The 72,089-nt window shown below is 33.8% G+C and overlaps 3 protein-coding genes and 2 long non-coding RNA genes across 9 annotated transcripts; 4 read left to right on the top strand and 1 right to left on the bottom strand.

Annotated features, from left to right (window-relative positions):
- The first annotated feature begins 6,011 nt into the window (after positions 1-6,011).
- On the top strand, positions 6,012-8,412 carry LOC114262781 (uncharacterized). The gene is made up of 3 exons (XM_028203175.2): positions 6,012-6,559; positions 7,227-7,607; positions 7,999-8,412. Exons 1-3 carry the CDS (start codon positions 6,142-6,144, stop codon positions 8,361-8,363), a joined length of 1,164 nt encoding a protein of 387 aa, XP_028058976.2. The 5' UTR covers positions 6,012-6,141; the 3' UTR covers positions 8,364-8,412.
- Positions 8,413-14,581: 6,169 nt separating this feature from the next.
- LOC114256876 (uncharacterized) lies at positions 14,582-18,441 on the bottom strand. Of its 2 annotated transcripts, none has more exons than XR_014351188.1 (4): positions 18,126-18,441; positions 17,866-17,906; positions 16,579-16,642; positions 14,582-14,827 (listed from the first exon to the last, which is right to left on the bottom strand). It is a non-coding gene; the product is annotated as an uncharacterized LOC114256876 (long non-coding RNA). The 2 variants fall into 2 exon arrangements; XR_014351189.1 differs by having other exon boundaries at positions 18,013-18,137.
- Positions 18,442-30,033: 11,592 nt separating this feature from the next.
- LOC114262794 (GATA transcription factor 15) lies at positions 30,034-31,140 on the top strand. Its single transcript, XM_028203199.2, has 3 exons — positions 30,034-30,366; positions 30,467-30,565; positions 30,691-31,140. The coding sequence occupies exons 1-3, from the start codon at positions 30,349-30,351 to the stop codon at positions 30,979-30,981; spliced, it is 408 nt and encodes a 135-aa protein (XP_028059000.1). The 5' UTR covers positions 30,034-30,348; the 3' UTR covers positions 30,982-31,140.
- A 1,709-nt stretch (positions 31,141-32,849) lies between these two features.
- On the top strand, positions 32,850-35,376 carry LOC114262793 (GATA transcription factor-like protein). Of its 2 annotated transcripts, XM_028203197.2 has the most exons (3): positions 33,021-33,319; positions 33,423-33,491; positions 34,651-35,376. In XM_028203197.2, exons 1-3 carry the CDS (start codon positions 33,164-33,166, stop codon positions 35,209-35,211), a joined length of 786 nt encoding a protein of 261 aa, XP_028058998.2. In that variant the 5' UTR covers positions 33,021-33,163; the 3' UTR covers positions 35,212-35,376. The 2 variants fall into 2 exon arrangements, with proteins under 2 accessions (XP_028058999.2, XP_028058998.2); XM_028203198.2 differs by lacking the exon at positions 33,423-33,491 and having other exon boundaries at positions 32,850-33,319.
- Positions 35,377-36,390: 1,014 nt separating this feature from the next.
- Positions 36,391-44,829, top strand: LOC114262780 (uncharacterized). Of its 3 annotated transcripts, none has more exons than XR_014350131.1 (10): positions 36,395-36,799; positions 36,888-36,962; positions 38,315-38,841; positions 38,940-39,017; positions 39,648-39,731; positions 39,834-40,016; positions 40,191-40,287; positions 41,172-41,308; positions 42,268-42,314; positions 44,558-44,829. It is a non-coding gene; the product is annotated as an uncharacterized LOC114262780 (long non-coding RNA). The 3 variants fall into 3 exon arrangements; XR_014350132.1 differs by lacking the exons at positions 41,172-41,308; positions 42,268-42,314 and adding exons at positions 39,235-39,252; positions 39,404-39,521; XR_014350130.1 differs by lacking the exons at positions 41,172-41,308; positions 42,268-42,314 and having other exon boundaries at positions 36,391-36,799.
- The last annotated feature ends 27,260 nt before the right edge of the window (positions 44,830-72,089 follow it).

Below are 72,089 nucleotides of genomic sequence, written 5' to 3'. Positions count from 1 at the left end.
TTAAAGAGAAACAACAATAGAATGACCTTTTGAAAAAGGTCATTGATGAACGGGAGTCCAAACTGAGGCCGGACTTTAAATTTGAGAACAATGTGTTGAAATTCCAAGGAAGGTTGTGTGTATCGAATGATTCTGAACTGAAAAGATGAATGCTGCAAAAGGGCTACAATTCGAAACTGTCTATCTATTCAGGAAATACGAAAATGTACCAAGACTTGAAATTGAAATTCTGGTGGCCGGGAATGAAGAAAAAGATTACTGATTTTGTATCGAAATGTCTTCATTGCCAACAAGTTAAAGCTGAACATCAACGACCCGCAGATTTACTGCAGCCCTTACCAATACCGGAGTGGAAATAGGAACATATCACTATGGATTTTATTGTTGGTTTAACTCACTCTAGTAAAGGTATGGACTCAATTTGGGTTATTGTTGATAGATTGACTAAATCTGCTAACTTCCTACCTGTCAAAACAATCTATAATGCGGACAAATTGGCTATAATTTATATTGATGAGATTGTTAGATTGCATGGAGTGCCAGTATCTATTGTTTCTGACAGGGACTCGAAGTTTACCTCAAGGTTTTGGCAAAGTCTGCAAACTGCATTGGGTACTGAACTGAGACTGAGTAGTGCATACCATCCTCAGACGGATGGCCAGTCAAAAAGAATAATCCAAACTCTGGAAGATTTACTGCGGATGTGTGTTCTTGATTTCCAGGGAAATTGGGAAAGTCATCTACCTTTAGCTGAATTTGCCTACAATAACAACTTTCACTCGAGTATTGGTATGGCGTCTTTCGAGGCTTTGTATGGCAGAAAATGTCGATCTCCTATTTGCTGGGCAGAAGTTGGAGATGAGCCTTTGCTTGGGCCTGAAATTATACAGGAGACTACCGAAAAAATGAAACTGATTCAACAGAGATTGAAAACCGCACAAAGCCAATAGAAAAGTTATGCGGATGTCCGAAGGCGAGACATGGAATATGAAGTAAGTGATCATGTTTTTGTTAAAGTGACACCAATAAAAGGGCAGACTCGTTTTGGAGTCAAGGGTAAGCTAGCGCCAAGATGTGTCAGACCGTATGAAATCATTGAGAAGATTAATCCGGTGGCATATCAAGTAGCGCTTCCTCTTGAAATGGAGCGTATGCATAATGTCTTCCATATTTCGATGTTGAGGGATTATCTTCGGGATCCCTTCCATGTGATTGAACCTATCCGTGTAATGCTAAGCGATGACTACACTTATGAAGAACGGCCTATTCGGATTGTAAATCGACGAATCAAGAAGCTGAGGAATAAATAAATTCCGTTAGTGAAAGTGGACTGGCAAAACCATGGTGGCGTGTATGCCACTTGGGAAAGAGAAGACGATATGATGAAATGGTATCCTGAACTGTTCCCTCTAGATCCAGTGTTCTTCCAAAATGAAAGTAATTCGAGTTTGGAGGACCAAACTCTTTGTAAGGAGGGGAGACTGTGACAACCCTCACCTCTAATTACTGCTAAACTGTGACTGAACATGATAAGTAACTGATTAGGATGAAATCCTAAACTGATTGCATGAGTATGTTGTTTGATTGCATTTTTATCTGTTTGTCAATTGATTGATCTGTTCATGTTTTAAGTTTTGAATTGCAAATTGAAGGCCTTATCGGCGGCCGAATCAGAAATTGATTAGTGTTTTATGCTAATTAGAATTTATGTGATTTTATGGTAGGTTTAATTTAAATTTGATTTGGAACGATTAAATAATGTTAAATTACATTAGTTCAAGTTTATTACAATTTTGCCATTGAGTGGTCATTTCCTATACACTTGTTTGGGACTTAATTAGTACATTCCATACATCATTTCATCATCCTTCTTGAGACCAAAACTGTGAGCAAGAGAGGAAGAGTAGGAGAGCTTTGGTTTCAACAAGAATTGCTTGGAGAATTAGAAGAATTGAAGAGTAGATTGCATAATTGAGCTTCTAGACTTGAAATTGAGGACCTGAGGTAGGATATTTATCCTTTAGTTTATGAATTCAAGTTGGTTCTTGCATGGTTCATGAGTCATTAGTGATCTAAGTCAAGAATTGGTTTAAAGAGTTGATTTGAGTAGCTAAATCATGCATGCATGTACACATTGTTGAGTTTTGAGGTTGATTTCATGGAAATCCTCACATGCATATCTATATTCTAGCTATGGTCCATGAATTCATCATGTTTTTGAGCGAATTGACTCATTTGATCAAGTATTTGACGCTTTGATTTCAATTGAACACTTGCATGTTACATATACATTATGTTCATGAAGTTTTGTTTGGATTTGTGTTTAATTGAACTACCTTTGGGCTTTGATTTTGCAAATTGATCTTTGAAACATGTCATACTATGAGTTTTAAAGTGTTTTCCAAAAAATTGGCCCAAAAGAATCAAATTTGATGCTTTAAATGTTGAATTTTGTGCTTGAGGTTCAATCTGGAAATTCTAGGTTTTGGACCCACACTCGAGCGGAGGACTTCACGCTCGGGCGTACACTCTGACTCTTGCACTTCCGCTCGAGCGTAGGAAGCTACGCTCGAGCGTGAAATACATATGCCCAGAAGTTCATTTGTTTTGCAGTCCGCTCGAGCGAGGGACTTCACGTTCAAGCGTAAACCTGAGTCTTATGCTCGAGCGTGTATTGAGCGCCCATCGAGCGTGATTTTTGTGCATCCAGTACTTTTGCCTAAGTTTGCAGTCCGCTTGAGCGGGGAAAGTCACGCTCGAGCGGAGCTCCTTTGTCTGCATATCCGCTCGAGCGTAGAAAGCCACGCTTGAGCGAGACCCCTGTTTTCTGAAAAATTCTGAAAAGTGTTTTAAAGTGCATCTTTGAATCCTCATTCCACCCTAAGCATTCCTAGGCCTAGTTTAAGGCATCTTAATGAGGATATTGATATAGAACCACACCGAGTCAAGATAGGAACTAAGTTGTTGATTCCCAAGTGTGTAACTTAGTGTGTGTTCGTTCTGTAACTGTGTAGGGTTGGCATCCGAGGACGCTCATTAGCTGCTTATAGCCCAGTGCTTTGTGAGTAACAATGTTGTAAAGATATGTTCAATTATGAATATTTTCTGAATGATCAACTGTTTTGTTTACTGAAACATTAATGTTTAATGAATGAATGCTTGTCCTAATTGTAAACTGAATTCATGGTATCCATAGCAATTTACTGTTACTGTACTGTTACTGCTACTGTCACAGAGATCTCTGTCGGTTCCCATGTTTGGAACCACTACTGTTTACTGTTATGATAGTAATCAACTGACTGTTCGGTCTGTTAAGACCTACTGTACTATTTTGCTATTAGATGTACCACATATGACTGCTATGGTTTCTAAATGACTGATATGACTGTTAAATTACTGAAAGGACATTCATTTTTAACCTCTTTACACAACTGTTATTCACTGGGCTTTAGCTCACTGTTTATATATATATGTAGGTGTTCAGGCACCGGATCGGAGCTAGGAGCGTCGGGTTAGCTCTTGTTTTGTCAAGCCAACCATTGTGCCTTACCTCGAGGTTCCAAGTCTGACCGAGCTAAGGCTGCTTTAGGGTGTCACAGTTTCACCCTTCCGTCTCTGTTTGTAATACTGTTTAAGACTTGTATTGTACTGTGCTAATTAGGGATTTGGTTCTTGACCTGGATGTTTGTACATATGGTGTATATATATTTTGCTTATGAATTTGAATATGTTCAGAAAAGTCTTTTTGCATACAAACTGTCACAGCTCATTGGACATCTTTTATTTATTGTTCTGGCTTCCTCCAACCCCTTACTCTGTATTACTGTCATTACTGTTAAGCAGGCCTTTGGTAATCACGGATTACTGGCCGGTTACGATGCTTAAACCCATAGGGACGGGTTTGGGTCGTAACACACTCTCTCTCTCTCTCTCTATATATATATATATATATTTTGGCCTAGATCCATTGATCTCTTCACCCTAGTACCTTTGAGAAAAAGTTGAAGCATCTCAAGATTTACATTTTGAATCGAATAATGTTGGATTTGAGCGCCTTTGAAGTTTCACCTTTGCTTTGCTCGTCTTCTTTGCTTGAGGTAGGGATTTTCTACACTTTGTTATGATTTTTAACTTAGTTATTTGTGGTTGTATAACAATGGTGGGATTTTGGAGTATTTTGAGCCAAACCTAGGGATTGAGTGAAATATAAAAGAGGGGTTTTTGGTGGAAATGAAATAAATGAACATGAGATTTGAAAATGAAGTCATGTTGTGTCAAAATCAATGATTTTGGTATTTGGATTGGAATTTTAGAAAGAGAGGGAATTTTTGCCTTAAAATGATTATCATATCTATTTTGTATAAATGATTGAAATCAATGTTACAAACATGGAATTGAGTGAGTTTTGAAATAGATGATGGGATTGAATATATAATGCCTCACACCCTTAGAAATTTTGATTAAATTATTTGTCTTTAGATTGTATATCTGTTTAGAAATATTTGTATTGGGCAATCGGTGGAGGATAGCTTTAATTGTTGTAGAAACTGCATATGGATTAGGTGAATTGAAACTAATCATTCGTTGGTTGTCATTGAATATGATTATGTGTGAATACATTGTATATGTATGGTTATTTGGGAGAAGAAATGTGATGTACTCCATGCGTGAGATTATGTGTTTAAATACATTGCATATGTATGATTCTTTGGGGAGGAGAAAGAGGATGGACTGCATTATAATCAAGTTGGCCCGAAACTTATACATGGGTGCCGATCCCGTGGACGAAATATCCCTAAAATGGCAATTAGAAGTGTTTATGTGTTGATTGTGAAATTGTTGAACCATTGAGTTGTAGTTTTATTTGGGTTATTGAAAAATAATAAAGTTGACTCATGTATTGAGATGAATTGAAGAAAATAATGAAATGGAATATGGACTTGATATTTAATGACTATATAAAATGTGAACGTTTTATCCCTAGCATTGTAAATGCACATTGCACTTATACTTTCGTTAAACCTCATATTCTGTGTTAGATTATTTTTGCTGGGCTGTGGCTCACCCTATTTAGGAAAAACATTTTCAGGTAATGATAGCTTGCATCTACCAAGACAATAGCATTAGCAAGAGCTTCTTGTTTTGTTTCACTTTTGTATAGCCTAGGGCTAAAATTGTATGAGTTAGTCTCACTTTTGTTGTAACCAAGCTGAGACTTGGAAAGATATAAGCTTGAAAGGCATCTATTTACGTTAAAACTCTTTTGTACTATTAATATTGTGAAATAAAAGAATAGTATACTCTGATTTTACTGTTATTTATGTATGCTTTCGGGTTATATTTAGTGTGTACTTTTGAGGGCATTACATATATAATTATATTAAACTCCCTTAAGATTTTAATTTATACATAACACTTAAGCTTGTTTCGGATACACAAAAAATAAGTAATTTATTAGCTTATTGATTTATTTTGATCATATTACTTCTCTACTTTCCTATACATTTTTTCATAATAAGCCAAAAAAAAAAAAAAAAAAAAAAGTCATACTCAAAACAAAATTTAGTCATATTTTTATCAATTATTCATTTGTCAAATTTTTTTTTATTATTTTATATTAAAAAATATATTTTATATTATTTGTCTATGTGTCTTCCCATTAACTCTAACTTATTTTAGTCTTACTAAAAAAATAATAATATAATTATATTAAAATTATAAATTATATGCATTTTTTTAATTTTAAGAGGACACAATTTATTGAAAAAGACAAACTATCTATTGAAATCAATATATTTATCAATTTATTAAAATCAACTTATTTATTTATATGTTAAAATTCATCATACTAATAAAATATACTAAAATGTGATGACGCATTCAACCATTTATCTATCTGTTGAAACCAAATCACCTACAAAGGCATTTCTGTAAATATGGAGACCCAATCCAAAAAGGCATGTAGTACGGAGGGAGTGTAGAAGTGCTCGGAACCTTCCTCTTTTCGTCTTCATCTTCTACCTTTCTTCCCGTTAAATTTATCTTCAATAGTACACAATAATTGAACTGTTTCCTCAATTCAATTCAGCACTCATTTCCAAACCCACAGAAATTAAAAGCAAATTCAGAGAAACACATGAAATGAAAGATCAATTACCTTGTAACCATGAAGAAGAGGAGGACTACTACGAATCCTCTCCAATGTCCTCACATTGTTGGTGGAGATCGGCGTCAAAGTTCGACGAATGTGCAAAATTCAAGCTGGAATTACCAAACCTCTCGAAAGTAACTCCCAGACTCAAAGTTCTGAGGGAATTGGAGAGGTTGGCATTGGTTGCCTCAGAAGGAGTCGACGAGCTTCGACACAAGCTTTTCACGTACCGTTGTGGGGATTTCTGGGTTCCCAACGGTGGGCTTAAGAGGGAAGAGATGGACATTCCTTCGATTAACACCATTTTACTTGTGGGTTTTCATAATTCGGGGAAGAGCTCGCTTGTCAACCTTATGTACAGTGTTTTAGGACGGTCTGGTCTCATACCCTTCGCCCAAACCTCTTCAGGTAATGCCCATCTTATTTTCCACTATCCTATTTTCATGTACAATAAATTAAATAAAGCCACATGTCTTTTTAATTTTATTTATTTATTTATTTTGTATGTGAATGAGTAATGTCAAATCTCACTATTTTTCCGAGAAACAAAACATGAACTTTAACTAACATCTTTTACTCACTGTCACTGTGACCATTGCCAAACAAACATGTACAAACAAGTGATAAAAATATCTTCTTCTTTTTTTTTATAATTTTATTTCTTTTCTTTTCTTATCAAATCCTTCGATCCAAACGGGCTGTTACTATATTATATGTTACCAATAATTATAATTGCCTATAAAATTGAACCAGAATTTTACTGGAAAATGGAGTTTAAGGGGTAGATTTAAAGTTAAAATTTATCCAAAATGTTATCAGAAAGTGGCATATATGGTGTATATTATTAACTGAAGTTGATGGATAAAGATCGTATGCAAGTTTTTGGAAAGACTTTTATGGCTTGTCTGGTTTGGTATGACCAATGCCACTCTCACTCTGCAAGAAGCAAAAAGCTTTCTCAGAAATAAAACATGAAAAGTTTCACAGAAGACAGTTTCTATATTTTATTTCTGAGCAAGAAGCACGGCTGCTGCAAGAAGCCAAGATTTAATGTGTTTTAGTTTGCTCTTTGTAGGAAGTGCTCTTAATCACACAGCTTTGTTAATGGAAGAACACAATGTGTTAAGGTCAATGCGAAGCGGGTTCTGCGTGTATGATACAAGAGGGTTTGATTACGATCGGGTGCTTGAGTGTGTTGAAGAATTGTCAGAATGGGTGACTGAGGGAGTTCATCATAAGCAGCACTGCTTGAGACCAGGAGACAATGATGTTTTAACAGAAGAAGATTGGGAGACTCCTCTGCTCAATTCATTTTCAAAATTTGCAAGGCGAAGAGTCAATTGTGTGATGGTGGTGGCTAATGCTTCAGAGATCTATAAAGCCCTGAAAGCGGGCGATAGAAAGCCGTTGGAGGCCACGAAATCACTCTTCTGCTCACCAGCATTAAGGAAATGCAGTAAGATTGTTTTCATTCTCTTGTCAGTTTATTTGAGGAATTAATCAAACATATTATAATGCTAGGTTTACTATAGACGCTTCAAGGCATCTTTAGTTGTGTTTTTATTTTACAGAAAACATACTTGTTTGGTGAATTGTATCCAAAAATAGTTTTCAAAAAAAATTTCTACAAACAACCCGCTTTTTAAAAAAACCAAAGAAGTTGTTTTCAGAATTTTGAAAACTACCTTACACAAAAATGAAAATGAAGGCGACTTAAAAACTTTTCGTAGTTTTATTTTTGAAAACTCCAAAAATGAAAACTGAACCAAACAGGCTGCAAATCATTCTTGTGGAAGGAAGGGTATCAAGTCTATCTATCTTAATTTTCTATGCAATTGTGGTTGCAGATGAAAACCCCATCTTGATCTTGACACATGGTGACAAGTTACCAACAGAAGACAGAATAGATTGCCGCCTGAAAATTTGTGAATACTTGGGTGTATCAGAGACTACTGGAGTATATGATATTGTTTGCCTTACAGAGTACGGATTTCTTGCCGATGAATTTGATCCTGTTACAGCTTACGCTCTCACCGAAGCAGTTTATAGGGCATTGCTCATCTCAGACAGGAGCCACCTTCCCAAGAAGAACCTCCAAGATTGGGCTGTGCTATCTTTGTCCTGGTTTTTGTGTTTTCTTGGTGCTTTCTTTGCTTTTCTTGCACATTTTTTCTCCAAACTTGGGCAGAGGCATAATAAACTGACATTGTAAAGATCTTTATATGGGAATTGAGTATTAGTGGTTGTTTTGTGTATACAAATGTGCTGTAGGCATGTCAACTTACAGTCGCAGCTTTAGAAATATGGGTTAAAATAGTCATTCAAAAACTTTAATAGAATTTAATATGTTGATACTATTATTTCTAACAAAAACATGTTAGATATATGGAGATCTATCATTGACAAGGTATTACATTCAGAATTAAAAGATATTGTGAGTGGGTGTACATAGTTCAGTGAGTTGAGTGTTTAGGATTTGTGAGAGGATTGTTCAAATTATGAGGAATCAGTTGATTAACATATATCTTACCTATATATATATATATATATAAAAGACTCAGAATATTCAATCGAATACCCTGATTTACATGTGCCGCCATCCTGTCAACATGATTGCCAAAATTATTTTCCACTATAAGGAACTAGTTTTGGGGGCTGAAACTTGTCAATTCTCTTCCAAAATTGCAATAAATGATCATTTATTTGGCTCATCCAATTATTAGGTGCAAGGGGTTTTATGCCTGAAGCATATGGTTTGCCACATTCACAATGAACATGAAGTGCCCTTTCTTGCTTTTAATCATTAAAAGTTTGAAACTTTTCTCCACTTTTGTAACATTTTTTCTAAGACTGCATACTTTCTTACAATGATATAAAAGGAGAAAGTCTTAAGGAACAAAAAAGAAAAAAGAAAGAAAAAAAAATCATAAAAAAGACACATGGTTTACTTAACAATTATCCTTATATTGACCCATTTACTTGGCTGGTAAATCCGTAAGTGTGCAATTTTCTGCATCAACAGTTATGCCTTTGAATGAACATTCCGAATTACAACAAACTATTCCAATGCTGAGCTTCAAAAAGACTGACACTTTTTTCAGATTATAAAGCATCGTAATTTTTGTCAGTTTCAATATTAAAAAGCTCATTATTGAGAATTTAAGAAGATATTTTTAACTTCTGTATAGATTATCAACTTTTAACTTCTCATAAAACACAAGACCAGTAAGCGATGGAAGAGTGTACAACTTTAATAGCTCAGAGATCTATTATGTATTTTGTTATTTTGAGGTGATAGACAATGGGGGAAGTGAACTCATAAAGAAATCGAAGCAAGCCAGTAGACCCTTTTGTTATTTGGGTAATTATTATTGGTGGTGGGGACCAAATTAGCAAAACTATCTATCCTTTTCATGTTTGGACCACACTACAAAAACATTTGTGGTTGAAAGAAACTGCATAATTTTGGTGCTTTTGTTTTTGTTTTTTAAATTTTTATGTGGGGTGTTTGCTTTCTTTCTGCTGTTCAATAGCTTTCTGTCGTTTAATACCAACCAGGCCACATATGAGCCGGATTTTGTCTCTTCTTCCAACTCTCTCTCTCTCTCTCTCTCTCTCTCTCTCTCTCAAATTGGGTTGTGTTGGCTGCTAAACTTGGCTGGGAAGAGCAGTCCCCGATTTAGTCAAATATGTTGGACAATTTTTACAGTATTTAAATTAATTAATTTTGTTGTGTATTTAACAACAAATAGAATATAAAAGAAAAATAGGAAAGGAGAATGAATGTTTGATTACAAAAATCAAACTAGAAATAGAATTAAATAAATAAAAACAAATTTTATTTTGTTACCAAAATAAAATTAAAATCTGATTTAAATAAATAATAATAAAACAGAAAATAAATAAATAACTTACTTGATTAATATTTTGAATATTATTCTGATCAAGTCCAGTGTTTGACACTGTGTCCTTAAGACAGATTCGTCCTCTCCACGGTGCTTTCAGAACATTGACGTCTATCTCCTAGGATAAAATGATCTATCAACAAATAAATGCAGCACTGCAATTTATTTGAACAACGAACACACAAAGTGTTTACACTTTTTCTCACAAGGAAAATAATGCAGCAATATGTAGAGAGTAATTGCAGAATAATATGGACGAAAATTGTGAATGAATTCATCAAATGAGAGCTGCCTATTTATAGATTGGTGGCTGCTAGTTTTGAATTTAAACAGGTACTAATCCTGTTGGTTTGAATTGATACTGTTTGAGTTCAAATTCAAACAAATAAAACCGAATTTGCACAGATTTGAAATTGTCCAGGTTATTTGAAATTTAAACAGAGTCAATTCTGTTTGGGTGGGAGAAAACCAGACTCAATTCTGAATTTAAATTCCGAAAATCAAATTGGAAAAATTAGAATTTAATTTAAAAAAAATAAATTCAAATGTTTTTTGCCCAAAAAGATAGGTATTGGGCTGGACAAGCCCAACCCAACCACACACGCGTGCCCAGCCCGCCCAACCAGACGAACGACGGCGCGCGCACGTGTGGTGATTTTTGGGTCCAATGGTTTTAGCCCATTTTGCCCATAACTTCTCCCTTTTACAAACTTGGGTACCCTTTGGGGCACACTCCAAGTTCCAATCCTAAGCCTTATAAACTCATTCAAACTTCTCACCAAATCAATGTCAGACAAGCCTTATTCAAACCTTTAAGGATTTTCCACAAAAACTCCATTTCTATGGAGCACACTTTGGCTTCAATTTCCCATTCACTCGATAATGATTTTGAGCAACCAAATATACCACGTGAATCACAACGCGATATAGAACGTGTTACCACTTAGACCCGCCAACTTCGGCGTATAGGTCCTACCTAAATAAATGACCAAAGTTAGGAAAAAATTCTGATTTTACCTAGATTTTTCAAAACATTTCTAATAATCTCCCACATGAATGGAATTTGATGACAACGGAAATGCAACAATATGCAGACTTTGTCGAAAGAGTATAAATAGAAAATATCTTGCATCAAGATAGGTAGTTTTCGGCCTTGAACATTCCTTAGTGATAACCTATCGGACTTACTAGCTAACCAATGGACGCGATACCTTGAATTGTTCAGCCGTTTGTGTAAGCCAAGATAATAAATTTTACACAAAATATCTTCTAACACATCATGGTTTTCACTGTTGTGTTTATTTTGGCCTTGAACGCTCCTGGTTTTCATGATTGTTTCTAGAGAATTTAGCCTCTTTCATTCTCATAGAACCGGCCCCACTTCGACATTCATATAGGTGATTCTTATTGTAAGTATCTCTTTATACTTGTCTTGATTTTTATGCCTAAATCAAGATATAAGTAATCATTAAAAGCAAAGCTTATCCTTATACCCCTGCAGACAACACATGTTGCAGATATCACTCTTACCATAGGAATGGATAGGGAATTTTAATCCCTATGTGATTTCTAGCGAGCCACACATAACTTAGTTGTCCCTTTGAACTTAGTTCTTGGGATCTTTAGTCATATAAGTAGGATTACCATTATGATGACTCTTATGTAATAGGCTTTAATCCTATCTCCTTTGATAAACTATACACTAGCTTTTTTGTTAAACCTTTTGTTAACGGATCCACAATATTCTCTTTAGATTTTATATAATCTATTGAGATTATTCTATTTGACAACAATTGCCTTACGGTATTATGTCGACGATGAATATGTCGTGGCTTACCGTTATACATATGATTCTGTGCCCTGTCTATTGCGGATTGACTATCACAATAAATGCAAACAGCTAGCATAGGTTTTGGCCACTTTGGAATGTCTTCTAAGAAGCGACGAAGCCATTATTCTTCTTCTCCTGCTTTGTTTAAACCAATGAACTCGGATTCCATTGTGGATCGTGCGATGTATGTTTGTTTCGTGGACTTCCAAGAAACAGGAGCGCCTCCCAGAGTAAAGACATATCCACTAGTGGATTTTGAATCTTTAGTATCCGATATCCAATTGGCATCACAATAACCTTCAAGTACTGCTGGATATCGAGTAAAGTTCAAACCATGATCATGAGTAAATCTTAGATATCTAAGAACCCGAATGATCGCTTTCCAATGGTCTTCTCCAGAGTTACTAGTGTACCTACTTAATTTACTGACTGCATAAGCTATGTCAAGACGAGTACAATTCATTAGGTACATTAGGCTTCCAATGATTTGAGAGTATTTTAACTGAGACACTGCATCACCTTTATTTTTCGATAAATAAAGACTGATATCTACAGGTGTTCTAGCTACATTCAAATCATCCTTGATAAATTTATCTAGAATTTTCTCAATATAATGAGATTGAGATAATGCATATCCGCCAGATATTTTAGTAATTTTCATTCCTAATATAACATCTGCGACCCCCATATCATTCATATCAAATCTTTTGTTAAGGATTTGCTTAGTTTATTTGATCATGTTTTGACTGCTTCTAATGGTAAACATGTCATTCCCATAAAGACAAACTATGACATATCATTGGTCAGTGTTTTTAACATAGACGCACTTATCACATTCATTTATCTTAAACCTATTAGTAAGCATTGCATGATCAAATTTTTCATGCCATTGCTTAGGTGCTTGTTTTAATCTATAAAGAGACTTTACAAGCCAACAAACTTTCTTTTCTTGCCTTGACACTACAAACCCTTCAGGTTGCTCCATATAGATCTCTTCATTTAGATCACTGTTTAAGAAAGCTGTCTTAACATCCATTTGATGTATTTCTAAATTAAACAATGCTGCTATAGCAATAAGCATACGAATGGATATTATTCTTGTCACAGGGGAATATGTGTCAAAATAGTCTAGACCTTCCTTTTGTCTGTAACCTTTTACTACAAGTCTTTCTTTATACTTGTCTATTGAACCATTTGCTTTCATTTCTCTCTTGAATATCCACTTATAACCAAGAGGCTTAGAACCAGGTGGAAGATCCACCAATTTCCAAGTATGATTTTGCATAATGAATTCAATTTCATTATTAACAGCCTCTTTCCACAAAGGTGCTTCAGGACCTGTCATTGCTTCCTTAAAGCTTTGAGGTTCATTTTCTAACAAGTATGTCAGAAAATCTGGACCAAAGGATTTTGATGTTCTTCCTCTCTTACTTCGTCTTAGTTCATCATCAGTTAAATCTTGTTGGTCAAGACCATTACTAGTCTCTTGTGTTTGATTGTCATTAGTCTCTTGACTTTGTGTACAATCATAAGTTCTTTTCTATGAACTTAATTCTTGTCATTTCTTGTAAGGAAAAACATGTTCAAAAAACACAGCATTCCTTGACTCTATAATAGTGTTCACATTTATATCAGATATTTCTGATTTATAAGTCAGAAACCGATATGCACTACTATCACTACAAGAATTCGCACTTTTGCCGACTAAAAATTTGGTCGGCAAAAGTCCATTTTTAGTCGGCAAAAGTTATCCGCGACTAATTTTTTTAGTCGCCACTTTGGTTGCCAATTGAGGGTCGCGAAAAGTAATTAGCGACTAAAAAATTTTTTAGTCGCGAAAAAGTTATATTTGCCGACTAAATTTTTGGTCGCTAAATATATAATTACTGCGACTAATCCATTTAGTAACTAAAACACTTTAGTCGTGAAAAGTCATATTTTCTCGACCAAACATGTTAGTCGCCAATTCGCACATTCAACGACCAAATAGTTTGGTCGGCATTTGTCGCCCATTTCCACGACCAACTAATTTGGTCGCAAATTGTCACATTCCGCGACCAAAAAATTTGGTTGGCAATACATTCCACGACCAAAAGATTGGTCGGCAATATTCACTACAAAAAAATTACACTTTTGCCGACTAAAAATTTGGTTGGTAAAAGTCCATTTTTAATTGGCAAAAGTCATTCGCAACCAATTTTTTTGGTCGCCACTTTGGTCGCCAATTAAGGGTCGGCAAAAGTAATTGGCGACCAAAACTTTTGTTAGTCGGGAAAAAGTTAGATTTGCCGACTAAATTTTTGGTCGCTAAATATATCATTACCACGACTAATTCATTTAGTCGCTAAAACACTTTAGTCGCGAAAAGTGATATTTTCCCGACCAAATATGTTTGTCGCCAAAAGCAAAAAATCGGCGACCAACTATTTTCATCGCCAAAAGTTGAGGAATCGCCAACTAATAATTTAGTCGCCAAAAGGTAAGGAATTGCCGACCAATGATTTTAGTCGCAAAAGTGTAGAATTTGGCAACCAATTATTTAGTCGCCAAAACTTTTCTCAACCAAATATTTTGTTACCAAAAGACATTAAACAATCAACGACTAATTACTTAGTCATCGAATCTCTTTTTTTTTTTTTTTTGAACAATCAATTTTTGTTTATAAACATTCAATCCAATATTGAACAAAATTCATTCAACCCAACCTAAATATAACATTAAAATTCATCATATTTTCCTACTCAATCCCAAACTTTACAATCATTCCATTCAAAACATTAATTGAGACAAGTTTTAAACATCCATCCATTGAAAACTAGTAAGTAATTGAACAAAAATTAAAAGGAAAATCAATGAAGGAATCTAAAAAAATTCTACACAGGAAGTAATATATATGGTTTTGAAGCATCAGCCTTGTGCTTGATCGTTTTTGGAAGTCACCTACAAATAAAATAAGAAAAGTTAGAATCTAGAAAAACATCCAAAATGAAGTATTCTCATAAAAAAAAATTAACCATATGGCAAAAAAATTATATGATTACATTACAAACTTTTGATGATGACTATACCACAATTAACCATATGTCATTTTTAAAAAATGCAAAGAAAATGGGAGGAAAAGAAAAAAAAGAAAAAGAAAAAGAAGCCCAGTGAAGGGAAACATGAAAATTAATTCGAAGTTACAACATAGATGACAAAAGGGCCAATAGTGGGACCTTCACCACCGCTTCACAATGTCAGGTGTGATGAAAACATATTCTACAAATCAATAACTGGGCCTCAACCATCATTATTGGGTGGCAAAATTGATACTCAAGTCCTACAAGAAAGAGTTTTATTTTTGCTGTGACTTAATCAAATCAAGTCTCAACTCCAAAGAGAGAAAATGCAATCTTAAGACTGAGGATGGTAGCAGGAACCAACATATTCAAAAAAATATCTCATAAGCATTCGTAAAGTTAAAGTAGCTAAGCAGCAATGAACATCTGCAGGTTCTACCCCACACAATATGGTGTTCTAAGTTAAAAGAAAATACAAGCAAAAAATGATGAGGCACATAGCAATTTAAATCCCATTACCATTGACTAATATATGGGTCTTTTTACCTGAGGTCAGAGAGTTGCTTCACCTCTTGCCCCAAACTATGTAAGGAAAGTCACACCACCTAAGGTTGTTATTAGATACATGCAGTTAGCAGGAAGAAATATTTCATAAAAAGTGCCAGATGTCACCCTTAACATTGCAATAAAGGAAGAAAAATCTAATGCATGGGATCTTCAAGAAGAAGAACTACATTTGTAGGAAACTTTACAAGTTGCACCTATGAATTACTTGAAAGTACTGCAATAGCATTTCTTTGTATGTCAATGACAGAAAACATATCACATGGACAACTGTTACCAGTGAGAAGTTGGAAACGAAAATCCAAATAAGAAACTTCCTTGCTCTAATTCTTGGACAGGTCATGGTGGTACATGCCTTTTGGCACTGAGTTCCGCTAACCTTATATTACAACATGGAATAAAAGATGCACCTAGACCTCATGAAATTAGCAATTTTTCGCATAAGCTATGTGAAATTTGGCTTACTTTTTTTTTTGTTGTTGATAAATAAGTGAAATTTGGCACATTGAGCTGCGGCATCAAAGCATTTTGTGCCCCACAAAAAGTTAGAACAATATATATATAGCTCAATTGAACCAACAAGGAGTATTGGTTGAAATGCCAAATAACAGTAATAGTAAAGCAACTTTACAATCCTATTCATGGAAATCCTATAACAAGCATAGCATAATGCAAGAAGTTGGTAATCAATGGTTTTTAATAACTGTTTTGTGTTTGTGTGTGACAACTTAAACTCCTTCAAGGAAGTATCATGCATGTAGTAGTATCTTTTATTATAAGATACAATTGGCATCGTCATAAAACCCTCAAACCTTGGCACATAAGGATCATAATAATTTCAAATTGATGTCCCATTCTAAATTTCTAATAATGATACTGCAGGTTAAGCAACTGAGGGTCATTAAAGAAATATGCTAAAAGTTAATTGGCCAACAAAAAATAGAAAACCTTACAATAAGAAGGTGCTAAAAAATTAAGAACGAACCATGGAACTCAATTCAATACCTTAATATAAATAAAACAGAAACAGTGCAATGAATTGAAAAGAGGTATGCTCATATTGCTTACCTCCATGGCCATCATAAACACCAAAGAAAGACGTGGATGTGTCCAAATCCAGATGAGCTGCATGCTTTAGAACACAAGAACACCTCATATGAGTACAACACATAATCAGCTAAATAACAAATTAAACAAAAATTTAACCAGAATGCCACTAATTTTCCCTACTCTACCCCATGAAACGTTTAATGTGGAATCCAAGGCTTAACAAACTACTTTCAAGGTAAAATAAGAGTAATATGTTATGGATATTCATCAAAAAGGTCAAGCCAATGGTTTCACTGATTCTATGGTGTTGTTAAGATAGATGATCATGCAAGGCTATATAGAGAATAAAAGGGATAACAAATTACTTTATTCTGATCTAAAGTAATAATTTATGGTAATCATGTACCAACTCAACGGTTACGCATATTACACATGATTTTGTCATGCTCTCAACCATGATTTAGAACTGCTAACAAACAAACCCCAACAAAACCAAATTTATTAATATTGCCATGAACAAGCATCATAAAGTTTTGATTGCAAATATAATTTCAACATTTCATATAAAAAATGTCACTTATCAGAAGACAAAAAGCATTTCTTTCATTGATAAATGAACTATATCTTCTTAATACCTCCACAAATGTCAAACTCTGCTTCTCTAATTATTATTATTATTATTTTTTTTTATATTTTTTTTTCAAGTCTTTAATACTTCTAATTTTAACTGATAAGGGTCACATGTCCCAACAGCTGCACTCCATAGTCTTTTTTGCGCAAAACCAAACCATTACAATTTCCCCTACAATATGTCAAAGACTAGGGCTGATTTTGGGAATATCCAAACAAATTTTATTCTAATATCATGAATTGAACAAAGCCAGCAACAGGAAATGGATTTATATAGATGACATCATGTAATTGATATAATGCTCTTGTTTATGAGTATTAGTTTTTGATGTCAGGTGACCAGCCTCGATATGTGTTAACCTCTGTCACACTTATTATGTGATCCCTTTTTGGTGGAAGCATCCTGATCTACATATTGAGGATGATCACCTGATATCATATAAAACTTCTAGGTAACATCATAACATCTTTTTGAAAGCCTAATAGAAAATTCCCTCCATAACAACAAATAACCCGTTTATTTGTTTTATTCATACCACATTTACAATCTTTTAAACAAAAGCTGTCAGTTAAAAGTTAAGGGCCCCAATATAGAAATTCATTGACTAATCTCTTCTCATTTTCCCTGTTCTTTCCAATTAAGTATTGTCATACCACAATTAAGTATTGTCATACCTGAACCACGAGCAACTACCCAACGAACACACATCTGATAGCTTGAAATTCCAAAAAAGAAAAAAGAATAAAAAAACAAAAAAACAAAATCATCACATTCAAATAACAATAAAAACAAAACAAAAAAACAATTTACAGGGAGGAAACCTGAAGGGAAGAGGCGATTTTGAAGGCAATATTGTTTGGGAGACAACTTTGCAAAGCTGTCTATTTCGCCTCTCCAATTCCAAAAAAAAAAACAACTTTGCAAAGCTACACACCTTTTCTTCACTTTCTTCTTGCACCTCCATATCTAAACGCGCGCCTCTCATCTCTTCTCTTCCTCACTCGCCGACAGTAGTCATGGCTACAATCGTTAGTACAATCGTGGAAAATGAGTGGCAAACGGCCATGGCTTCGATCTCCACAGATTGGAGCTTGGATACCCTCTTAGTCAGATCTTCTCGAATTCGGCGGAGCCATAAGAATTAGGGATTTTTGGTTGAAGGGGATTTTTGGTTTTTCAGATTGGGGATTTTGGTTCAAGAGATGGGGAAGGGGGGAAGCCGAGCGGGAATGGAAAAAAGGGGGGTGGGAAATCGAGCGGGAATATTTTTTTGTTTTTTTTGGTAATATTTAACCAATAAAATGGTTCTTTTTTTAAAAAAAAAAAAAATATTTTTTGTTAAAATAATTTTTTTTACAGTTAATGACTTTTTTTTTTATTCTTTTTTTTTTAGTTATTAAAGTTGAAAATTTATCTGTTTCATTTTATTTTAATGAATAAAAAATTATTCTTATTTTTTTTACTTTGGTAGAAGTAGGGGTAATATTTTAATAAAAAATATTTTTCATAAATTTTATAAATTGGTTTTTGTTTATTTTTAAAAAAACATAAATTACAAACGCGTTTGGTTTGAACAAAATGGTTTAAAAAAATTTAAAATATAAACTAAAACACATGTTTGTTTAGGCCTAAAATATTTATATTTATTTTTTTTATTATTTATGACGATGGGATCATACACATTATAATTGAAAAAAAATAATTGGGAAAAAAATAATTGAAAAAAATAATATTTGAAAAGAGATAAGATAGATAGAGAAGAGAGATGAATGAAAGAGAGAGAGAGAAGAGAAATGAGTGAGAGACAAAGCAATAGAGACCCATTTCATTTTTTTGACTTTTTCCTCTTTCAACAACAATGGGCTCAGAGAAAGAGATGAGTGTGATTGAGAGAAATGAACGATTGAGAGAGAAGAGAGATGAGTGAGAGAGAGAGAGACAGAGAGAAAGAAAAAAAAAAAAGAGATAAACAAGATGAGCGAGAGAAAGAGAAAGACATCAAAAAGAGATGAACAAGAGATATAGAGAGAGTAAGAGGGAGAAGAAAGATAAGCAAGAGAGATAGAGAGAGCTAGAGATAAGAGTGATGAGTGACTGAAAGAGAGGGAAAAAAAAGAGAGAAAACAAATTGAGCGAGAGATAGACACACCGAGAGAGAGAGAGAGAGAGACAACAAAAAGAAATGAACAAGAGATAGAGAAAGAGACATTGAGAGAGAAAGAGAGAGAGAAGAATAATGAGTGAGAGAGAGACAGAGAGAGAAAGAGAAAGAGAGATAAAGAGATAGAGACATAGACAGAGAGAAACAAGAGATGAGTGAGAGATAGACAAAGAGAGAGAAAGAGAATGAAAAGAGATAAGAGAGAGAAAGACATAGAAAAAAAGAGAGATAGAGAGATAAGAAAGATAAGTAGGAAAGACAGAGAGAGATGAGTGAGAGAGGTAGAGAAAGAAAAAAGATGAGAGAGATAGAGAGAAGAGAGATGAGTGAGAGACAATGAGAAATAGAGACAGAGACAAAGACAGACAGACAGAGAAGAGTGATGAGTGTGAGAGAGACAAAGAGAGAAAGAGATAGAAAGTGAGAGACAGAAAAATATACAGAGAGAGGAGAGATGAATGAGATAGAAGAGAGAAGAGAGATGAGCGAGAGAGACATAGAGAGAAGAAAGATGAACGAGAGAGGCAGAGAGAGAGATAAAGATAAGAGAGATGAGTGAGAGAGACAGAGAGAAAAGGGAGAGCGAGATAGAGCGAGAGAAGAGAAATGAGCTTTCTAGGGTTCTGTAAAAGGAGAGTGTGAATATGAGGACTTAATAAGTTAGACTTCCTTATATGTTTAATATATAGATCTTAAGTAGGTCAATAAACAAAGATATTAGCTTCAGCAAAACTAGATATATATATATATATAGATCTTAATGAATTTTTTTTTTATTTGGTAGAAGTAGGGGTAATATTTTAATGAAAAATATTTTTCGTTAAAATAAAATTAATTTTTTATGGTCAATGAAAAATATGATTTTTGTGGCCCATTTTTTGGTGAAGGTGGTGGAGGAGAGAGAGTGACAGTAGTGGTGAAGGTGGTGGATAAGAGGTAATGGTGGTGGTGGTGGTAGTGGTGGCGAAGGAGATTAATGATGAAGTTGTGGTAGTGGTAGAGGAGATGGAGTGGCGGTGGTAGAGGAGAGGTAATAGTAGTAGTAGTGGTTGTAGTGGTAGTGAAGTGGTAACGATACTGGCAGTAATGGTAGTCGTAGAGATGGAGTGGCAACAATGGTAATAATGCTGGTAATGGAATGACATTTGCAGTAGTAGTGAATGTGGTAGAGGAGATGGGTGGTGAGAGAGAGATGAGTAAGAGACAACTAGAGAAGAGAGATAGAGAGAGAGAAAGAGACAGAGTGATGAGCGAGAGAGAGACAAAGTGGTCGCTAAAAGTGCATTTTCTTGTAGTGAAGAGCTCAGTAAATAGAGAAGAGGGGAGGGAGAGAGTGAGTAAGGTGAACACAATGGGGGGAAGAGACAGACAGACACACACACACACACACACAGAGAAAGAGAGAGAGAACAGTGAGAGACAGACAGACAGATATAGAGAGAGAAAGAGAGAGAAAAGAGTGATGGGTGATAGAGAGAGATAGAGAGAGAAAGAGATAGAGAGAGACAGAAAGAGAAAGAGATAGAGACAGAGACAGAGAGAAACAAGAGATGAGTAAGAGATAGACAAAGAGAGAGAAAGAGAGCAAAAAGAGATGATCGGGAGAAAGACATAGAAAAAGAGAGAGATAGAGAGAGAAGAAAGATGAGCGAGAAATTGGTAAAATAATAATTTTTTTTATAGTTAATGAATTGTTTTTTTTTAAGTAATTAAAGTTGAAAATTTATTTGTTTCATTTTTATTTTAATGAATAAAAAATTATTCTTATTTTTTTACTTTGGTAGAAGTAGGGGTAATAGTTTACTGAAAAATATTTTCCATAAATTTTATAAATTGGGTTTTGTTTATTTTTAGAAAAACATAAATTATAAACGCGTTTGGTTTGAACAAAATGTTTTTTTAAAAAATAAAATATAAACTAAAAAAATGTTCGTCTAGACCTAAAATATTTATATTTATTTATTTTATTATTTATGAAGATGGGATCATACACATTATAATTGAAAAAATAAATTATCGGGAAAAAAAATAATTGAAAAGAGATGAGAGAGATAGAGAAGAAAGATGAGTGAAAGAGAGAGAGAAGAGAATGAGCGAGAGAAAGAGAGACCCATTTCATTTTTTGACTTTTTCCTATTTCAAGAATGGGCTCAGAGAAAGAGATGTGTGTGATTGAGAGAAATGAACGAATGAGAGTAAAGAGAGATGAGTGAGAAACAGAAAGAAAGAAAAAAAGCGAGAGATAGACACACAGAGAGAGAGAGAGAGACAACAAAAAGAAATGAACAAGAGCTAGAGAAAGAGACATAAAGAAAGAAAGAGAGAGAGGAGTGATGAGTGAAAGAGAGACAGAGAGATACACAAATAGAGAGAGAGACACAGAGAGAGAAGAGATAGAGACATAGACAGAGAGAAACAAGAGATGAGCGAGAGATAGACAGAGAGAGAGAGAAAGAGAACGAAAAGAGATGATCGAGAGAAAGACAAAAAAGAAGAGAGATAGAGAGAAGAAAGATAAGTAGGAAAGACAGAGAGAGAGATAGAGAGAAGAGATATGAACGAGAGAGAAAGAGAGAGAGACAAAGAGAGAAAGAGATAGAGAGTGAGAGTCAGAAAAAGAGACAGAGAGAGAGGAGAGATGAACGAGATAGACAGAGAGAGAGATAGAGAGAAGAGAGATGAGTGAAAGAGACATAGAGAGAAGAGATGTGAACGAGAGAGAGATAGAAATAAGAGAGATGAGCAATAGAGACAGAGAGAAAAGAGAGATGAGAGAGAGCGAGAGAAGAGAGATGAGCAAGAGAGATAGAGACAAGAGAGCTGAACGAAAGAGATAGAGAAAGAAAAGAGATGAGAGAAAAGAAGAGATAGATAAGTGAGAGACACAGAAAGAGAGAGACAGACAGACAGATAGACAGAGAAGAGTGATGAGTAAAAGAGAAAAAGAGCGAAAAGAGATAAACGAGAGAGATACAGAGAGAGATGAGCGAGAGAGATAAAGAGAAGAGAGATAGGGAGAGATAGAGAAAATAGAGATGAGCAAGAGACATAAAGAGAGAGATAGAAAGACAGAGAAGAGTAATGAGTGAGAGAGAGAAAGAGAAGAGAGACAGAGACAAAAATAGAGACACAGAGAGAGACAGACAGACAAAGAAGAGTGATTAATGAGAGAGAGAAAGAGAAGAGAGACAGAGATAGAGACACAGAGAGAAAGAGAGAGACAGATAAATAGAAAGAGAGAGAAAGAGTGATGAGTGAAAGTAAAGTTTTATTTTTCTTTCAACGACGAAAGTATTTTAGTTGCCAAAACTATATATACGGCGACCAAAATATTTTTTAGTCGCTGAAATTAAAGTTTTGCTGACCAAACTTTTGGTCGCGAAAGATAAAAAATAAATTTTTATTTTTCTTTCAGCGACAAAAATATTTTAGTTGCCATAACTATATATACCGCGACTAAAATAATTTTTAGTCGCTGAAATTAAGGTTTTGCCGACCAAACTTTTGGTCGCTAAAGATAAAAAATAATTTTTTATTTTTCTTTCAGCGACTAAAATATTTTAGTTGCCAAAACTATATATACCGCGACCAAAATAATTTTTAGTCGCTGAAATTAAGGTTTTGGCGACCAAACTTTTGGTCGCGAAAGATAAAAAATAATTTTTTATTTTTCTTTCAGCGACTAAAATATTTTAGTTGCCAAAACTATATATACCGCGACCAAAATAATTTTTAGTCGCTGAAATTAAGGTTTTGGCGACCAAACTTTTGGTCGCAAAAGATAAAAAATAATTTTTTATTTTTCTTTCAGCGACTAAAATATTTTAGTTGCCAAAACTATATATACCGCGACCAAAATAATTTTTAGTCGCTGAAATTAAGGTTTTGGCGACCAAATTTTTGGTCGCTAAAGATAAAAAATAATTTTTTATTTTTCTTTCAGCGACTAAAATATTTTAGTTGCCAAAACTATATATACCGCGACCAAAATAATTTTTAGTCGCTGAAATTAAGGTTTTGGCGACCAAACTTTTGGTCGCGAAAGATAAAAAATAATTTTTTATTTTTCTTTCAGCGACTAAAATATTTTAGTTGCCAAAATTATATATACTGCGACCAAAATAATTTTTAGTCGCTGAAATTAAGGTTTTGCCGACCAAATTTTTGGTCGCGAAAGATAAAAAATAATTTTTTATTTTTCTTTCAGCGACGAAAATATTTTAGTTGCCAAAACTATATATACCACGACCAAAATATTTTTGTAGTCGCCAATTGTGGCAAATTTAGCGACTAATTTTTTTTTAGTCGCCAATTGTGAGATTTTTAGCGACTAATTTTTGTTTTTAGTCGCCAAAAATTAATATACCCCGACTAAAAAAATTTAGTAGCTAAATATTGTACTTTTACCGACTAACATAATTTTTGGTCGCCAATTCCACAACTTTTGGCAACCAAAATATTTTTAGTCGGCAAAAGTGGTCGCCAATTGTGTATTTTCTTGTAGTGTATTCTGAGCATAACCAATAAACACACAATTTACTATTTTTGGTCCAATCTTAGTCTTTTTAGGAACATGAACTTCAACTTTTACCAAACACGCCTACACTTTTAAGTATTTGTAGGATGGCAGTCAACCTTTCCATAATTCATAAGGAGTGCTGTTGGTTTTCTTGTGGGGTATTCTGTTAAGAACATAATTAGCAGACAATATTGCTTCCCCCCATAAGTTTTGTGGTAAGCCTGAACTTAGTAACATGGCATTCATCATTTCTTTTAGGGTTCTATTCTTTATTTCAGCACTTCCATTTTGCTAAGGAGAATAGGGTGCTGTAGTTTGGTGAATAATGTCATGTTGTGCACAAAATTCATTTAACAGTGCATCATATTCACCACCCCTATCACTTCTAACCATTTTAATGGTTTTACCAAGTTGATTTTCAACTTCTGTTTTGTAAAGTTTAAATATTTCTAAGGCTTCATCTTACTTCTAAGTAAATAAACATAATAATATCTTGTGCAATCATCGATAAATGTTATGAAATACATTTTGCCTCCTCTAGTTTGAATGAATGTAAGATCACATACGTCTGTATGAATTAATTCTAGAGGTTCGGTTTTCCTTTCAACCGATTTAAATGGAGCGTTAGTTAGTTTTGCTTCTACACAAATTTCACATCTATGATAATAATTAATTTCAAACTTTGGTATATAATATAAACCAATTAATCTACGCAAAACATCAAAATTCACATGTCCTAATCTACCATGCCATAAATTCGACTTAAGAATATAAGCAAAAGATGTGTTATTCTTTTTCATAGCAACTTTCGGTACAACTGTCATTACATTTAATTTGAAGAGACCATCACTCATGTATTTCTTACCAACATACATACCACTCTTTGATAATACAAATTTATCAGACTCAAATACAAGCCTAAAACCATTTTTACTTAACAAAGAGTTAGAAACCAAATTCTTCTGGATGTCAAGTACATGTAGTACGTTGTTGAGGGTCAGTTCTTTCCCTGATGTCATCTTCAAGATCACTTTTCCTTGTCCAGCCACAGTAGAAGTAGAAGAATTTCTCATGAAAAGTTGTTCACCATTTGCAGCCTCATTATAGGTAGTGAACATATTCTTGTTCGCACAAATATGACGAGTTGCCCAGTGTCAATTCACCATTCCTTGGGATTTCCAACCAAATTAGGCTCAGATACCACAGCAGAAAGGTTGATGTCATTCACTCCGTCAGAGATGTAATCTAGTTCAGTTATATTGGCTTGATTGGTGGTCTTCTTACTTGTATTTCCATGATCCTTCTTAGGGCGACGGCAGTCAGAAGCTCGATGTCCAGTCTTACCACAGTTATATCATTTTCCTTTGAACTTCTTGTTGCCATTGTTGTCGCCTTGTTTAGGACCATCTTCAGTAAACTTCCTATTTTTGTTATGTGGTTTGTGAACTTGTTCAACCACATTAGTCTTGGATTGAATGGGATTTTTCTCATTCCTCTTTTCAGTCTTTCAGTTATCTTCCCCAATTCTCAATCTTACAATCAACTCATCGATAGTCATCTCCATCCGTTTATATTTTAAATAATTTTTGAAATCTTTCCAAGTCGGTGGTAACTTTTCCACTAGAGCAGTGACTTGGAAAGATTTTCTTAAAGACATACCTTTTGAATGAATATCATGCAAAATTATTTGAAAATTTTGAACTTGAGAAATTACTGTTTGGAAGTCTACCATAACAAAGTCCAGAAATTTACCGACAACAAATTTCTTCGTGCCGGCATCTTCTGTCTTGTATTTCTTCTCCAAAGAATCCCACAATTCTTTTGCTGACTTTAGAGGACTGTAAACATTATACAGCATGTTGTCAAGGCCATTAATGATGTAGTTTCTGCAAAGGAAATTTGAATGTTTTCAAGCGTCTACAATGGCAACAACTTGCCGATCACTTTCACCCTCTTTAAGTGCTAGAGCCTCTTCACGGAGAAATCAGGCCAAATTAAGAGTTGTAAGATAGAACAACATCTTCTGCTGCCATCTCTTAAACTCAGTATCGTTAAATTTTTTCGATTTTTCTCCGTGATTTATTGGTACTTGAACATAGTTCTGGATAGGGATCGGAGTTGGTGTAACAGTTGGAGTACCATTACTAGTTACAGATCAGTTGTAGTAGCCATAATATCTGATTAAAGAAATCAGGAAAAACAAACCACAAATTAATTTTCTAGTTATTAAAACCAAAAAATAAATTATAATACAAAATAATTTTATTTTCCTTGTTACTAAAACCAAAAAAATAAAATACCACAATAATTTTTTGTAACACCAAATAATATTCTGCAATTGTTAATAATACCAGTATATTACTATTAGTTGTCAAAGAAAATAGACAATATATTACTACTATCTGTCAAATAGTTTAAAATTACTATTTGTATTTTACAACCAGAATATCACTTTGAAAACACAGAAAATTAAATTCAATGAAGACACCAAAAAGAGTCTGTCTTAAGATTGTTGGACAATCTTCACTGTATTTAAATTAATTAATTCTGTTGTGTACTTAACAACAAACAGAATATAAAAGAAAAATAGGAAAAGAGAATGAATGTTTGATTACAAAAATCAAACTAGAAATATAATTAAATAAATAAAAACAGATTTTATTTTGTTACCAAAACAAAATTAAAATCTGATTTAAATAAATAATAATAAAACAGAAAATAAATAAATAACTTACTTGATTAATATTTTGAATATTATTCTGATCAAGTCCAGTGTTCGACACTGTGTCCTTAAGATAAATTCGTCCTCTCCACGGTACTTTCAAAATATGGACGTCTATTTCCCAAGATAAAATGATCTATCAACAAATAAATGTTGCACTACAATTTATTTGAACAACGAACACACAAAGTGTTATACTCTTTCTCACAAGGAAAATAATGCAACAATATGTAGAGAGTAATTGCAGATTAATATGGACGAAAATTGTGAATGAATTCATCAAATGAGGGCTACCTATTTATAGATGAATTAGTGGCTGCTGGTTTTGAATTTAAACAGGTAGCAAACCTGTTCGAACAGGTACTAAACCTGTTGGTTTGAATTGGTACTGTTTGAGTTCAAATTCAAACAGATAAAACCGAATTTGCACAGATTTGAATCTGTTCGGATGGGAGAAAACCAGACTCAATTTTGAATTTAAATTCCGAAAATCAAATTGAAAAAATTAGAATTTAATTTTAGAAAAATAAATTCAAATGTTTTTGGCCCAAAAAGATAGGTATTGGGCCGAACAAGCCTAACCTCGCACCCGCACCCAGGCCCAGGCCCAACCCGCCCGTGGTGATTTTTGGGTCCAATGGTTCTAGCCCATTTTGCCTATAACTTCTCCATTCTACAAACTTGGGTACCCCTTGAGGCACACCCCAAATTCCAATCCTAAGCCTTATAAACCCATTCAAAACTTCCCACTAAATCAATGTGAGATAAGTCTTAATCAAACCTTTAAGGATTTTCCACCAAAACTCCATTTCTATGGAACACACTTTGGGTTCAATTTCTCATTCACTCGATAATGGTTTTAAGCAACTAAATATACCACGTGAATAACAACGCGGCATAGAACGCATTATCACTTAGACCTGGTAACTTTGACGTACGGGTCCCACCTAAATAAATGACCAAAGTTAAGAAAAAATTCTAGTTTTACCTAGATTTTTCAAAACGTTTCTAACAAAATCAATGTGGAATTATTTCTTTACTTTGTACAGCTACAAAGTTTTGGCCAAAGTGAAATTTTTCTTGGCCACAGAAGTAACCTCTTTTTTCAGGGGGTTTAATAAAGGGGGATTTGGTGATAGCCCCTCACTATCTAATTTATCTTTTAAAAGGACAAGAATTATATAAGTACTTTTAAAATCTCATAATATTTTAAAACTTATTTCTTTTACCATATTACCCTCATAAAATTTTACTTTGTATGAAAGTAAAATTTTACTCTGTATGAAAGTAAAATTTTATTCTGTATAAAAGTAAAATTTTACTCTGAAAAACGAGTAAACTGTGAGACTTTAAAGCTAAAAGTAAAATTTTACTCTGTATAAAAGTAAAATTTTACTCTGTATGAAAGTAAAATTTTACACTCTGAAACTAAGAGTAAAATTTTACTCTGTATAAAAGTAAAATTTTACTCTGAAAAACTAGTAAAATGTTACTCTACACAAAAGTAAAATTTTACTCTGTATAAAAGTAAAATTAAATTTTACTTTGAAAAACTAGTAAAATGTTACTCTACACAAAAGTAAAATTTTACTCTGTATAAAAGTAAAATTTTACTCTGATTCTGTCAAATGAAAAAACAGAACAATAGAACCAGAGTAAAATTTTACTCTGGTTCTATCAAATGAAATTTGATAAAAAAAACAACAAAAATAAATCAAAAACAAAACAAACAAAAAAAAACAAATTAATCAACAAATCAACATATCTAATTGAGAAGAAAAACTTCTAAAACTCGATCAACAATCACAAATCTCAATGAAAAGAATACATATGTTCAACAACACTTATACACACAAATATATATTTATATATATATACATATATTCTCAAAATCTTGAATGAGGAATGTAACGGCTGCAAGATCTTCAGATTTGGAGATCGTCTTTATCGGCTACGAACTCAGATTTCAAATTTTTCATACGTATGATACTATATATATAAGGGCAATATTGTGATAAAAAAAATAGAAATTATAAAATGTCCTTATTAAGGTAAGCATTTCTTACTTAGGAACTTTTTGAAAAAAAATTAATTGAATTATCCTTTACCCTAATAAAAAGGTCCAAAATGAGAGTTCCACCAAAAATCCCTTTAATAAAGGATAATCGTTCAGCAAATTAAATAATATCATAGAATTTGTATCTTAGGAAAAGATTCTAACTCTTTTTTCTTGGTATTTTCTGTGGTACCAACCAGAATACATAGGTTGTGGGGTCAAAGGCCAAAAAAACTAATCATACTTACACCTACCATTTGAGTTTTGTATTTGTCGTCTTTTGCTTGTAGATTCCAGAACTAATTTTTGCAATTATTATTGATTTCCCTAATGCTTTTAACGCCATGAACATTATGTTTTAGTTGAAGGTAATTTAGGTGTGATTTATAGAACAATTGAAATCTGACTCCGCTTCATCATTAGCTCTCAAGAATTGGATTTGGACTTCATCCTCAATTAAGATGTCAAATCTTAAATATCAATTTTTAAAAGTAATAATTGACATTTTTACAAAATTTAATTAAATACTATTTGTCTAGTTGGCATTTAGGATTACCTTTCTCTTGTCAATTTGACATACGAAGAGAAAAATGTCAAATTTATTAGTATTTATTTTCATTATGTTATATTAAACATACAATACATGGATTTTGTTCAAAATCTTTAAAAAAAAAATCTCAATTTTATTTGAAACACAATTCAAAGTAAAAATTGTCACAATTTAAATCTTTCAACTTGCCATGTATTGTGTTTCAAATTTAAGATGTCACATAGTCACTTAAATTTTTAAAATAAAACTTGAGATCTTCAATTTTAAAGAAACAGTTGGAAACGCTCTCAATTTTTAAAATTTTTTTTTACAAGTATAATACTAGATCAAGTTTTATAATTTTTACAAATCATTATTCTTTCTCACTATCACATGAAATAACTAATTCATCATTAATTATTCAATTTTAAAAGTTTCATTGTTTTTATTTATATAATTACAAACAAAAGAAAAATAAAATAAAAAACAAAAACCATGTTACAAAAGAAGTGGCCAACAAACAAAAGTGTAAGGCCTCGTTTGGCAAGAGGCTATTTTAGTTAAAAAGTCAAAAAGTTATTAAAAAAGCCAAAAAGCTAACAACTCATACCAAAAAGTTAAAGATTCCCTTTTCTCTCTACTTTTTGCACATCTTTTCGTAAAAAAACCAAAAAGTCATCCCAAACATACTAGTTTTTTTTACATCACATTTTAGCTAAATAGCCAAAAAGTTACTAAATTAGCCTATTCCCAAACGAGGCCTAAGTTTGGAATTAGTGGGTTGGGGAATCCGAGGGCTATTTTGGTCATTGTGTGTGTAGTTTTATAAGGCTAGGGTTTGGTGTCCGGTTGACTAGTGTACACGGTTTACAGAACCTGTCGTTTATTTAGCCGAATCAGCCACAATGCCACACACCATACTCCTCTGCTCCCTCTTATACTCCATCCATTTCTCTCCCAAATCTAGTCAAATTTCCTAAATTGGAGTTTAGGGTATTCACCTGATCTTGTTTGAGCTTCGTTTCACACTCGCCCTCCTCTCTCCTCTCCATTCCTTGTCTACTAATCAATGGTATCATTCTTCTGGGTTTCTCTAAATATATCTCCTCTGTAATGCTTGGAAAGTTACTGAAGTGTGAGTTTGGCTTCTAAAAAGTAGTGATCATCTTAATGGATCTGAAAGAAAAGGTGAGTGAACCGTGATCGTGTGCTCTCTTTCTTAACTATTATGTCCATTACAGGACTTTACTGTTTACTGATGTTTGATTGGTCCATCTTTATGGCATAGGAAGCAAAAGGACCAGGGGAAATGATGATCAAGAAAAGCTGTAGCGATTGTCACACAACAAAAACGCCTCTCTGGAGAGTCGGCCCTGCTGGGCCAAAGGTAAGAGAGACACCAAACCCAACCATGGTTACTCTGTTTTGGGTCTTCTTTTTCTTTTTCTTTTTCTTTTTTTCTTTTTCTCCCATTTATGATAATTCTTTTTTCATGGGTACTCTGTTTTTCAGTCTCTATGTAATGCTTGTGGGATCAAATACAACAAGAGGAGGAGGGCACTTCTGGGTTTGGACAGAGGAAGGATCGAAAAGGGTAAGAAGAAGAGGAAGAAGAACAGAGGAGGAGGGAACTGCAGAGTGGGAGAGTCATTGAAGCTGAGATTGATGGCATTGGAAACAGACATGGTGTTGCAGAGATCAGAAAAACAGAGGAACAAGTTGGGTGAAGAAGAAAGAGCGGCTATACTGTTGATGGCTCTCTCTTGTGGATCTCTTTATGCTTTTAGAGAAGAGAAGCCCTAACTAATTTACCTGCCAGATTCTCGTCTTTAATTGTAATCCTTTTTTTAGATTTTTAGAAAATTATGAAATTTAAGAAATGATTGTAAGCACTAATATAAACTATAGTGTTTGAGATTGAGATTGAGATTGAGATTGAGATTGATCAGTTATTCTTCTCAACAGTAGTGTATGAAGCTACGGCTTGCTTTATTTTATTTATTAAATCGCTTTTCATTTTCATTGAACAAGCTGGCGGGAAAATTAGGTTTTGCCGCTAAATTATCCGCCACTGACCGCAACATATCTTGTGGTCAATGGGTAAGGATCCTCTAGAGTTTTTTTTTTTCTAAAGTTTTTTTTTTCTAAAGTTTCTTAAAGTGGTGTGTTGTATGGTTGAGATTTAATGACAAGTCATATCAATTTTTTAGCATTAAATCTCACCCATACAACATACCACTTTAGAAAATTTTAAGAAAAAAAAAACTCTAGAAGATCCTTATGTGGTCAGTGGCGGATAATTTAGCGGCAAAAAAAAATTGATGACTTTAAAAAATTATCCTAAAGTTTTTTAAAGTGGTGTGTTGTATGTGTGAGATTTAATGCTAAAAAATTGATATGACTTGTCATTAAATCTCAACTATACAACACACCACTTTAGGAAACTTTAGAAGGAAACTTTAGAAAAAAAAAAACTCTAGAAGATCCTTGCTCACTGACCACAAGATATGTAGCAGAAGAAAAATGATTTACTAACAAATTTTATTAAATATTTAAAATAAAATATATTAGAATAATATAAGGGATTAAGTTGAGTTTGATAACTCAATTTAATTCAAAATTGAAAATATAAAATTATTTTATTTTTAAGTCCTTTTTAAGTGCAATGTAGGGCTTAGTTAGGGTTTTTACAATATAATTTAAGATTACAAAATAATTTAAAATTATTTTTAAATTCCAATTATGCCCAAACTGAACCAGTGAATATGCAAGCCCACTGGTTCATTTGACTTAAAAGAGTGTATGGACATTGATTTCAATCATATTCACCGGTTCATTTCAATGTGGTAAATTTTTTCTCACATATATAATAAATGACTTTAAAAATTATAAAATTTAGCATTAAGGTATTGTTCAGTGTGTTTGGTTTGAGTTTTTTGAATTAAGTTTTTTGAAAATTGAGTTTTTTAGTTTTTGTATTTTTTTGTTTTTAGTGAATATTTTTAAAATTTTAAATATTTTTTTTAAATTTTTTAGATGCACCTTACTTAGATGTATCTAAAAATTAAAAAATTTGTAAAAAAATATTTTTAAAAATTAATAAATACATCAAAATACAAAAAAATGTACTGAATTTTCGTATTTTTTTTGTATTTTTGGTATTTAGTGAATTTTTAAAAGATTTTTTTCAATTTTGTTTTACTTTTTAGGTATATTTATGTTAGGTATGTCTAAAAATAAAAAAATTGCTCAAAATATTAAAAAAATTCAGTAAAAATAAAAAAATACGAAAAATAAGAAAGTAAAATTTTTTAAAAAGTGTTTTTGAAAAATAGAATTTTTTAAAAAGTGTTTTTGAAAAGTGATAACCAAGCATAGTGTTAGTATTAAATTTTAATTTTCAATTTTATCCAACGCTACCCAATTCAATGGCTAAGTACAAGAGTTCTATCAGGAAGTATCAAGAGATGTATCCATTACCTTTACTTTTCTGTTCTTTATTTTTTTATTTTTTAAAAAAAAAGAAAAAAGAAAAAGAAAAAAATGAAACTCCTAATCGTAAAGGTGATTTTATTTATTTAATTATTTTACAGTAGAATTTATATTTATTTTGAGATCATCTTGGAACTAGCAGTCTTCATAAATAAAGGATCAAAAAGCAGAGTAGCAGAGAATAAAGGAGCAACCGCTTTGAGCTTCTAGGTGACTCCAGAGAACACGAACACGAACACAGTAACGAGGAAGGAGGAGGAAGTACTAGAAGTTGACATGCAATATCTGGAAAACACTAGAAAAGGCTGCCACGTCAAAGATATTTGACACGTGTATGCTATGCTCCCTTCAGTTGGAACTCAAACAGGAAAAGCAGCGGCTGCAAAGTTCATCATCCTACCCTACTTGCTTATTATAGTATTACCAACATCTTCTCAATCTTGTATCACTTTTTGTCCAGCGTCTTCGAGACTCCGAAGAAATTGAGTAAAGAATGGAATCAAGATTAGCGGCCACCGCAAGGGTGAGTTTCCGGGCATTTTCCGGCAGCGTGTCTCGCCACCAATTTCTGCCAAGGGGACTGGCGACGGCCTTCATCCCAACTCGTCACATCGCTGACCCTGCCATTCACTCCTCCGAAGCCTCTGATGTAAGTGTAATGATCAAGGATTTGTGTTGTTTTAATCGTGTCCATGTCTGTTATTTATTGTTTATTTTGTGAATTATGGTGTTGGTATGGTATCATTTATAAGATTCATGGTACGGCGGCCCTCCCAACTCGTCGAGTGGCTGACCCTGCCGTTCACTCCGAAGCTCATGAAGTAAGTAATCAAAAACAATTACATACCAAGTATGTGTGTGTGTCTGTGCATTATTTACAGACAAATAAAAGTTTACACTCGTATCATGATCTTTTTCTTTATGTTCAAGGAAAACTTTGTTCACTTAAATCTCTTCATTACACATTTAGATCATCTCCAACGCCGCATTTTTGGTTTCATTAAATTTAAATTTGATGAAAAGATGAGCCTTTTGTAACTTCAATGTTTTCATCAAATAAGTATCAAATTCAAAATATCTCAAATCTTTTATCAAACAATCAAATTGAGGATGACTTGTGTTTTCATCAATTCACTGTTTATAGCCGTAAACAAACGTCATGACCGGATGGCCACCTCCTTGCAAAAATTTATGCAAAAATTACACTGGTCAATCAACCGGACAGACATAATCCCCCTAGTCAACCGGTGATTTGATGAAATTTCAAATTATTTCATTAGAACACGCGCTATCACATCAAGTTTTTACTTAAATTTGATGAAAAAAAAGTTAATTGCTGGAGATGCTCTTAGGCCTCTTCATTACATATTTAGCCTTTTTGAGAAGTGCAAAAACAATCAGTTAATTGATTTTTTAATTTATTTAGTTCACATCATCTCTCTATTTTTTGTACAAAAAATTTTATACATTTTGTACATGTTTTAAAAAAATCAACTCTTTTTGGCATTTCTTAAAACAATCCTTTTACATAATATGATTGATGAAATTCTTATAAACATCATGATGCCTTTGATGATGATATCCTCACCGAGGACGATGAATGACGAATAATATCATTTCTATTACACATTATGATTGATGAAATTCTTATTTCACAATCACATGATATAACAGGGATTTCACTACAGTTATGTAATAGAAATTATCTCACTTAACATGAATATGAATTTTTAAAGCAACTCTCATTGCATTTAGTTGCTCTATTTACTTTACCAATATATTTGTACAACAAATATTATGCGTATATGTGAGACTTACAATAAAGTGTCATGGCCATATGTGAGGCTTGCATTGTTTATCAATTTACTTCAAATTCTTATGTTTATCTATACCATAAATGTCAAGTGTATACCTAGAGTACATTATACTTAAATAAATGGTGAAATATAAAGCCTCTAATTGATATATTTCATGTTGCAGAGGAGTGATGCAGAGGAAGCCATAACAGCTCAGAAGCAAACAGAGCACAAACACATCAAAGAAAACGACCCATTTGCCACCGTAAAACCACCATACGCATCATCTCCAAAACTAGAGAGCACAGGGGTGAACCAACCCATAGACCCCATCATACAACAAAAGCGCCGCCAAACGACCACCATAGGCAGAGCACCCGTCGAGGATGTAAGCTGCACAGGCCTCGACGGCACGCCATGGCCAGAAGAAGAGAAAGAAGATAGGCGGAGACAAGAGGGAGAGTACAAGGAATATAACAGTCATCACAAGGCGTCACCGTTGTCGGAGATTGAGGTGGTGGACACCAGGAAGCCCATCACGAGGGCAACTGATGGGACGGCTGATTCACATGCAGATTTCTTGAATGCTAGTGATGAGGTGGTTTTGTGGAGGGAGGAGCAATTGGATACGGCGGAGGACTCGCTGAGGAGGGCTATGGAGATGTGGAAACAGTCTGAGATTAGGGGTATGCCTGATTCTCCACATGGAAGGGTTCTCAGAGCGCTTCGCGGTGAGGATTGGTGAATTTAATGTTTGTTGTAATTTTCTGGGGGTTTTGTACTATTTTCTGTGTAGTTTGAAATATGATGTTACAAATTTTGTTGCATTTTTCAATTTTTTTCTTTTCTTGTTTTGTGGAACGAAAAAATAAGCATAAAGCTTGGTAGTTCGAAAAAACATTGGCTCGAATGGCTTAAGTATCCAAAATGACATCGTTTTGGGTATTTTTTTTTTTCTTTTCTTTTCCTCCTGTTTTCTCCCCTAGAACAGACCGAAGAAGAAGAAGAAGAAGAAGAAGGAAAGAAGGAGAAGGAGAGAATAAGAAGAGAAGAAGGAGATCGCCATGGACGGAGATCACTATGGACGAAGAGGCCAAAGGAGATGCCGAAGCTAGATCTTGATTTTGAATTTGGTTTTTTTGATTCTGTGGATTGATTTTGATTTTGTTTTGATTTTGGTTTTGATTTTGGATTGATTTTGGATTTTGATTTTAATTTTGGGTTTGGTTCAATCTTGTTTTCTAGAACATCCCGACCGAAACATAACAATGAATCAACTTCTTTTTCTAAATCATCCCATTAGAATCAAACTTCTTTTTCTAAATCATCCCATTAGAATTAGTTTGATGAATCAACTTCTTTTGTTTTCTACTTCTCTTTAATTCATCATCCCGAACGAAACATATCAATGAATCAATTGCTTTTTCTGTAAGTAAACCAACTTCTTTATTCTATATATATATATATACAAAAATCTATACACTCGTGTGCCTGAGAAACATCTCTAATCTGAAAGAAAGATGAGATGATAATGATGAAGAAATTGGGGTGTTGTTGTTAGTTATACTGTTGGCTTGTTTTTTGTTTTGTTTTTGTCTCTCTCTCTCATACCAATGAAGTAAAACTGGAAAGAATAATAGAAATCATCACACTCAATTAGTTTGATCACTAATTCAAAAATAGTTAAAGATCACACTTTGACAAAAAAAATATCTCACTTTTATTGGCAGTGTGATAAAAAAATTAGATTGACACTACAGGAAATGTGTGATTTAACGGCGTTTTTTTAACGGCGTTTTGTTAAACGTCACGTTTTTTAATATTTAACGACATTTTATAAACGTCGCATTTTGGTTTAAATAAAACGGTACCGTTTAACTGATAGAAGACGTTTAAAAGTGCCTTCAAATGTTATCCCCCTCTCACGCGCTCTCTCCCTCTTCAAGCCCTCATTCTAAATCTGAGAAACCCTTCTTCTCACTCTCACTCTTTCAAATCTGAGAAACACAAATGTATGAATCTTGCTCGCTCTCTCTAAACCCTTCAGAGATTACGATTCAACCTTAAAGTGAATCTCGCTCGCTCGCTCTCTCTAAACCCTTAAAGTGATTTTGATTTCGAAGTTCGGTGATCCAATCTCAGACTGATTTCGATTTCGTAGAGCAAAATCGATTTCGTAGAGCTGAGTCGATTTCAATTTCGATTTGGAAGATTCAATTCAACCTTCTTTAGCTAGGTAATTTCAATTTCAAAGCTCTCTCTCTCTCTCTCTCTATTTCGAAGCTCCACCACCACCACCACTACCACCATCACCATCTGCATCATCTACTAAGGTGAGCACTACTGTCTACAATCTCGATTTCGGTGTCGAAGTTCTCTCTCTTTCTCTCAAGATCTTCATTACGTTGATTCTTTTCCTAGGGTTTACAATCTTGAACCTCCTCTTAGGGTTTGGATCAACTCTCCTCTTGCTTGACTTGCCCCATGCGTTTTCAGGTGGTAAATTCGCTCTCTGATCTTGAAGTTCATATTTAATTATAAATTTGTTGTGAGAGATTTCAATTTGAATCCATGTGTTCATTTGATTTGAATTTGAATATGAATTTGAATTTATAATTGTCAAATATTGAAATTCAATCTGTGATGCTATGATGTTGAACTTGAGTGATTGCTTCCTCATGAATTTACTTGAATTATTGTGTACTTATCATCTCTAAGTTTATATTGCAAGGCTTCTCTGTTTCAGTATTCTGTTCCCTGTTGCTGTCCTTCTCTGATATTGAAAAACCTGAGTGAGTCCAACCATGCTTAGTGGTTGTGCTAAGACTGATTTGAGGGTTCTATTACTTGTTCATTTGAAAAAATTCTAATGTGATTTTTCACAACACTGCCATGTATCATGCATGTGATTCCTGTAGATATTGTATTTGGGTAAGAAAATTAAATTAATAGATAGATAAAACACAAGTTTGATATATATTCTAGTTCTTGTAATTTGTTTCTCTGTGTCAATTTAATCTCCTATGTTCTAATACATCAATTTTCCCTTTGATTTTTCTTAAAATTGTATTAATTTTTAGTTTAATTGATAAGTCCTATTTAGAAACAAGACTCATACTACAATTAAAGGGTAAACTCTCTCTAAGTTTGGTGTTCGAGGTTACATGTTATCTCATTTTTTTCCCTTCATTTTTGCTTCTTGAGTTTGTTAAATATGAGATGTTGTATTTAATCTTATTGTTATGATTGATAAATAAACTATATGTAAGTGGGTATAATCAAACTTTGAATTCATGTCTAACTCCACTGTCACTACAAGAAAACTTTGATAAATAATTTCAAGTATTTTATGCATTAATCTCTTGCACTTGATTTGAAAAAATGGGACAGTGGTAGTATATATTTGTCAATCTATTGAGTGATCAGTAGTTATTTATTTTGTTTAGACATTTAATTTTGCATAATTTCAGCTTTGATCTTGGTGTTTGGGTCCAGCTCCTATTGTATTTGTTTGAACCATTATTCGACTACATCAAACTCTTTGGTATACAAAACAGTGTTATTCCTTTTGTATATTAAATTAAAGAAGAAATCAATTTTATCTTGGATTTTTTGAATTGAGTTGAGATGCAAAATTATTGGTAAATTACCACACGATCTAGTCTCTTTCACAAGAATTGTCTATTATCTTGGAAGATTAGTTTATTTCTTGTTAATTGTGGTGACTCAGTACACCATTTGTTGTTACTTATTCATATAATCCTAAGAGAATGTGGTTTTGGTTTTGAAGTTCAGCCTCCTCTTAGCTATATGTAATTAAGCAAATTTATGTTGGACTTCTCTTTTAGTCATTTTGCAGAGTACTTCAGCTGATACTTCAACCCGGCAGCAGCAATCTGCAGGTTGTTTTCCTACCTTCGGCAAATTGTTACTATTAGGCCAAACCACCTTAATTTTGCTTCCATAGTCTCTGCAATATTCCATAATTTCATCTGGAGGATATTGTAATGTGGGTGGATCGGATCAGGTCGGGCTGACCCATTTGTACAAAATCTCAGCTCAAGATATATATACGACCATTCCAATAACCAGAGCAACACCAGAAACCCTTCTATCAAAGAACCAAAACCCCATTTGTTCTATTCTCTTTCTCTCTCTCTGTTTCTGCACTGTTGTAGAAGAAGATGGTGCACTATCAGAGATATCATCATCCCTGTATCTAGGGAATAGATGTTGTTGATGAAAATAAGGATGAATCACAGACTACCCTTGCTTTAGTCTGTGGAAACTCTGCTACTAACAAGAGAACCAGTCCCAAACTTCTCTCTCCTCTCCTGCTGCTTGATTTTTGCTCGTTCAGACTTGTCTCTATTATGTAAGCTCTTCCCCTCTTCCATGCATTTCCTTCTTTTTCCCCCTTGATTTCTCATCCTATTTCTGTCTCCTCATGTTTTTTTCTTCTGGGTTTTGCAGATTCATTTGGACACGAAGATGCTAGCATTGTTGCTGAGATCGATGTAAATGTTCTCATTTGTTCCTCAATCCCAAATGGTTTGCTCTCTCTCTCTCTCTCTCTCTATATATATATATACATATGTGGGCTATTTTATATACAATTTGTGCTTTTGGTGTAATACTATCAATATGCAATTGTATTGAGATGACTATCAATAATATCTTATATATTTGTTGGAGCTCTATTCTTCACTTATGTTGCCCTATTCTGATCTTCTTCTTCTTGGTTTCCGACATGCTGAATATTGTTCAGACGATCTGCCTTTATGCGGTATGTATTAACAAATGATTATTAAATGGTTTGCACTTGTTCTTATTCATTAACTTTAGTTTTTGGTTCATAGATGTTTACAACCATTCCATGAGCTGTTGAGCTATTTTTGGGTTCTATGCAGAAATTTGATTGCTTGCATATTTTGCAGTGGTCTCTGATTAGATTCATGGACTTCTAGTACCTAGGTTAAAAAGGGTTATTCTATTTAATATCTTCAATTCTTGACATCTTGGTGCTAGTGGTGGATTTGCTTTTAAATGAAAAAGGCATGTTGTGATTGTATTTCATTTCATTATGTATTCATTCTTTTTTATATTTCTTTTTCTCTCTCTTTTGTCAACTAATGTATTTTTTTTTAAATTGTTCCATCTAATTTTTTCATCAATGAATAGGGGGTGCAACCTTGTGCTTTCTATCTACAAAATGGATACTGCAAGTTTGGGCGCACTTGCAAATTTGATCATCCAATGGGAACAGTAAGATATAGTCCATCAGCTTCATCTCTTACAGACATATCGGTTACTCCCTACATGGTTGGGCCTTCTCTTGCTACTATGGCTCCATCGTTTTTATTTCAGGGTCTAACCCCCATTCAAGTAGAATGCCTTCTTCTGGAAACACTTCAAGTAGTTCAGTTGGTTTGATCTTTTCACAAACTGGTTCTGCATCACTTTCTGATGTCCAGCTGTCAAGTCAGAGTACTGCCCCTTTAAGCATTAGTATGATAAACACAAGACAAGGTGGTGAAGTTCGCCGTACAAGTTAGAGCAAAACCTAAAAACCTTTTTCATTGCCATCTAGGTCTGTCTTCACCGAACATCTCTTCTATTCTTGGAACTCATAAAGCTTCGTATAGTTTGTTGTGCAAAGTTTCATATCTTATTGTCATATTGATATATAGCCCACAATGAAACTGATCATTTGTGCTCAAATAGTTTTTTATGGAATCAAAATCAACTCCAATAAGAAGCAGAAATGTCAAACATCATGTGATATGGAACTCGTTAACACGAAGAAAGCCATTTCCATCAGGTAAGCCGATGACTGTCCTGAGAATTGGGTATATGATGATTTGATTTTTTATTTTCTTTTCTTGGAAATGAGAAGGTTCACTAAATTCCTGTATTGTCTTTCATTGAACTTTGTTCGTGGCCTTTTCTCTTCTTTTATTTTGAATTGAATCGGACCAACTTCCGATTTTGTAACTCCGAAGCTTAACTGCCTTAATTTCAAGAGGGTTTGAAAGTAGAAACCTTTTTCGAGGCTCCTGAGGAAGTTCAGTGCAGTCTCAAATTGGTATGTGAAAAGTGATTATTATGAGGCTTCTTAGTATAACTATTTTGTTGTGGTTCTAGCTAGCTAGGATGAGAGTATTTTTAAATTTTGCTTCATTGAACAAATTAATTTCCAGGTAAGGTTGAGAAATTTTAATCTTCTTCATCACAAATATATGAGTTTAGGTCACTTTATTATTTAGTAATTTGCATTGTTGTGACTTGTGAGCCAGATTTTTTTGAAATTTCTGTGACAACCCGCACCACTATTTACCGCTAAACTGAGACTAAACATGTTAATTGACTGATTGACTAAAAGTCTGAACTGATTGATTGAGTATATGAGTTTAATTGCATTTCTCTCTGTTTGACTGGTAAATTATCTGTTCATGTTCTGTGTTTAAACTGCGAATAGAAGGCCTTATCGGTGGCCGAATTAGAAATTGATTAATGTTTTTATGATCATTAGAAATTATGTGATTTAATGGTATATTTATTTAAAATGTGATTTAGTATGATTAAATTAGATTAAAATAAGTTAAATTACACAAGTTGCATTATTTACAACTTTGCCACTTAGTGGCCCACTTCATACCATATGTTGAGACTTGAATTATACATTGTTTAGCATCATTTCCTCAGCCATTCCTTGAGTCCTTAGCCGACTAGAGATAAAGAGAGTGAGGAAACTTGAGTTCAACAATTTTAGCTTGGTGATTTGAGAAAATTGAAGGTTGATTGCATGTTTGGACTCCTACACCTAGAATTGAAGACATAAGGTAGAGAAATCACTCTCTTAATTGTGTATCTAAGTTGTATCTAGCATGGATCATGGTAGTTTTGAGAGCTAAGTGTAGAATTGGCTCTAGTATGTTGTATTGTAGCTCAAATCATGCATGCATGTTTACATTGTTGAGTTTGGAGGTTGGATTTCATGAGAATCTTGCATGCATGTTCATGTTTGTGTTAAAATCTATGAATTCATCTTGTCTTTGGAGAAATTGACTCACTTGAGCATGTATTTGAAGTTTTAAAGTTGATTTAACTCATGCATGTTGCATTGAGGTCATGTCCATGAAATTTGATTTGAAATTGGGTTTAATTGAACTACCTTTGGGCTTCGATTTCTCAAATGGATCTTTGAAACATGTAATACTATGAGTTTTGAAGTGTTTTTCCAGAAAATTAGCCCGAAAGGATCGAATTTGATACATTTAAAATTCATTTTGAGCTTGAGGTTCAAATCTGGGAATTCCAGATTTTGGACTCACGCTCGAGCGGGGTGACTGGCGCTCGAGCGTGAAATTCATGCATCCAGCACTTTAGTTGTGTTTGCAGTTCGCTCGAGTGGGGTATTGGACGCTCGAGCGGGATCTTGTGTCTCACGCTCGAGCGGGTGTAGAGCGCCTATCGAGCGTGATTTTCACACATCCAGCACTTTTGACTGTTTTACAGTTCGCTCGAGCGGTGAAGTATACGCTCGAGCAGAACCCTTTTGTTGCAGGTCCGCTCGAGCGGAGATAGTTACGCTCGAGCGGGACCTCTGTTTTCTGAAAATTCTGAAAATATTTTTAAAACACATCTTTGCATCCTCATTTCATTCTAGGCATTCCTAGGCCTAGCTTAAGGCATCTTAATGAGGATATTGATATAGAACCACACCGAGGCAAATTAGGGATTAAGTTATTATTTTTCCCAACTGCGTAGCTTAGTGTGTGTTCAATCTGTAACTGTGTAGGGTTGGCATTCCGAAGACGCTCTAGCTTATCTGTAACCCAGAACTCTGTGAGTAACAATGTTGTAAAGATATATTCAATAATGATTATCTTCTGAACAACTGAACTGTACTGTTTTCTGAAATGATACTGTTACTAAATGAATGATGTCTTATTTGTGAACTGTATTCGTGGCATCCATAGCAACCTACTGTTACTGTACTGTACTGCTACTGTCACAGAGATCTCTGTCGGTTCCCATGTTGGAACCACTACTATTTATTGATATGATGGCCATCAACCGACTGTTCGGTCTATAAGACCTACTATACTATTTTTGTAACAACCCTCACCACTGTTTATCGATAAACTATTGATTACTGCTAAACTGAGACTGATTATGATTGGTAATTGAGCTGATTGAAATACTGGACTGACTGACTGGAATCTGAAACTGAATTGATTAAGTATACCTGTCATATTGCATTTCTATCTGTTGCCTGTTTGATTATCTGTTCATGTTTTTATGTTTAAACTGCAAATTGAAGGCCTTATCAGCGGCCGAACCGAAAATCGATTAGTGTTTTACGCTAATTGGGATTTATATGATTTTATGGTGTATTTATCTGAAATTCAATTTGGTATGGTTAAATTAGATTAAATAACATTGTATTACTAAGTACATGTATTTACCAACTTGCTATCTTTGGTGGCCCACTACCTCAACATATTAAGCCTTGTACACACTTAGACAAACTTTTTCTTCAGCCATTTTGAGAGTTCTAGCTGACCAAGAGAGAGTGGGGAAGAGAATTGAATTGTTCTAGAGAATTGGCTTGTTAGACTAGAGATTATAGGAGATTTGCCTAATTGAACTTCTACACTTGTAATTGAAGACCTAGGTAAGGAATTCAACCTCTTAATTGTGTCTTTAAGTTGATTCTTGCATGGTTCATGTCTAATTGAGGAGCCAAGTCATGATTTAGTTCTAGCATGTCGAATTATAGCTGAATTCATGCATGCATGCCTATATTATTGAATTTTGAGTTGATTCCATGGAAAATTGTCACATGCATGCTCATATTTATGTTAAGTCCATGAATTCATATTGTCTTTGAAGATATTAGCTCAATAGAGCATGTATTTGAGGCTTGTAAGCTGTTTAACTTCATGCATGTTGCATGTTTATCTTGTTCATGAAAATTGGTTTGAAATTGGATTTATTTGAACTACCTTTGGGCTTTGATGTTTACAATTGAGCTTTGAATCATGTTAAACTTTGAGTTTTGAAGTGTTTTCCAGGGAATGGGCCCAAAGGAATCGAATTTGATACATTTGTAGTTGAATTTGAGCTTAAGGTTCAAATCTGGGAATTCCAAATTTTGAACTCACGCTCGAGCGGGGTGACTGGCGCTCGAGCGTGGAAATCGTGCTCCCAGCATTTTGTTCTGTTTTTAGGTCAGCTTGAGCGGGGTAATTTACGCTCGAGCGGGACCTTGTGTTTTACGCTCGAACGGGTGTCGAGCGTCCAATCGAGCGTGAATTTCACCTATCCAGTACTTTTGACTATTTTGAAGTACGCTCGAGCGGTTGAGTCTGCACACGAGCGGAAACCTTTGTCTACATGTCCGCTCGAGCGGATTAACCTACGCTCGAGCGGGACCCCTGTTTTTTGAAAATGCTTTTAAAGTGCATCTTTGCATCCTCATTTCATCCTAGGCATTTTTAGGCCTAGTTTAAGGCATCTTAATGAGGATGTAGATGTAGAACCACGCCGAGGCAAATTAGGGATTAAGTTATTATCCTTCCCAACTGTGTACCTTAGTGTGTGTTCTATCTGTAAACTGTGTAGGGTTGGCGATTGGGGATGCGCTCTAGCCTAACTGTAGCCCAGAACTCTGTGAGTAACAACTGTGCAAAGATATGTTCAAAAATGATTACCTTCTGAACAATTGAACTGTACTGTTTCTGAATCGATACTGTTAATAGAATGAATGTATGTCCTCTATTCTGAACTGTATTGTGGCATCCTTAGCAACTACTGTTACTGACTGTTACTGTTACAGAGATCTCTGTCGATTCCCTTGTTGGAACCACTACTGTTTACTGATTGATGGCCATCATTTACTGTTTGGTCTTTTAAGACCTACCGTTTACTGTACTGTTATGCTAATGGATGTACCACATATGACTGAATGACTGATATACTGAATCAATGAACTGTTTTCATTACTGTAAGGACATTCATTCTTAATCTCTTTACGCATTGTGTTATTCACTGGGCTTTAACTCACTGCTCATATATATATGTAGGTGTACAGGCACCAGACCGTGGTTAGAAGTGTCGGGGTAACTCCAGTTTTGTCAAGCCAACCATCGTGCCTCACTGCGAGGTTCCGAGCCTATCAAGCTGTGGCTTAGGGGTGTTTTAATTTTCCCCCATCTGTCTCTGTAACTGTTTTGTAGACTATATAGACTGTTACTGTACTGTTTAATAGGGATTAGGTCCCTGATCTGGATGATTATAAATGTTGTACATACTATTCTGCACTGTGTATATATATATATGAAAAGTCTTTTTAGCATACAGACTGTCACGGCTCATTGGACATTGTTTATTTACTGTTTTGGCTTCCGTCATGCCCCTGTACTCTGTTTTACTGTATTACTGTTAAGCAGGCCTTCAGTAATCTCGGATTACTGGTCGGTTACGGTGCTAGACCCACATGGGCGGGTTTGGGCTGTGACAGAGTGGTATCAGAGCGATACTTACCACGAGTTATACCGCACACACGTGTCCAAACGAGCTATAGGATGTTCTAGAAAAGTGATTAGGGCATTACATGAGCATGATAAGTGTGTGGCTATGACATGACTGAATATATGCTAATGTGTTAATCTGTTTAAACAAATGACTGCCTATGTTGATAACTGTTATAGCTGCCTATAGTGAAATGGATAATGCTAGAACTGTAAATGAATCTGAATCCTCATCTTCTGAGGCAAGAATGACAAGACTAGAAAGAATAATGGAACTAATAACTAAAAGACTAGATGTAACGCCCTCAAAATAGTAACATTAAACCCATCAAATAAGACATTCATTGACATATGAGATAACCACAATCTTTATTACAACAGAGTTTCATTACAAAAGTATTACATGTTAACAGCAAAAGCAAATACCCTATGGGCTTACAGCTTTCCAAGTTAACACTTGGTTACAACAAAAGAGTACTAACTCTTACACATTAAGCCCTTGGCCTGAATTTACATGTAATACATCAAAAGTAAATCAACAAAAGTGTGCCCGCCTCTAGCCTCCCAAGGTATGTCCTTGGAGGTGGCATGCTACCTGTACCTGAAAATGATATTCCCATATAGGGTGAGCCACAGTCCAGTAGAAATACACTAAACCAACCATGAACAATGACTAAAATATTAGCATTTGATAGATGGCCAACACTGATACATTCACATAAATCACATATTTATGTCATACGACTTATGAGTCCAAGTTACTTTTCATTTTCCTTTTTTCAACAGATAAGCATATAAGCTATATCCACATTCTCAACAGATATGTATAATAACAATATCCACATTCACAGATAAGCATATGAGCTATATCCACATTCTCAACAGATATGTATAACAACAATATCCACATTCACAGATAAGCGTATGAGCTATATCCACACTTCACAAAGATAAGCATATAAGCTCTATCTTCACTTCTCTAGACAAGCATATGAGCTGTATCTACGGAGTTCATCCCCTATCTTCTCCCAACACTATCCGGTTTAGAGGTACATCCCCTATCTTCCCCTAAACCGCGGAGTACATCCCCCATCTCCTCCTCTACACATAACGTATACAAACACATTGGTTCTATATACAATCACTCAATACATACAGTTAATGTATTCTATCAACCGTCAAATATCATGACACATTCCATGGATTAGTTTCCGTTTGCCTAATCATCATGCATTGTCTACAACAATCACGACTATCCTCCACCGATAGCCCAAAGCAGTTATTTCTAAACAGAAAATAAATGCACAATGGATATTCAATCAACATTTCATTTCCTCATTTCTCACAATTAATTATCCCAATTAATTAAACAATGTAATTAGGTTGTTATCCATAATTACCGTTTCAACCCTTAGGTCCCATTTTCATCAATGATTCAACATTTATTCCATTTCTCTACTCCAATCATGCATCTAGGTTTATTATGAATAAAACCCCAACTTTTGTAAAATTGCACAAAAGCCCCAAACTTTTACCAAATTACCAAACCAACCCTAACATCTCAAAATACCAAAATTTAAAGACAAAATCCATAGAGAGGAGTAGGATATCCCTACCTCGAAGTTTGAGCCAAAAGGAGATGAAGACTCGAAGATCAACGTGCTCCAAATCCAAACCTTTTCAGATGAAATCAAAGCTCTCAACGCCCTCTATTTTTTTAACAAAGGCCCTAGGCTAGATTCACACTCTAGGGAGATCAATTCTTAGAGAGAGTGTAAGTTTAGAGAGAGAGGGTCTCGGATCTAGGGTTTGGATCAAAAAGAAAGTGAAAAAGTGAAGTTCAAAATCGCTACTGTCCGCTGATATAAAACACGCTCGCTCGAGCGAAGCCTTTGTCGCTCGAGCGACCAGACACAGAAACTCTCGGTCGAGCCAAGGAACTCTCGCTCGAGCCAAAAACTCAGAAGTGCGCTCGAGCTAAGGAATGCTCGCTCGAGCCAAACACTCAAACCCTCAGGTCTGCAACCAGAAGCACGCTCGAGCGACAGACCTCTCGCTCGAGCGAAGAACAAACCAGACCGCTCGAGCCAAGAAAAGCTCGCTCGAGCCAAGAAACACAACTCTCAGGTCCAGAACCAGACGCCATCGCTCGCTCGAGCGAAGCCACTCTGGCTCGACCCACCAGACATAAACTCAACTCTCGCTCGAGCCAAAAACTCCTCGCTCGAGCGAAGGTCCAAAAAATCTGGGCAGCAACACTAGGCTCCCAAACACAACCAACCTGAAACAAACCTGCCCAACACATCCTATAACTCAATAAACAAAGTAAAGAGGATGCAAACTAGATAATAAACAACTACCAACATCCACGGACACATGTCCGGATCACTGTACAACAAGGGTAAACCCGGGATCGCTATACTAGATCAACAACAGAATCAACAGCCCCCACCTCCTCCTCCGGTACAGCCGGAATAGAATGTGGATGTTAATGATGGGGACATAATTGTTCTCACCCAAAAGTTCAGTAAAATGAAACCGCCGTCCTTTCAGGGAGGCCTTGAACCGTTAAAAGCTGAAGCATGGGTTCTTGAGACTGAAAAGTTATTTGAGGTGTTTCCGTGCTCTGAAGCACATAAAGTACTGTTAGCTACCTTCACCTTACAAGAAGAGGTTAGAAGGTGGTGGATGCTTATCCGTGGTGACAACACTGTTATGACTTGGGCTCAATTCAAAGGAGCCTTCTTCGAAAAGTATTTCCCTCAGTGTGTTAGGGACGGAAAGGTAACTGAATTTGAACAGCTGAGACAGGGCACAATGCCCGTTGCTGAATATGAGACAAAATTTACTGAACTTGTACGTTATGCACTACACATGGTGGACACTGATTATAAGAAGGCCAGAAAGTTTGAAGGTGGCTTTAATGTTGCAATACTGGACAAAATTAATGTTTTGAAGCTACCGAATTATGTAAATGTTCTTGACCGAGCTTTGATGGTTGAATCGAACATCGAGGCACTGAAAACTGAAATACCAGCGTCTGAATGGCGTGGTAAAAGGCAGGGTTTTAAATTCAAGAAAGGCAAGCATAACCCATTGAACAAGAAATAGAATACGGGGTCAACAACTAGCCCCAGCCAAGGGAGTGGTTTCATACCACCCTGTTCTGAGTGTGGCAGGAAGCTCAAAGGGGTCTGTTACAAAATATCTGGAGCCTGTTACAGGTTTGGCAAGGTGGGCCACATGGTTAAAGACTGCCCCTCTGCTCCACAAGCCACTAGTAAAGCTGCACCAAGCATGGCAGCATCAACTGTTGCACCAAAACCGAACCCCAAAGCTACCGGGAAAGAGCCCATGAGGTAGGGCCGAGTGTTCACCCTAGTACCGGGAGATGTGCAGAATACCGAGACCGTTGTGTTAGGTATTCTCTCGATTTGTACTCAAAATACTTATGTACTGATTGATTCGGGGTCTACGCATTCATATGTGTCGCATGCTTTTTCACGAAAACTGAATAAACCATTAGAACCCATGAATTATCTGTTAGCTGTATCATCACCCGTTGGGGGATTCATGACTTGTGCATATATATACCCTGCTTGTGAAATTATTGTTGGAGATGCACATTTGTTTATTGACTTGCTGCCACTGAACATTGATCATTTTGATGTAATATTGGGAATGGACTGGTTAACGAAATATCATGCTACTATAGATTGTGTAATGAAACAAGTAGTTTTTCGTCCACTTGGTTTACCCGAATTTGTGTTTAATGAGGTTGGAGTAGTACCTCCTCCGTATTTGATTTCATCTGTGAAAGTTGTTAAATTGATTAGAAACGGGTGTAAAGGATATCTGTGTTCTGTATTGACTGTATCTACTGATGATAATGCTAGCGTGAACAGTATTCCTATAGTCAGAGAATTCCCAAATATTTTTCCAGATAATCTGCCAGGGGATTTGATTGACAGGGAGATTGAATTTACCGTTGATGTGATTTTGGGAACACAGCCAGTATCTAAAGCTCCTTACCGAATGGCTTTAACTGAACTGAAAGAATTGAAAGTGCAACTGCAAGAACTGTTAGACAAAAAGTTCATCAGGCCTAGTACTTCACCATGGGGCGCACTTGTCTTGTTTGTGAAAAAGAAAGACGGCTCACTGAGACTGTGTATTGACTACCGTGAACTGAACAAAGTAACTGTGAAAAATAAATACCCATTGCCACATATTGATGACTTATTTGATCAGTTACAGGGTGGTCAAGTGTTCTCTAAGATCGACCTCAGATCAGGATACCATTAGTTGAAAATTAAACTAGAAGACATTGAAAAAACTACTTTTCGAACGAGGTATGGACATTACGAATTCTTAGTTATGCCTTTCGGAGTTACCAATGCACCTGCTGCATTTATGGACCTCATGAACAGAATCTTTAAACCATACCTTGATAACTTTATTGTTGTATTCATTGATGACATACTGATTTATTCCAAAAGTATAGAAGAACATGAACATCATCTGTGACTTACCCTACAGACCCTAAGAGAACAGAAACTTTATGCTAAACTGTCTAAATGCGAATTTTGGCTTGATCATGTTATGTTTTTGGGGCATGTTGTTAGCAAAGGTGGAATTTCTGTTGATCCGCAAAAAATTGAAGCTGTAGTAAATTGGCCTAGACCAACAAATGTGACAGAAGTCCAAAGCTTTTTGGGTTTGGTCGGATATTACAGAAGATTTGTCAAAGATTTCTCCAAAATTGCCTTACCGTTGACTCAGTTAACTCAGAAGGGGATATCATTTGACTGGACTGACCAAAGGGAATCAGCATTCCAAGAGTTGAAAACTCGACTTGTAACTACACCGATTCTTACCCTACCTTCAGGTACTGATGGTTTTACTGTTTTTAGTGATGCTTCTTATAAGGGTTTGGGATGTGTTTTAATGCAGAATGAGAGAGTTATTGCTTATGCTTCCCGACAACTGAGACCGCACGAAAAGAATTACCCAACCCATGACTTGGAACTTGCCGCAGTGGTATTTGCATTGAAAATCTGGCGTCACTACCTGTATGGGGCGACATGTGAGGTGTATACAGATCACAAGAGTCTGAAATACTTCTTCACATAGAAAAAACTGAACATGAGACAGCAGAGATGGCTAGAACTGATTAAAGACTATGACCTACAGATTTTGTACCATTCGGGAAAAGCCAACACCGTTGCCGATGCATTGAGCTGAAAATCGATTGGAAATTTAGCCTGTTTGCTCACCGGGCAGAAAGAATTGCTTTGTGACCTTGAAAAATCTGAAATTGAAATTGTTTTGCAAGAACAATAGGGAACAATAGCTGTTATTTCTGCTCAACCGGCATTGATTGAAGAAATTAAAGAGAAACAACAATCGGATGACTTTTTGAAGAAGATCATCGAAGAAAGGGAAACTAAACCAAGACCGGGTTTCAAATTTGAAAATAATGTACTGAAATTTCAAGAAAGACTGTGTGTACCGAATGACGCTGAACTGAAAAGAAGAGTTCTGCAAGAAGGCCACAATTCAAAACTGTCTATCCATCCAGGGAACACGAAAATGTACCAAGATTTGAAATTAAATTTCTGGTGGCCGGGAATGAAGAAAGAAATTGCTGATTTTATATCGAAATGTCTTCATTGCCAACAAGTTAAAGCCGAACATCAACGACCCGCAGGCTTATTGCAGCCTTTACCTATACCGGAGTGGAAATGAGAACATATCACTATGGATTTTATTGTGGGATTGCCTCGCTCCAGTAAAGGTATGGGCTCAATTTGGGTTATTGTTGATAGACGAACTAAATCTGCTCACTTCTTACCTGTCAAGACAATTTATAATACGACAAATTGGCTGTAATTTATATTGATGAAATTGTTAGACTGCATGGAGTGCCTATGTCCATTGTTTCTGACAGAGATTCGAAGTTTACATCGAGATTTTGGCAAAGCTTACAGACTTCATTGGGTATTGAATTGAGACTGAGTAGTGCTTATCATCCTCAGACAGATGGTCAGTTAGAAAGGACCATCCAGATTCTGGAGGATTTACTGAGAATGTGTGTTCTTGATTTTTAGGGAAACTGGGAAAGCCATTTGCCATTAGCCGAATTCGCCTACAACAACAGTTATCATTCAAGTATTGGTATGGCGCCTTTCGAGGCATTATATGGCAGAAAATGTAGGTCTCCGATTTGCTGGGCAGAAGTTGGAGATGGGCCTTTGCTTGGGCCCGAGATTGTATATGAAATGACTAAGAAAGTGAAACTGATATAATAAAGACTGAAAACTGCGCAGAGCATGCAGAAAAGTTATGCTGATGTCAAAAGACGAGACAGAGAATATGAAGTGGGTGATCACGTGTTTGTGAAAGTGACACCGATGAAAGGCCAGACTCGTTTTGGAGTCAAAGGCAAGTTAGCGCCAAGATATGTCAGACCGTATGAGATTATTGAGAAAATCAATCCGGTGGCGTATCAAGTTGCACTTCCTCCTGAAATGGAGCATATGCACAACGTCTTCCACATTTCTATGTTGAGGGATTACCTCCGGGATCCTTTCCATGTGATATTGCCTACTCGTGTAGTGCTGAGTGATGACTACACTTACGAGGAACGGCCTATTCAGATTGTAAACAGACGGATCAAAAAGTTGAGAAACAAAGAGATCCCATTAGTGAAAGTCGACTGGCAAAACCATGATGGCGTGTATGTCACTTGGGAAAGGGAAGATGACATGGCTAAAAGATATCCTAAACTGTTTCCACTGAATCCTGTTTTCTTCTAAAACGAAGGTAACTCAAGTTTAGAGAACTAAACTCTTTTTAAGGAGGGGAGACTGTAACAACCCTCACCACTGTTTACCGATAAACTACGATTACTGCTAAACTGAGGCTAATTATGATTGGTAATTGAACTGATTGAAATACTGGACTAACTGACTGGAATCTGAAACTGAATTGATTAAGTATACCTGTCATATTGCATTTCTATCTGTTGCCTGTTTGATTATCTGTTTATGTTTTTATGTTTAAACTGCAAATTGAAGGCCTTATCGGCGGCCGAACCGGAAATCGATTAGTGTTTTACGCTAATTGGGATTTATATGATTTTATGGTGTATTTATCTGAAATTCGATTTGGTATGGTTAAATTAGATTAAACGACATTGTATTACTAAGTACATGTATTTACCAACTTGCCATCCTTGGTGGCCCACTACCTCAACATATTGAGCCTTGTACACACTTAGACAAACTTTTTCTTCAGCCATTTTGAGAGTTCTAGCCGACCAAGAGAGAGTGAGGAAGAGAATTGAATTGTTTTAGAGAATTGGCTTGTTAGACTTGAAGAGATTGTAGGAGATTTGCCTAATTGAACTTCTATACTTGTAATTGAAGACCTAGGTAAGGAATTCAACCTCTTAATTGTGTCTTTAAGTTGATTCTTGCATGGTTCATGTCTAATTGAGGAGCCAAGTCATGATTTAGTTTTAACATGACGAATTATAGCTGAATTCATGCATGGATGCCTATATTATTGAATTTTGAGTTGATTCCATGGAAAATTGTCACATGCATTCTCATATTTATGTTAAGTCCATGAATTCATCTTGTCTTTGAAGATATTAGCTCAATAGAGCATGTATTTGAGGCTTGTAAGCTATTTAACTTCATGCATGTTGCATGTTCATCTTGTTCATGAAAATTGGTTTGAAATTGGATTTATTTGAACTATCTTTGGGCTTTGATTTTTACAATTGAGCTTTGAATCATGTTAAACTTTGAGTTTTGAAGTGTTTTCCAGGGAATGGGCCCAAAGGAATCGAATTTGATACATTTGTAATTGAATTTGAGCTTGAGGTTCAAATCTGGGAATTCCATATTTTGAACTCACGCTCGAGCGGGGTGACTGGCGCTCGAGCGTGGAAATCGTGCTCCCAGCATTTTGTTCTATTTTTAGGTCAGCTCGAGCGGGGTAATTTACACTCGAGCGGGACCTTGTGTTTTACGCTCGAGCGGGTATCGAGCGCCCAATCGAGCATAAATTTCACCTATCCAGCACTTTTGACTGTTTTGAAGTACGCTCGAGCGGTTGAGTCTGCGCTCGAGTGGAAACCTTTGTCTGCATGTCCGCTCGAGCGGATCAACCTACGCTCAAGCGGGACCCCTGTTTTCTAAAAATGCTTTTAAAGTGCATCTTTGCATCCTCATTTCATCCTAGGCATTCTTAGGCCTAGTTTAAGGCATCTTAATGAGGATATAGATGTAGAACCACGCCGAGGCAAATTAGGGATTAAGTTATTATCCTTCCCAACTGTGTAGCTTAGTGTGTGTTCTATCTGTAAACTGTGTAGGGTTGGCGACTAGGGATGCGCTCTAGCCTAACTATAGCCCAGAACTCTGTGAGTAACAACTGTGCAAAGATATGTTCAAAAATGATTACCTTCTGAACAATTGAACTGTACTATTTCTAAATCGATACTGTCAATAGAATGAATGTATGTCCTCTATTCTGAACTGTATTGTGGCATCCTTAGCAACTACTGTTACTGACTGTTACTGTTACAGAGATCTCTGTCGGTTCCCTTGTTGGAACCACTACTGTTTACTGATTGATGGCCATCATTTACTGTTCGGTCTTTTAAGACCTACCGTTTACTGTACTATTATGCTAATGGATGTACCACATATGACTGAATGACTGATATACTGAATCAATGAACTGTTTTCATTACTGTAAGGACATTCATTCTTAACCTCTTTACGCATTATGTTATTCACTGGGCTTTAGCTCACTGCTCATATATATATGTAGGTGTACAGGCACCAGACCGTGGCTAGAAGCGTCGGGATAACTCCAGTTTTGTCAAGCCAACCACTGTGCCTCACTGCAAGGTTTCGAGCCTGTCAAGCTGTGGCTTAGGGGTGTTTTAATTTTCCCCGTCTGTCTCTGTAAATGTTTTGTAAACTATATAGACTATTACTGTACTGTTTAATAGGGATTAGGTCCCTGATCTGGATGATTATAAATGTTGTACATACTGTTCTGCACTGTGTATATATATATATATATATATATATGAAAAGTCTTTTTGGCATACAGACTGTCACGGCTCATTGGACATTGTTTATTTACTGTTTTGGCTTCCGCCATGCCCCTGTACTCTGTTTTACTGTATTGCTGTTAAGCAGGCCTTCGGTAATCTCGGATTATTGGCCGGTTACGGTGCTAAACCCATAGGGGCGGGTTTGGGCTATGATAGTTTTGCTATTGGATGTACCACATATGACTATTATAGTTTCTGAATGACTGTTGACATGAAATATGAGCCATAAAGTGAATGACTGATATACTGTTTAATTGACTGTTTTCAATACTGAAAGGACATTCATTCTTAACCTCTTTACGCATATGTTATTCACTGGGCTTTAGCTCACTGCTCACATATATATGTAGGTGTTCAGGCACCGGACCGTTGCTAAGGGCGTCAGGCAGGCTCTTGTTTTGTCAGCCAACCATTGTGCCTCATTGCGAGATTCCAAGTGTGGCCAAGCTTAGGCTGCTTTTGGGGTGTCATAGTTTCACCCAACTGTCACTGTTCTGTAATACTGTATAGACTGAATGTTTTTGAACTGTACTGTTTACATAGGGATTAAGTCCCTGTCCTGAAAGATTGTAAATATTGTGCATACTGTTTGGTACTGATTGTATACATGTATGAAAAGTCTTTTTGCATACAGACTGTCACAGCTCATTGGACATATTTTAATTACTGTATTGGCTTCCGCCAGCCCCTGTACTCTGTATTACTGTTAAGCAGGTCTTCGGTAATCTCGGATTACTGGCCGGTTACGGTACTAAACCAATAGGGGCGGGTTTGGGTCGTGACAGTTTGTTAGGTAGAGGATTGAATACTGATGATCAGATGAAACATTTGGAAATGGCATTTTTGGCTACTGCTACTCTTCAAGCAAGTCTTGTATGCTATGTTTGGTAGGTAGGATAGTAGAAACAGAATGGAAGCCGAGGAAAATATAGAATAAGCCTATAGACACACTCCGAATCACACCCTAAATCATACCTGCTGAGGTGTAAAATTCTTATTCGATTTCCTATCATGTCCAGGGCCGACATAGTATGAACTCAATTATTTTTATGTACCAAAAAGTTGGGTAGTAGGATTTTATATATATACCTTATAATAATGTGCAAGAGTTCTTTTAATGAAGAGCATGTTTTGGTGAGGAACATTTTATAGGTTAATTTTTTTTTTTATGTATTGACAGGTATTGTATGAAATTGTGAGAGAACGATACTGCGGTATTATGCTTGCTTTTGAGTTCTAGGATTAGATACATTTTTTTTTTTTTAGTCGGTTGATTGATTGTTTATTTTGAAAACAAATACAGACAAAAAATATCCACAAATATATTCAGTAGTCTAGATTCATCTCTGTGGGACACAGACTTCACTCTCTCTGCACATTCTATATTGCAAACACTTAATTTTATGTAGCAAAAATTTATGTGTTCTGAGCATTGTGTGAATTTTTTTAATTATTTAATTTTCTTTTACTGCAGAGAAGCTGAAAAATTCTCAATCTGCCAGAGGTAGTTTTCAGTTTATGTTTTTTATTTTTTATTTTTCCCGCAAATTGACCTAAACCAACCTGCCCACAGTCCAAACGTCCTTAATAGTAAAGCTCAATAAAAGTCTTATTTGTCTAAAGACCCTTGCTAGTAGTAGTTTTTCCTGAGTTAATTTTTTTTCTCCAGTTAAAAAGCTAATAATAAAAAAAATAGAAGCTAAACACCCCCCTTCTCAACTTTTAAATACCCAATTTTTTGAAGTTATTTAATTTATTTCCACTCACTAAATATTTTAACAAACTGCACTAAGTAAGTTGAATAGGTCAAGCTTTTGCCATTCTAATCTAATGTGTCAATCTATTGTACTGATATTAACCTTTCTAATTTGGTTTTGACTGTGACTTTTTGCAGGAGGACAGATTGGCAAAGTTTGCCTCGTTCAGAAAGAAAATTTTGTTTATGAACTGGGCCAAGCTTTTGTTACTATCGGTGTTGTGTCATTAGGAGTATGGATGTCTTCTCTACTTTCTGCATGAGTTCTCAAGTCTGACTCTGTAAATAAATCCTCACGGATTTTTAATATATTTTGTGTCTAGATATATTCTGTAATTGTACATGTATCACAACTTATTGCATTGTTTTTTATTTTAATTTTGTTTTCAAACTTAGTTTATTTATTATTTTAATAAACATCAATTATTAGTTATTACTAATTGTTTATGACAGGTATTTTTTTCAACCATATAAAATTAGCACAACTTTAAAAATAAAAATAAAGGCTATGGCGGCGTTTTTTGAACATCACTATATCCCTACCCCAACGGTTAGATTTTTAAAATGTATAAATGTCTTTAACGGCGTTTTAAAAACGTCGCTAAATGTCATAGTGACGTCACAGTACAATTGGGGTAGGACATTTTGCGGCGTTTTTAATATAACGACGTTTTTCAAACGCTATAAAGCTATAGCGACGGCCGCGTCGTCGGCGTTTGGTACTAAACGTCACAAAAAGAATTAGCGACGTTTTTAGTACCTATAGCGGCGTTTTTAAAACGCCGTTAAAAATCGATTTTCCAACAGTGTGATATTTTAATCACACTTAATTTGATTGAGCGTGATAATATTCATTTTTTATGTCACTTTTCAATTATGTGTGATTATATATATATTTTTTAATCACACATTCTAATTAAAGTGTGATTATTTATATATTTTTTAATCACACCTTCTAATTAAAGTGTGATTATATATACACTATTACTTTTTAATCACATTTTTTAAATAAATGTGATTATATATATATATATATATATATTTTAATCACACATTCTAATTAAATTGTGATTATTTATATATTTTTTAATCACATCTTCTAATTAAAGTGTGATTATATATACATTACTACTTTTTAATCACACTTTTTAAATAAGTGTAATTATATATATATATTTAATCACACTCCACTACAAGAAAAAACATCATTGGCAACTAAAAAAGCACATTTGGTCGCTGAAAGTATAGGTTTTGGCAACTAAAAAAGTATTAGTAGCTAAAAGTAAAGATTTTTGGCGATTAAAAAAATTTAGTAGCCAAAAGTATAGGTTTTGGCGACTAAAAATCTGTTTGGTTGCCCATATATGGCTTTTACCGACTAAAAAAATTTTCAGCCAAAAGTAAGACTTTTTGGCGACTGAAAAAAATTAGTAGCCAAAAGTGAGGTATTGGGTGACTAAAAAGATGTTTGGTCGCCAAAAGTGAGACTTTTACCGACTAAAAAAATTTAATAGCCAAAAGTGAGATTTTTTGGCGACTAAAAAAAATTTAGTAGCCAAAACTGAGGTATTGGACGACTAAAAAGATGTTTAGTAGTCAAAAGTGAGGCTTTTTGGCGACAAAAAAGAAGTTTAGTAGACAAAAGTGGTAATTTTAGCCCGTGAATTAAATTTTTTAACGACTAAAAAATAATTAGTAGCCAAAAGTATAGAATTGGCAACTAAAATTATGTTTAGTCACCAAAAGTGGTCTCTTTTTTTTTTCTCTAGTAAATAATTTATTTTTACATAAATTATGTTCAATAAAAAATAATTATCTTTATATATATATTTTTATATTAATACGGGTCTATGTACTATATATATAATATAAGTTGCATATATAATTATATGATATTATTAAGGTGTAGTGGAAAGCGTGTGTTGTATAAGGTTTATGGTGTGAGAGGGTTGATGGTTCGAATCTCCACAAGAGTAAATGAGAAGCTAAGTGAGTGTAATTTTTTTTTTTTCACGAATGAGCTTTTGGCTACTAAAAGATTTGATCTAAATGTTATTAATCACACTTAAAAGGTGTGATCTAAATATTTTTAATTACACTTAAAAGGTGTGATCAAAATGTAATTAATCACACTTTAAAAAGTGTGATTAAAAATGACCCCTCTTAATCACACTCCCAAACATCACACTTTAATAAAACTTAAAAGGTGTGATTAAATAACATATACCATACAAACTAAGCCTCCGTTTGGGAAGTGGGTTGGCTTTTTGGCTTTTTGACTTTTTGGCTTTTTGGCTTTTTTAGCCTGGGCTATTTTAGCCTGGTTTGGGAAGGGCTTTTTGGCTTTTTGGCTTTTTTGACTTTTTTTGTGAGAGAGAATTGTAATGATTATGGGTTGGATTTGATATTTTGTTTTTTGTGACTAAAATAGCCTATTTTGTTTTTTGTGGCTATTTTAGCCAAAAAAGCCTGGGCTTTTTCTTCCCAAACAGAGGCTAAGTGTAACATTTATCTGATTTTGTAGTAGTGGATGAATAAACTTCTCTTGTTTTCTAGATCATCCCATTAAAATTCAACAAACTACTTTTTCTGCAAGTAAATCTGCAAGTATTGACTTTGATTTTGATTTGGAAGAGATGTTGGAAGAGTTTAACAATATTTCACCTCTGGTTTCAAATTCTTGGTAAATTTGGAAGAGTTGTTGATGCTTGAAGAAGAGAAAATACAAAAGGAGAGAGAGAGAGAGAGAGAGAGAGAGAGAGAGAGAGAGAGAGAGAGAGAGAGAGAGAGAGAGGGGGTTTGAAAAGTCAAAGTCGTGTCACTCGAGTCTCGAATTTCTCAACCTACCAAGCTAGACTAAAAAAATAAAAAAAAATGAGTGAGAGCATTAATAATTAGTGTCACCATTAATGATGTGATAGTGGGTGTCACGGTGTGTTGTTATTGTTGTTTTTTTTTTTTTTTTTTGGGCATTTTCTATCTCATTAGTGGTGGGTTAGAGCCACCAAATTAGAGGTATTTAGTATGACTGAAAAAATAAATAGGAAAAGCTTCAAAAACACATTTTCTTTAGAAACTTTGCAAAACAACTATTTTGAAGTACAAGGTTGTTTTTGGTAGAGTTTTGTAAATATGATTTAAGAATATGAGTTATATTTTAAGTTTGTGAGTTGTGGAATTTTGATTTGAGTGTAGAAAATTTGTTTGGTTATGATTTTTGAATAGAATGTTGAATTGAGTTTTGAATTGTATGTATAATTAAGTTTTGAAAGTTTGATGTAACATGTAAAATAAGAAAACTTGTTTGGTGATGAGTTTTCAAAATAGTTTTCAAAACTTAATTCAACCTATAATTGATAATCAAACACACAACTCATAACTCGATATCCATATTTTTAATCAAAAATCATAACCAAACTATTTTTAAAATACTCAAATAAAAAAATGATTTTTTTTTCAATTAATTGTTTTTAAGTAATTTTTTTGAATTTTTTTTTTTCAAATAACTTCTATGTCAATTATTTTATGTCAATTAATTTTTCTGTCAATTCATTTTTTAGGCTTGTATAAACATTAAAAATATTAAAAATATTCCGAAAATCAAAATATTAAAAATAATTTTTTTTCAAAATAAATATTCAAAAAATTTAAATCATAAATATTTAAGTAATTTAAATAATCTAAAAAATTTAATAAGTAAAAAATTTTAATAATTTAAATATTCAAAAAATTTAAATAATTTAAAATTTTAAAATTTTAAATTTAAAAACAACTTTACACTCAATCGTAACTAAACACATAAAACAAAACTCAATTTAAAAATTATTTTTAAAACTCATAACTAAACACATAATTAGAAACTCCATACTACTTTTACAACTTTACACTCAAATCGTAACCAAATACATAACAAAAAAATTAAAATATTTTAAAATATTTTTATAAAATAGAGTTTGAATTTATTTTTATTAAATATTTTAAAATTTTAAAAATTAAAATCGTAATATTTAAAAATTAAAATATTTAAAAATATTCAAAAAATTAAAAAATTAAAAAAATCGTAACATATTTAAATATTAAAATATTTAAAATCTTAAAAAAATTAAAATATTGATTTAAATTGAGTTTTGAATTACGTGTTTGGTTATGAATTTTGAAAAGTAATGATTATGTTTTGAATTGAGTTTTGAAAAATGGGTATAGAATTATGATTTGAAAGTTCAAAATAAATATCACACTCAAATCAATAGGTGAAACTATAATTTAAGAGACTTACCAAACAAACACCACACTCAAATAAATTTGGAATAATTGTTGTTGCTTATACTAAAGAAGAGAAAATGCAAAAGAAGAAGAAGAAGAAAAGAAACAGAAGGAGGGAAAGGAGAGAGAAAGATGTGAGAAGTCGATGTCGGGTCACTTGAACCTCAACTTTCTCGAGCTACTAAGCGAGACTTAAAAAATAACAACCTTGCTACATCCCCCTAAAAATATCCCCTAATCCCCTTAATTTCCATATCAAGTAAAAAAAAAAAAAAAAAAAAAAAAAAGTTGTCCAAATTGAAAATTAGGGAGATTAAGGAGGTATTTTTAAGACTCCAAATCATTTTCCAAAAAATAAATAGGAAAAACTTCAACAACACATTTTCTTTAGAAACTTTGCGAAACAACTATTTTGAAGTATAAAATGTTTCGGTAGTGTTGGAAAACAACAACAAAGATACTGGTGGGTCTTTCAGCAGTTGATGTGAGCTAAGACAATCAGCAAATGCAGCCCAAAATTTTAAATCTATCAAATCAAATCCAAATTAAAGAGCCAACCTGTCTGACTTTAAGGCTAAGTTTGGCAACTCTTAAAAAATTCAAAAAGTCAAAAAGTCACTATCCTATTTAAATCACATCATCTTATTTAAGTCACATCACCTTTCTAGCACATCACTTCAAACTCAACCAAAACCCAACCCATATTTCATAAAAAGTCAAAAAGTACACTTATTTAGTCTTCCCAAACTTGACCTAAATATATCCATCCAAATGCAACTTAAGATATTCTAAATCTGTCCATTGATTTGGACCTCAAATTTTTGAAAGGGTCCCACATATTTTTCCACACGGAAGAGCAGGATTTTTTTTTTTTTTTTTTGATAGCCGGAGTATCTAGATCAGCACTCCTTCGGAGTGACGCACCTCGACTAATCTTGGGGCCCTGAGCCGATCGACCGGGCAAAGACGTAGTGGCCCACCAACAATCAGTTGGAGGTGGGATTCGAACCTGAGACCTAGAAAAGAGCAAACTCTTAAATTCCTGATCCCTTACCTTCAACTAACTAGACTATCCTTACAGAAGAGCAGGATTTAACACTTGACATTTGCCAGATTTGACACTAAGGGAATTGCCTCACAAAGTGAGGTCTATTGTTACTCTCATAGTGATCCCTTCTTATAAGTTATGTGATATTTAACTGTCACTCGATTATTTTGAGATCAAATTTTATAGATTTTATGATGTTTTCATGGACTGACCTTTTTTTTTTCAAATAAAAAATCTGAAATTAAAAATAAAGTATACAATAATAGTTAAATGGAAGATTTATTAGAAAATCATTTTTCAAGTGTTTGTATCTCAATTAATTTATAAGATATTCTTGTATTCTAATAAGTCCTATTATTTGAACATTTGATTTATCAAATTCTAATTCTCATATTTAAAGTATTTTATGGACATTTCTATCCTTACAAATATTTTTTAAATAATTAGCAATTTGGTGATGTGAACATTCATATTTTATAATATGAATATTCATATTGACGTGTGAATGTTCATATTGACATGTTAACATTCACATTGACGGTATGAACATTCACACTATAAATGTAAATATTATTAAGAGTATTTTGGTAACTATGTCACTTATAGGACTTATTGGAATATAAGAAAATAATGTAAACTAAATAGAATATAAGTAATTAAGTGAAAAGAAATTTATGAAAAAGTACTCCTAATTAATTTTTTTTTTTTTTTTTTCTCTCTCTGGGATGCAATCCCCCCCAAGTCCATCCTAAAAACAAAATCCCAACCTTATACAAGTAACATCCTAATATGATGTGGATTGACATGGAATTTTCAATATCTCAATTGGCATTGGGGAGAGGGTATCATAAACATTGGCGGTGGACCAGCCTCCTCAACTCCACCTTGGTGCCATCCCAATAGTCTATAACTATTCGAGAAAAGATAGGAATCATGAAAAAACTTTCATGAAACTGATCATGAAAAATTTATAATCTTTAGATTATCTTGATTATTGTGTGATATTTTATTTTAAGTGTAATCTAAAAATCATAAATTTTTCATAGTTATTTTCATAAATTTTTTTTCATGATACGTAGCATTCCCCAATCTATCCTCCCCTCATCCCTTAGACACCACTCACTCAATGCCCCTCAAATTTTACAAATATTTAAATTGCATCATTGGCATGTGCAAACTCCATATATTTTTCATGTCAATAATAATCGAATCTGAACGCCCTCATCAGCACAACCAAATATGCCGCCTCCTAGTATGAACAACCCCACAAACCACATGTGCCCTTTACCCTGAAGAGTGGACTCCGGTTGCCCACTATCACCCCACTTTCCTTTCCTTCTAAGGCTAGTCACCCTCCATATCGGTTGGCATCCACCACCAATACAAAAGCACCTTTTGTTTTTCTTTTCTTTTTAAATATACTTTTTTTAATCTCCAGGGTGAATTAGTTATTGTAAATTAGATAATGTTATTGCTCTTATAATAATACTATATTTAGCATACTTTTATATTATTTATATATAATATTAATGTAATAAGTCCCATCACTTACGTATATTTCTAATATAATTAAAAATAACTTAAATTGACATATTTAATTATAAGGTAAGATGACGAAATAATAAATTATCATCACTTCATTGGGTGGAGGTTAAAGTTTTTATCATAAACAAAATTCTATGGTATTTAATGAACCAAAAAAATGTAAAATAGTAGTAATATATATGGCATGTTGTCACACTTGCATGATATGACTCGATAGTATGTTTAGTATCAATAATGTTTAGGGAAATTCTGCTATACCTATCTCATGAAAGGGGTGTTTTTATGCACTCTTAGGCCTCATTTGGCAAGTGACTTTTTTAGTCAAAAAATTACTAAAAAAATTAAAAAACCAACAACACATACTAAAAAGTCAAAGATTTTATTTTCTCTCTACTTTTTGCACATCTTTTCGTAAAAAGTCAAAAAGTCATCCCAAACATACTAGTTTTTTTTAGTTCATATTTTAGCCAAATAGCCAAAAAGTTACTAAATTAGCCTGTTCCCAAACGAGGCCTTAGTTATGTCACTTTTTTTTTTATATAATTATAATATTATTTTAATTATGACTAGTTATGCGTCATGTGGTGTTTGGCTATAATTTTTTTTTTAATTTTAGTTATAACTTACAAAGTATGAAATTATATTATTTTTTTAACTATAAATGCATATGATATACATCATTTGATAGTATGTACCATAATCTTTCCCTAATGTTTTATTGAGTGTAACATAGAACCTCAATGGAGGTCAAAAGTTTGAATTCTTATACATATGTGAGTGTTATTTGTTGTGCATTTAATTGAAATTTCTCTCTTATTTATGGAAATATTATATTAATTAATTATATATTGTATTTAAATAGTTGAATTTCATGTAAGATGCTAATTTAATAATAGTAATAAAAAAAAAAAAAAAAACTGATCGACCAAAATTGAGTACACAATTTTTTATTACAATGATATGATTACAGTAAAATTAAAGCCTTAAAACATTAGGAAACAAATATCATGTAAGGAAACTAAAAAGAAAACTACTAATAACAAATATTATTTTTCCAAGGTTAAAAACAAAATAAGTACCAGAATATTAGTAAGCCATTTCTTCAATCAGCATTAATCTGCGTCTCTCGTACAAAGAATTCACCTTCTTCTTCTTCTCCTCCTCCCTCCTTGAAGAGTCGGTGGAAGTGGTAACAGAATCAGAGTTCAATGGGAATGTTATTGGAATCAATTGGGGTTTCTTTGTTTTTAACCTTTTATTTCCTGATGATCAGAAACTAAAGAACAAGATGAGAAAAAGGAGAATAGAAGAAACAATGGAGTGTTTTACCAATCGATCAGATCTGGACATGAGAGCAGCGTCCGGAGGGCTGTAATAGTAATACGGAAAGTACGGAACAACGGGGTTTGGAGGTGGCGGCGCAGGAAAATTGTATCCACTCGGAGGCGGATAATAAAACTGGCCGCCGCCGCCGGACGGCGGCGGTGGCGGTGGTGAATAGTACTCAAAAGTTGGAACTGACGGTGTGAGAGGCGGGGGCGGCGAGTAGTAGTAATTATCAGGTGGTGGCGGGCAGCTGGAGTCCGACGAGGGCGGCGGAGGAGAGGGTGGAGGTGGAGGGAGAATGGGCTGGCAGGGACAGGCCCCTTGGTCTTTCAACACTGCTGTTATCGTCGAAGTGGCCGACGAGACATTGAAGTGAGAAATCAAAACAAGACCAAACAAAAGAGAGAACATGACTAATTTGGGTTTTCTGATCATTCTGGTTTCTGAGACAAAGGAATGTGTGGAAGGGACTAGCTTGTGGTTATGTAATTGGAGAGAGAGAGAGAGAGAGAGAGAGAGAAAGAGGAGACAATGAGGGGTGGGGTTTGGGAGAAAGAGACGGAGGATATCATTGAGAGTTGCATGTGTTATGAGCGTCTCTGTGTGCGTGTGTGAATATGTGGACTATCTTCTACGCCACCACCATTCGTTGAAAAAAAAACAAATTTAAAAATTTTATATATATTCTGGTCTGGGGTTGAAAACAAGGTAGGGTTTATCTTAAGTTTCTTATTCTCTCTGTGTTTCGGTGATTGCACCGTTGCACGATTACATCTTTATTCCTGAGTTTTAAAAACTATGCTTATATATATATCCTATTAATACTAATTTTTTATGCTGAGAATTATGTAATTCATTTATATTCCCACGTTCTTCTATTATTGATTGTTTAAAAAAATTAATAGGGTGCCAATCTACCTGTAAAATAAGTTAGTTACTACTTTAAACTAGATTGTTTTTATAAGTTTGCTTAGAAGTGTTGTTGGGTACATGAAACAAATGAAAAAATATAGAATGTGAGACACTTTATATCAAATTCAAAATAGTTTCATTCATTTAAAATAAAAATAACATTTTTACTTATTTTTAAAATGTTTTTATATTAAGAATACTATATATTGTGGAGAAGGTTATTATTGAGTGAATCCTATTTATTGTTCAAACCGATACTTAGCTATCAAACAAAAGAATAAAAGAGTTTTAATTTTATTACTGTAGTTGTGATTTTTCAAACAATTGACGGTTAGAATAGTTGACTGAGATACATATTATTTTGCAGGCTATTTAACATCTACATTTTGGGTTTATTAATTGTACCACGTTTTTATGTCATTTTGAGGTTGGTTATGATATTGTCACTGCACTCAAAACAATTCCAACACAGTATTTTGCCTAATCACATTTAAATTATCTATCCTATTATAAATCAATTATATCAATCTATGTATTAGATAAAGGGGTGTTTTGGAAAGATAATTAAAAGTTATTTTTTTGACTTTTTTTTGATTTTTTGTGAGAAAGAGAAGTGGGTTAAAAATTGGGAAATAACTTTTAAACTACTTCCCAAAATAGACTAAGGTTTTGTTTGTTATAATCTAAAAAAGTCAAAAAATCACTGTCATATTTAAGTTACATCACTTTATTTAAATCACATTACCTCTCTATCATATCATTTCAATCCCAACATATACTCAACTCATATTTTATAAAAAATAAAAAATATATTTATTTAAGTCATTCCGAATCACTCCTAAAATGTCTAAAATATCCCAAATATCACTCCGGTTAAAAGTGTAAAATCGCAATTTTAATTTGTCAAGTGGTAGGTAGCTGCACCAGCCAACAGAGCCCGGGAATCTCTCCACCGCACTAACGACTCCTTTGGAAGCAGCTTCCCAGAAGGAAGCTTAAAAGTGTGGCAATAGAATTGTCTCCTTTTCTTAATTTAATAGGTGCAAAGAAAATAAATAAACTCTCGAAAAGCTGTGGATTTTTTTGAAGAAAGCGGTTTCTAAATGGATATTAGGCCTGTAACTTGAACCATTGGCTGGGCCACGAAAAATTGGGCTTCAAACTTTTTTTATTAAGTTAATTACTTAAAAGCCTTATCTATAAATGTTACGATAATTCAGGTCTTATTTAAGATTTTTTTAAATCAATAATTCCTATTTAATAAAATTACAGACCATGAGATTAAATTTTTTTAAAATTAAGAAGTAATTTCAAATAATTGTTTCACTAACTGATGAAAAAAAACAGAGCATGAGATTGAATTTTTTATCCTTTTACTTATTGGTTTGATTCAATTATTCAATAAAATCGAGAAGATTATCAATTTTTTCCAGTTTTTAAAATGAGAACATTATCTGTTTTTTCATTTTTAAAGTTTTTTTTTTCAATTTTGCACATCAATATTCCATCATCATGCTCATTTATGGACACAAAATTTTCAGTTTTGCACAAAAAAATAATTCAATTTTTTGCACATAAACTTTTTTTAGTTTTTTCAATTTTAAAGTTGATATTTTAAAGTTTTGAAAATCAAAATAAATGTCAAATTATCATGTTCCTTTATATATAATCATAAATGATGAACAATCATTATTTGAAAGACAATTTCAACTATTAAAAATTTAATAAGACTTGAAGGTCTAAAAAAATTTAGTTAGGACTTAATGGAATATGAGAGCATCTTTACCAGTTTACTTAAATTTTATCCTAAAATATTATTAAAAAATTTATTCTCTATTTTAGGAATTACTTTTTTATTTACTTCTCTCAATAAACTTCCTATTTTTTCTCTATTCTATTAAAATAATCTTTTTAATTACTTTTAAATTTAAATATTTTTAATAATAAAATAATGAAAACACATCTAAATCAAACACCAGTCATCAGCAACAAAACCGTAGATGAAAACAAAGAAGGACAGTGGACCAGTCAGGCTAATTTTGGACATTTTTCTTCTTTAGCTACAAGACACTTACGAGACATCCAAGAGGACATTCGGCCGGACAACCCTCTAGTTTTCTTGCGCACCTTCAACGAATAAAATAATAATTTATCAGATATGAGAGAGTGACAGTGACTCCCTACAAATAAGAAGTCACTGTAATAACAAAAAATTCCTTATTTTGGCTAAGGAGATAATATAAGGAAAGAGATGGAGATATTCTAAATTCATAAATTATGACTTGTGTGTGGTTTTTTTATTTTGTGTTTTTCTAGATCGAAAGTAAGACAAACTTTGACAACCGAACTACACAGTTGCGTTTTGGGCCGGTTTGGTTTAGTTCAATGAACTTAGTTTGGGCCATTGATATCAACAAAATCAAAGCCCACAAAAATATGAAGGCAGGCAAAGCCGGAATAGAAAATCAAATTTATCACATAATAAGTTTGATCACGATTGTAAGCTAAAATTAGATACATAGATATATAATTAAAAATACAGGACTGATACAGGCCCCCTCAGTTTCTCACCCCCACTACCCCCCACACACACGTGGGGGTTGGTGAGTGGGGGAGTAAAAAAATATATATATATATATATATTTTTGACCAATGAAAAGAAGAGGGGGTCGTGGGGGTCACAGTCCCGAGGGGGTCTCAGTCTTTTTTCTTAAAAATATATATATTTGAACTCAATTCAATATAATTGCAAACCAAAATGTCGGGCAAATTATTCAAAAAATTTAGCCAGTGTATAAATGAATTTGAAAAAAAGAAAAAAAAAAAACATATATATACAAACTGATGATTTCTTAAAATGAATTTTAAAATTACGAGAACATCGAAGTCATGTTACCCATTTATCTAATAATATAATTAGATACTTATACAAGCACCATGGATGTGTATTGATACTTATATATCTATGCAAGAGTGAAGGAAATAATGACTTATCCTGACTTGTCATTACCATTTTTATGTTATCACAATACATAAAATAATAAATGGTCCATAATATTTACAACTTTATCTTTTTTATTTTTTATTTTTTATTTTTTATCTAAACAAAATGTTTGAATAATATTGACATAATAATTTTATTACAAATAATGAGATCTTGTTCTTTCTCTTTAATTCATGCTCCCTCCGAAACGTAACTTTACAATTTAAATATGTTTTTTTATTATTTATTATTTCTTTATTTTGAGCAAATACATTTTAAAATTTAGCTGACCAGCATCTTCATGTCTTAATTTCATTCAATGATTCCAATATGAAAAACTTTGGTATGCTTTTGGATTATTTTCATACATCATTTTGGCTTTTATGTAATACTGTGTTGCCAACACACGAGGACAAAAATGAATGACGCTCCTCCGTATTGCACTCTGGTTTGTTAATTAGTAATTATCTTTTCATTAATATTTTTTTGCTGGGTTGGTGTTGTTTTTTTCCCGTAAAAATATCAAACCGATTACATAAAATTCAGTAGTCAACTATAAATGAATTATTAAGAGACTTACAGTTCAACAACACAAACTATTTTTAAAGGAAAACTCGAATAAACAATTAGTTCTTACTTCTTGGTAAAAATTAACCCTTAATATATCAGTATATAAGAATGTTTAATAAATTCTTACTTTTTGGTAAAAATTAACTCTTGATATATCAGTAAATAAAAATGACTAATTGAACAAACTCAATTAGTTAGACCATAATAAGTTACAAATCAGGAATTGTAAAGATATATTACACATGACGAGTCACTATTTATTTACCATCACTAAATAAATTTAGCATTCAAAGGCTGTGGTCACTTGAAGACTTTCGAATCTTAAATTAAGTTGGTATTTTGGACCATCAAGCGTGGAAGAAAAGGAAAAAATAATGGACTTAATCCGTTGACTACTTGATGTAAATAATCAACTAATTTTTTCAACTTCACTATAGTTGTAAATTTGGATTTTTTAATTTGAATAATTATGTCATTGTAATAATGGGGAGAAAAATACTATCTTATTATATCACGTTATTTAATTAAGAAGATGATGTGATTATATATATGTCATGTAATTAAAAAAAATAAAATTGGATAGCTTAATTTTTTTTAAAAAAAATTTAAAGTTAGAGGATTGAATTAAAATTAGAGCAAAATTTGATGAACTATTAATAGCTTACTCTTAATTATAAATGCATCCATTATTTTCTTTTTAATTACATCAAATAACAATGGCAATAGAAGTTTATAGTAATTAACTTCATAGTATATTATGTCATGGCATTTTAGCCGAGCTTGGCCTGAGTTCAAATTATATATATATATTTTAAATATTGTTTAGTCACTATTTAATATTGTTCAAATTATCTGATTATTTTGATTTTTTACATGCTCAAAACATTCTCTCATATTGAGATGACCAACATGAAAGAAGTTTAACCATTCAGATAACAATGTAAATTCAATTGTTTAATTATAAAAGAAAATTGAGGGATTGTTTGGCATCTTTGATATTAGTACATTTTTAAAAAAATCTTTTTCAGAGGCATATCACCTCTATATTTTTTTTAACTTCATTTAATAAAAAGTAAAAAAATATACTTATTTAAATCATCCCAAGCACACTTATGAACAAAGCTCATGGAACTTTTTTGTGTTGTTAAAACAAATAGTGGCTTTTTACAAGTTATAACTACATTACAGATCAAAAAATAAAAAATAAAATTACACATTAATGTATATAAATTTAAAAAGTTAAATCTTAATAGTGTTATACTTATCAAATTTTTAACTATTAAATATGACATAATTCAAGTCGTCAGATATTAACAAATTCATATAAAAGTTGTTACATTAATAACTGTAAATATTTATTATGACATCAAATTATAAACAAAGTGCAATAAAAAAAATATTACCAATTTTTAACAGGCCAAATTATTTGAATCTGTGGATTAAAAATAAAAAATCATGGTCGTAAAATAAAAAATAACAAAATTGAAAGAGGCCACCGTTCTGGCTATCTCACATGCATGTCTGAGTGTCATAAAGTGGGAGAGGAACCCGTGAGAAATACAGGTACGAGTTACCACCTTATTTATGAGTAGGGTTGAGTTTGTATGAATTTATTTTTGAGTTTTATTTTGATAATTTAAATCATTTAATATGTAAAATTCGTCAAATATTATATTTTTATAAAAAATCATATTGATCAAATATATATAGTTATTTGATCGGATCGGATTTTTGTCAATTATTTATTTTTTTATTGTTCATTTTTTTTATACAAATCTTTTCCGATCAAATAGTTATCGATACTCGATCAAAGTAATTTTTTACAGAAAAATAGTATTCGATGAGTTCTACACATTTACGGTTTAAATTATCAAAATGGGACCCAAAAATAAACCCATTGACTAAACTGGACGGCCCAATCTTAATGCCAAACATGAAGCAAGTTGGACAACCAACCCCTCGGAAAACTTATGTTGTATTACTAATATTACACCAAAATAAAAATATGAGAAATGCTATGTATCTCAAACATTCTATCAAATATTCTATTATCTCTCACATGAAGTGAAACTTATACAAATTCACATCTATATGGGTTTCACACCCATGTGAGGGGTTTGGTAGAATATTTGATAAAATATTTGAGATTCCTAGCATAACTCTAAAAATATATAGAAAATATTCTCAGAATGACATTATTAATTATTTTAAAATAATAATTTTAAAAAAATGATTTTTAATTATAAATTATTATTATAACATCACATCATCTTAATAAATATTGTGACTAATTTTTTCTAAAATTTTTATTTTTTATTTTATTGTTTGTCATATAATAATATAGGAAAATATTATAGACTCTAAATAATCTATTAAATTTTTTATCAAACTTCACACATGAGTATAGGATCCACACAAATTCACATATCTATGGATCCCACACCTATGTGAAAGGTTTGATAAAAAATTTAATAAGATATTTAAAATCCCTAACATAACTCAATAATAATATATACACAAAATAATGTGTACTATTACTTTAAAATAAAAAACTTATCAAATTATTTTTCACATTTTTTAATTTATCCCATATTCAATTATATAATTTCAACTTATTTATCTAGTCATTATAAATAAATTTATAATATAAAATTATGAAACTCTAACCTTTCTTTTAAAATTATATACTTCCTTCGTATCAAAATGTTAATCCTTTATTTTATTTTTTATTATCTCAAAATATTAATCCCTCTTCAAAAATCAAGTACAAAAATAAGATCACCCTTCTTATTTTGCTCTTATTTTAAATTCATAAACAATATAAAAAATATAATTATGATATTAATATTCCCTAAAAATATACTATCAAAGATAATTTTAAAAAATTATTTTTTTTAAAATACAATAATTATACTATAAAAAAATTAAATTCCTGAAAAATAACAATTATTTTGGGAGAGAGGGAGTGCATGTGATATTTTTCTTGAGAGTAGAGTTTCCATATGGTTTTGTTATAAATAATACACTTCACCACTTCCATCAACTCCTCCCACCCATCTTTCTCCTCTCTCTAACTACCATATGCAGTGGTCTAGTATGTAGTGAGAGAGAAAAAAAGAAAAAGAAAAAAAAAGGAAATGGAGGGAGTGTCAGTCACCATGTACAGAGAACTGAAGGGTTACTGGAGGAAGAGAGGCTACGAGCGGCTCAACGGTACCGGTCGTCGGCGAAAAACCCGGGTGGAGCTGGCAAGAGCCGGCGGCGGTTCGAACCGGAGGTGCAGGCGGTTCTGGAAAATCAAAATCAGTCCGAAACTCCGTTTCTCACCCAAGAAATTCCTCATCGGGCTTCGCGACGCCTACGTCAGCTTCATGCTCCGGATTGGCAATTCCCGGGTCATCAGCAGCGGGTTCGGTGGACTCGTGGACGATTCCATGGGCGGGTTCGGAAGGAGACCGGTTAAGGAGTACGATGAGAAGATGATCGTTGAGATATACAAGTCATTGTTGGTGGCGCAGGGTCAATTGGTGCACCGCGATGCAC

Source organism: Camellia sinensis, chromosome 14 (assembly GCF_055761805.1).
Source record: "Camellia sinensis isolate YWXY chromosome 14, ASM5576180v1, whole genome shotgun sequence".
NCBI classification, from domain to species: domain Eukaryota; kingdom Viridiplantae; phylum Streptophyta; class Magnoliopsida; order Ericales; family Theaceae; genus Camellia; species Camellia sinensis.
This window is presented reverse-complemented; position numbering and strand designations above follow the sequence as displayed.

Coding starts and splice junctions, on each gene's coding strand:
- LOC114262794 (XM_028203199.2), top strand. Junction 30,566..30,690: donor TCGGCCCTGCTGGGCCAAAG/GTAAGAGAGACA, acceptor TCTGTTTTTCAG/TCTCTATGTAATGCTTGTGG.
- LOC114262793 (XM_028203197.2), top strand. CDS start 33,164: ATGGAATCAAGATTAGCGGCCACCGCAAGGGTGAGTTTCCGGGCATTT. Junction 33,320..33,422: donor ACTCCTCCGAAGCCTCTGAT/GTAAGTGTAATG, acceptor ATCATTTATAAG/ATTCATGGTACGGCGGCCCT. Junction 33,492..34,650: donor TTCACTCCGAAGCTCATGAA/GTAAGTAATCAA, acceptor TTCATGTTGCAG/AGGAGTGATGCAGAGGAAGC.
- LOC114262781 (XM_028203175.2), top strand. CDS start 6,142: ATGAAAGATCAATTACCTTGTAACCATGAAGAAGAGGAGGACTACTAC. Junction 6,560..7,226: donor CTTCGCCCAAACCTCTTCAG/GTAATGCCCATC, acceptor TGCTCTTTGTAG/GAAGTGCTCTTAATCACACA. Junction 7,608..7,998: donor ACCAGCATTAAGGAAATGCA/GTAAGATTGTTT, acceptor TTGTGGTTGCAG/ATGAAAACCCCATCTTGATC.